At 43.7% G+C, this 72089-nt stretch overlaps 1 long non-coding RNA gene across 2 annotated transcripts; it reads right to left on the reverse strand.

Moving 5' to 3' along the window:
• Window positions 1-39711: 39711 nt before the first annotated feature.
• Window positions 39712-59743, reverse strand: LOC129824910 (uncharacterized). 2 transcript variants are annotated; one of them, XR_008754807.1, is made up of 3 exons: window positions 57043-59743; window positions 55783-55859; window positions 39712-44776 (listed from the first exon to the last, which is right to left on the reverse strand). It is a non-coding gene; the product is annotated as an uncharacterized LOC129824910 (long non-coding RNA). The 2 variants fall into 2 exon arrangements; XR_008754806.1 differs by lacking the exon at window positions 57043-59743 and having other exon boundaries at window positions 55783-56734.
• Between the last annotated feature and the right edge of the window lie 12346 nt (window positions 59744-72089).

Here is a 72089-nt window from a genome sequence, read left to right on the forward strand (position 1 = left end):
CAAAGCGTCAATATAAGACTAAGATTAAATCGTACTACACTGGCTCCGACGCTCGATGGATGTGGCAGAGCTTACAAACTATTACAGACCACGAAGGGAAGCACAACCGAGAGCAGCCCCGTGACACAAGCCTACCAGATGGGCTAAATGACTTCTATGCTCGTTTCGAGGCAAGTAACACCGAAACATGCATGAGAGCATCAGCTGTTCCGGTCGACTATGTGATCATGCTCTCTGCAGTCGATGTGAGTAAGACCTTTAAATAGGTCAACATTCACAAGGCCGCAGTTCCAGACGGATTACCAGGACGTGTACTCCGAGCATGTGCTGACCAACTGGCAAGTGTCTTCACTGACATGTTAAACCCCTCCCTGTCTGAGTCTGTAATACCAACATGTTTCAAGCAGACCACCATAGTCCCTGTGCCCAAGAACACTAAGGTAACTTGCCTAAATGACTACCAACCCGTAGCACTCACAACTGTAACCATGAAGTGCTTTGAAAGGCTGGTCACGGCTCACATCAACACCATTATCCCAGAAACCCTAGACCCACTCCAATTTGCATACCTCCCCAACAGATCCACAGATGATGCAATCTCTATTGCAATCCCTTTCACACCTGGACAAAAGGAACACCTATGTGAGAATGCTATTCATTGACTATAGCTCAGCGTTCAACACCATAGTGCCCTCAAAGCTCATCACTAAGCTAAGGCCACTATGCTAAACACCTCCCTCTGCAACTGGATCCTGGACTTCCTTACAGGCTGCCTCCAGGTGGTAAGGGTAGGTAGCAAAACATCTGCCACGCTGATCCTAACACGGGGGACCCTCAGGGGTGCGTGCTCAGTCCCCTCCTGTACTCCTTGTTCACTCATGACTGCACGGCCAGGCACGACTCCAACACCATCATGAAGTTTGCCGATGACACAACAGTGGTAGGCCTGATCACCGACAATGACGAGACAGCCTATTGGGAGGAGGTCAAAGACCTGGCCGTGTGGTGCCAGGACAACAACCTCTCCCTCAACATGATCAAGACAAAGAAGATGATTGTGGACTACAGGAAAAGGAAGACCGAGCACACCCCCATTAACATCGACGGGGCTGTGGTGGGCCAAGCTTCCTGCCATCCAGGACCTCTATACCAGGCAGTGTCAGAGGAAGGCCCTAAAAATTGTCAAAGACTCCAGCCACCCTAGTCATAGACAGTTCTCTCTGCTACCGCACGGTAAGCGGTACAGGAGCGCCAAGTCTAGGTCCAAGAGGCTTCTAAACAGCTTCTACCCCCAAGCCATGACTCCTGAACATCTAATCAAATGGCTACCATTTGCATGGCCGCCCCTCTTTTACGGTGCTGCTACTCTGTTATTATCTATGCATAGTCACTTTAATAACTTTACCTACCCCCAAGCCATGACTCCTGAACATCTAATCAAATGGCTACCATTTGCATGGCCGCCCCTCTTTTACGGTGCTGCTACTCTGTTATTATCTATGCATAGTCACTTTAATAACTTTACCTACATGTACATATTACCTCAATTACCTCGACTAACCGGTGCCCCCGCACATTGATTCTGTACAGGTACCCCTGTATATAACCTCGCTATTGTTATTTTACTGCTGCTTTTGAATTATTTGTTACTTTTATTTCTTATTTGTTTATGTATTTGTCTTAAAACTGCATTGTGGGTTAAGGGCTTGTAAGTAAGCATTTCACTATAAGGTCTACACCTGTTGTATTCGACGCATGTTACAAATAAAATTTGATTTGAAAAATTAGCTACGGAAAATGGCAATCCTGCAACATGTATAGCTCAATTATAAGTTTGATGTAAATTCGTAGGATCGGTCATGTGATCGGTCATGTGAAGTATAAATTAAGCTTAACACATGTACAGTTATAGGCTGTATCACTATTGTCAATCATGTGTAACAAAACAAAGTACGCCTTGACCTGAACAGACAGGTAGTCAAACACACTGTAAATCGCTCTCTGGCAAGCAGGTCTCTCATTCATCAATTTTCAAAAATAATATTGTTAATAGGTCAAAGTGTATAGTGTCACATAGTCAATCCCACTCCTACAGCACCTTCACACTGTGTTGCATCCCCTAGTCCAGCTGCTGGTGGCCCTAAGGCCCTAAGGCAGGTGCTGGTCCTCCTGTCAGAGCCCCGATCTCAGCCTCCTCTGGGCCCCAGTAACGCAGCTCAGTCTCCCTCTTCCCCCCCCTGCCTTCCAAATGCCTCCCCCAGCTGCCCCCTGCCACCCCCTGCCTCACCCATACTGTGTCCCCCATTCTCCCCCAGCCTCCACCTAGCCTCCCCCAGACTCCTTCAGTCGGCCCCCTGGCAGATGGTACCAAGCTGAGGGCGCTTCTCTTACCCATAATTACCAGCCCCGGCTCCAGATGGAGCCATGCAGCCTCACTGGTCCCTTCATTCTCCATCCTCCCCACCTCATAACCTCATCCCCTCTGCCCACGGCGAGCCCCTCTGTGATTCACTGTGCCTATGAGCTGCCAAACCCCACACCGTGTGATTCTGTGCACACTGGCTACAGTATGTGGCTCTCAACTAATACTCATTCTGAGGTTGTCGGTGAGATATTTCACATCCACTGCATAATTCTCTTGGATTTTCCTTCAAAAAAACATCTGATGTCTCTTTTCGTTTTTTGCAAAGCAATTGTTCACTGTTGGAAATGTGAAATGTTTTAGATCTGTATGACTTTACCTCTACATGAACAGAAGCTAACATGAAAGAGTTTAGTTCCTGAGTCCAGCTGTCTCTCTTTCTCCTCTGTCTGAATGCTATGCAGGCTGGTGCCGCTGTGGCACTAACAGATGGGGACTCAAGGGAGACTCGGCAGAGAGAGAGAGAGATGCGCATCTCGTCTCATCTCTGATGCTGTCTGCTTTAGAGTAGCAGCACTGCACAGAACACAGGCACGTAGTTAAGAGCTGAGTATCAAAGACAAAACATCCTCTCACACCCCATCAGTCTGTCAAGAGAGAGAAACCGACAGAATGTGATCTGCGTACAATAAAAGTACTGTATTAAAAGTAAAGTTTTTTTTAAAGAATACAATTATTGGATTTGCACGTATTTTTTAAATTATTTTAGTTCTGTGTTAACTGAGATTACCTAAACTAAAGAAATGTTCTCTCACTGTCAACTGCGTTTATTTTCAGGAAACTTAACTTGTAAATATTTGTATGAACATAACAAGATTCAACAACTGAGACATAAACTGAACAAGTTCCACAGACATGTGAATGACATAAATTGAATAATGTGTCCCTGAACAAAGGGGGTGTCAAAATCAAAAGTAACAGTCAGTATCTGGTGTGGCCACCAGCTGCATTAAGTACTGCAGTGCATCTCCTCCTCATGGACTGCACCAGATTTGCCAGTTCTTACTATGAGATGTTACCCCACTCTTCCACCAAGGCACCTGCAAGTTCCCAGACATTTCTGGGAGGAATGGCCCTAGCCCTCACCCTCCGATCCAACAGGTCCCAGACGTGCATCTTTCTTTTGGTGAAGTTATTTGGATTTTTACGAATTATCTTTGAAAGAAGGGGTTCTGAAAAGGGGATGTTGCTGAGTTTATTTACTGCATAACTCTTGCTGCTCTACAAAGCAACAGATTTCAGATTCAAATAATAGCAATAGACTGAACAGGGTGAGGAGGTAGGCGGGGGGATGGTAAAGGTGACCTTGTTACCATTTCAGGCTGAATTCGCTCGGCTGGTATGGCTGGTACAGTAGCAGGAGGTTTGTGTCCGTGGGGAAAGGCAGACAGATGCTGTCTCTCTCTCTCCCTGTGGGTGAGACGCATGGTGGAGTATCTGGCCTGAGCAGCTGCCACTCTAATGATGAGCCCTGATTCTCCTCTACGACCTACACAACACTACTCAATGCTATGCTACACTACACTACATTCGGTTACACTATATTAGGCTACACTTTGCTACGCTACTGATAAATCTTGAATTCCCTCTATGACACTACTCTACACTAAACTACACCGCAAACTCCTCTCTAACTTCCCTGAGGCACACGCCACACGCGTCGAACAGCCCCCTATGCCATGTCAAAGCAGTGCTTTTGGTGCTACAGTGACAAGTCATACTTCATCAGGTGTTAGACATGTCCTGGTCCTATGTCCTACGGCCCAAATCTTGGTCATATGCAGGAGTAGGCTTTAGTTTCACTCCGTGTTGTATGGCGATCCAATGCACTCACTGGGGGACTCCCGTGATAGCAACGCAAGCCATGATCAGCCATCGGGATACATGGGTAAAGTCGTTTTTTTTTACTCACGTGAATGAAAAACAAACCATTTGTGTATGCTGGTCCATGTGCTCATTATGCATGTCAGTCAGTGTCTATGTGTATCTTTGTAAGCGAGTCTGTTGGACTGTGTTTTAGGAGAGGACACATAGAGGGGGTAAAGGGGGGAGGGAAGAGGAGGTGCAATGCAGTCGGTTCTTCACACCAGATGCCGAACATGACATTTCCTGGCTGGGCCAGTGAACCCCAGCAGGGGTGACATCTGGTGAAGCTGCCTTTCATCCCACCCTCCATCCCCCCTTCCATCCATCCCCAGGCGAGATGGCTGGGTACCTGGGCTGGGCGAGGCGAGGGCAGGGGCCTTGGAGACAACCCAGCCAGAGGAGAACTAACTACTCCAGCCAGCCAGCTAGGTCCTGGGCTCTGCTGGGCTCTGCTCAGCTCTGCTCGACTCTGCTCTCCCCAGCTGGTGCTGCTTCTTGCCCGGGGCCTGCCTAGCCCACCACACAGCCATCCAGTGCAACATCTGCCCTCTCTCCCAGGCCCATTTGATCTGCAGCCCATGGCCCTGCCTGGTCTGCCTACTGCCTGTCTGCCTGTCTGTCTGTCTACCTGTCCTGCCCATCAGCCTGCCTGCCTGTTGGCATGGATCCATTTTCAGTTTAGGTCTGTAGTATTGTGAGGATTAGGCCTAACTTGATTTACGTTGCTCTAAATGTTGTTTTATTTTATTTTCCCTGTCCATGATGTACAATTGCATTGCACAGACTAGATACCTGGAGACTGTAGCCAATTATTAATTTAAAACGTAATTAGATCAATTCCAGTTAGAAAAAAGAACAGAAGATTCATCAGATGTTTCATGAAGTCACATAAATGACAGCATTAGTCACATGCTGTTTAACTTTTACGGGGTCCATTGTTGGATGACAAGAACATCTAATATGATATTGATGACACTTTTATCAGTTGATAGTTGGTGGAGGATTTGTGCAGTGCTGGTATCTCTATGGTATTCACTGTAAAAAGTGAAATCTAAGCAAGCCTAAATATCTTATATTGAGTGACAATTCACTCAAAGTTATAATGTTTCTAGTTTTTGTGTGTCAAGCTAAATAGTCTCATGTCATTGGTAGATAATTGGTCTTATTTTAACCTAAAAAAAAAGGCTTAATATAAGTATATCTTTTAAAACATCTGCCAATGACAGATAATTTCGCTTCGTACAAAAATACAACATTTGTGTTTTTTAAGTGCATTATCACTCAATATAAGATATTTAGGCTTGCATAGATTCTTACCAAACGGTTACAAACTCTGGAGTCCAAAAGCCACAGGCCACTCATTGTAGCAATAGACTGGCTCCCACTGGCTGTAAGGACAATCTTTTTTGCGGTTACGGCTGGGAATAATTTAGTCCTGGCTCCAGGAAATTGTGATATATCAGCACCGCTATGCTCCCTCTCTCTATATAAGTTCTGTATAAACACATGGAACTGCGGTGAACGTGCATAAGAATACACATTTCAGTGATATAGTTTGTATTCCAGTTGTATAACCAATGTGTGTCTGAAATGGCATCCAATATGTACTGTAGTGCACTACTTTTGACCAGTAGAAATAGGGTGTCATTGGGGACACATGATTATAAGAATCCACATTGTAGTGACAACATTTTATATTCAAGTGTATTGCCAAGATTGTACCAGCTAACAGAGCCATCAGTCGTACTGGGATATGGTCTCTCTCGGTTAGATATTTTAACAGTTTGTTATCTAAGCCCCTTAAAACTGTTGTTGCAACTCTACTGACCCAAAACCAGTGGTGGAAAAAGTACCATATTGTCATACTTGAGTAAAAGTATAGATAACTTAATGGAAAGTTACTCAAGTAAAAGTCTAAAAGTATTTGGTTCTAAATATACTTAAGTATCAAAAGTAAATGTAATTGCATCGCAGTGTTAGCTGTGCCACTAGAGATTCTGGGTTCGAGTCCAGGCTCTGTCGCAGCCGGCCGTGACCGGGAGGCCCATGGGGCGGCGTGCAATTGCCCTGGTGTCGTCTGGGTTAGGGAAGGGTTTGCTGACACGGTAGCCAGGTGTATGGTGTTTCCTCCGACACATTGGTGCGGCTGGCTTCCGGGTTAAGTGGGCATTGTGTCAAGAAGCAGGTGCGGATTGGTTGGATTGTGTGCATTGTGTCAAGAAGCAGGTGCGGATTGGTTGGATTGTGTTTCGGAGGACGCACGGCTCTCGACCTTCGCCTCTCCTGAGTCTGTAGGGAGTTGCAGCGATGAGACAAGACTGTAACTACCAATTGGATACCAAAAGTTGTAAAAAATGATGGCGTAAAAGTACATTATTTTCTTTAGGAATGTAGGCAAGTAAAAGTAAAAGTTGTCAAAAGTATAAATAGCAAAGTGAAGTGGAGATACCCAAGAAAACTACTTAAGTAGTCCTTTAAAGTATTTTTACTTAAGTACTTTACACCACTGCCCAAAACTGAGTCATTCCAGCAAGAGAGAGGAATGTCATAACTTTATTCCAAATTAATTCCAGATTTAGGATGAATTTTTATTTGACTAATAACCACGATTGTTTCCTTTGTTAAACGTGTTGGTATCAATGGACTTGATAGCATAAACCAAAAGTGTTCCTCCAATAGAGCATTGGACATTTACTGCACTGCTTGTACAAAAAAACATCTCACAAAACAGCCACTGTCACCTCAAGGAAAAAGTCCTCTGGTTGTGCCATGGAACAACGCAGTCATATGCAGATCCTGCCGACTCTGAAAACGGGGGCTCATTGTGCCAGCCAACTGTTTTCTTTATGAGAAAAAGAAGAGACATATTTATGTTCTCATTACGCTAATGGAAACAGACAACGCAAAGCAGCAGGAAATGGCACTTTAGCAAATTATGCTCCCGTTCCTTCTCGCGCAGCACCCTTCTCTCTCTCCTCTCATCTAGCAACACTCTGCACTGACCCAAAGCCAACCCTGGAGTCGAAACATGACAAGTGTGAAATGCTTTACGACCGTGCTGCCAGAGATTACATGAATAACAACTGGGGATCAATGTGAGGCTTCACACCTGGAGCTCCCCGGGCCAGCGGAGCCAGAGGAGAGACAGCGGCTCCACTCAGTCTAGCCAGAATCTGGAGAGGAGATGAGGCCACACTGGTGCCTTCATACTCCCCTCTCTCTCCTCCCCTCCACCTCTCTCTCTCTCCTCCCGTCCACCCCTCCTCCATCCTAAGCACTGATCGTTCATCATGCTCCTTTACTGACCCCTAAGATCATGATTCAATTCAACACTGTGCTCTTTATTCTACTTGAACCCTCCCAATTCATAAAGTCACTGTGATGCAAAACTCAAGTGACCCCATTCTTCAGCCTAATCGGTTGCTATCTGATAAAATATATATATAATTGTGTCTGTAGAGAGATATACCCTTCACGGGTCCCTGCCTATTATCATATGGCATAATTAGACGGATAAAACAGTAGACAGCCTTAAAACAGACAATTAATGGCAGGGGATAGATATTAAACACAAGCCTGAACGGGGTTGTATTTCTTAGGGATCAGCGTCCCGTTAACAGGACAGTTATAAATCATGCAGCGCCTTATGTCAAGATCGCAGATTTTAGAGAAACAACAAATGTCGGTACATATAAGTGTCTTATTGCGGCTGAAAGCTTAAATTATTGTTAATATAACTGCACTGTCCAATTTACAGTAGCTATTACTGTAAAAAATGCCATGCTATTGTTTAAGGAGAGCTAGTAACAACAAAACACTTTTTTCACCTCGATAGGTTTGATAAATTTACCTCTGCAGATGAAATGTGTACTTACATTCTGAAATCTTGCTCTGATTTATCATCCAAAGGGTCCCAGAGATAAAATGAAGTGTGAAGTGTCTTTTTGTTAGATAAAATATTTTTTCATATCCTAAAAAGGTCTATATAGCATGCACGGTCGATTTTGTATTTCTAATTGTTCAATTTGCAAAGAAAGGCATCTGTGAAAATCTCACCCTAAATGTTGTTTCAACGAGTCAAATCATATTTGTATGTATTCCTCAGAGATCCTAGAACGTAACAAGACTTCACTATATCAATAGGGGTGTAGTATATTCTATAGGACACCATATTTGGTCAGAGAGCGACGCCTTCATGGCACTCCGATGACCCGGGCGGTCTTCACTTGAATGACTCGCTAGCTAGATAGCCAATGAGCGGGGCTTTACGGGAGTATCCGGAAACCCTGTGTCTGTGTGTAGGTGCTAACCTTTTGCGACAGCATGCCATTTCCTTTTGGACAAAAATTAGAAGAATATTCAGAGTTATGAAGTTATGAAACCTGGTTGTTTTGCAAATGTTGAACTTATAATAGTGCGCACTAATGAATATGACCCAGCTCTGAGAGAGGACCTGCTATTAGCCAGGCAGGTGGGGTGGAGATCTACATAGAGGGCATAGAGAGACTGCTGCCACAGCCTGTATGTGGGATTGACTGGGTTCAAACTCGAGACTCCTACACGCCATAGAACTGTGTTAGCTCTCTGAGCTAAAGCTAAGGCATTCGCTTGGGGAGCTAACACAAGTCTTCAGGTCTTAGGCAAGGTCATGTGAGCATGGTTCATTGAACCACTTCTGTTACATCATAAGACACCTTCACTTTTCTAGCTCAGCCTCTTTCAGTGGAACAGCCCTTTCTATAGCTCTCAGACACCAAGACACTCCTGCTGCTTAGAAGTTTTTTTCCCTGCTTAAAAGTTTTTTTCCCTGCTTAAAAGAACGCTAAGTATGCATGGATATCTGTCTTAACAAAAAGTCATTTTAGAAAGAAAGATCTTCTATACCCGTAAAGGACAAAAAATAGACTATCACAACAGATGGGGTTTAATTGATATCAATATAAGTTAAAAAACAATCAAGACAACCTTTCAGACCCTCAAAGTCAGACTCTTTCATTTTTTCTTTCATTCAATTAGCTATTATATATGTTCACTAACGATACTGCCTCTAAATGTCTTGTCCCCCGGGTCCAGGGAGTGCATCGCCTCAGGTTTGCTCTAACTCACAGGTGTCTCTGCACCCATGGCAAAGGAGTATGACATTTACCTACATCGATCTACTGCACCTGCACAACAATAGCCGCAGCGGGATCAACTCAGGCACTTTGCATCTTAACCGTCTCTCGTTCTGTCTGTCCTCTCAGCTAGCCAGCACTGCTGTTGTGTTTTTGCTCTATTTCCTGCACGTTCTTTGGTGCCACTTATCGTAACCAAAACAGATAAACACAGACTCAGTCCCCTCCTGTATTCCCTGTTCACCCACGACTGCGTGGCCAAACACGACTCCAACACCATCATTAAGTTTGCTGACAACACAACAGCGGTAGGCCTGATCACCGACAACAATGAGACAGCCTATAAGGAGGAGGTCATCATTAACATCGACAGGGCTGTAGTGGAGCGGGTCGAGAGTTTCAAGTTCCTTGGTGTCCACATCACTAATAAACTATCATGGTCCAAACACACCAAGACAGTTGTGAAGAGGGCACGACAACACCTTTTCCCCATCAGGAGACTGAAAAGATTTGGCATGGGTCTCCAGATCCTCAAAAAGTTCTACATCTGCACCCTCGAGAGCATCCTGACGGGTTGCATCACCACCTGTTATGGCAACTGCTCGGCATCTGACCGTATGGCACTCCAGAGGGTAGTGCGAACGGCCCACTACATCACTGGACCAAAGCTTCCTACCATCCAGGACCTATATTCTAGGCAGTGTCAGAGGAAGGCCCCAAAAAATGTCAAAGACTCTAGTCACTCAAGTCATAGACTGTTCTCTCTGCTACCGCACGGCAAGCGGTACCGGAGCGCCAAGTCTAGGACAAAAAGGCTCCTTAACAGCTTCTACCCCCAAGCCATAAGACTGATGAAAAATGTATCAAATGGCCACCTGGACTATTTACATCGACATGCCCCACTTGTTTTTACACTGCTGATACTCACTGTTTATTATCTATGCATAGTCACTTTACCCCTACCTACATGTACAAAATAACTAGACTAACCTGTACCCCTGCACATTGACTCGGTACGGGCACCCCCTGTATATAGCCTCGTTATTGTTATTTTTATTGGGTTACTTTTATTTTTAGTGTTACTATTTTTACTTTAGTTTTTTTAGTAAATATTTTCTTAACTCTTTCTTGAACTGCATTGCTGGTTAAGGGCTTGTAAGTAAGCATTTCACAGGAAGGTCTACACCTGTTGTATTCAGAGCGTGTGACAAATGCGATTTGATTTAATTTGATTTGACGCTCTATCTCTGTTTCTCTCTCTCACCCATCCTCCTCTCTCTCTCTCTCTGTGTTTTTAGACAGACAGACACCCACCCCAATGGTGGGCCCCACTTGTCTTGTCATATTTTGAAGCGGATGGCAAGAAGAATACAGCTCCTCTGGGCCTCTCAGCAGTCACGCCTCAACTGTAAGACTGATGGCACTTTCCCAGGGGCAATTTAGACATTTTCAGACAGACACTTTCTTAGCTATCCATCATGTCGTTGAGACTCCATGTTTTTGTTGTCGTTTTCCTTGTTAATTGTTTTGGTCATTGGTTTGGTTATGGAGTGCGTGTTTATAATGAAACATAATTGCGTATCTGAACATAATGCATTATCTCCCAGAGGCCTTGGCAACAAGCAGTGACAAAACAATGGATAAAAGCCTGAACTTATGTGTCATCGAGTGTTCTAAAAACCATCAGTTATCCTAATGACATTGTACTTTGCTCTGTCAGAGATGCTTTTTACATGCATAACATTTTCCCCAACAGTGAGCAAATGGATCCCATGCTACTCAGGAGATGAATAGGAAACAACCATTTAATAAGTCACTCAAAAAACACCATATTAGTGTAATGGAACTAAACAATTCCATGTTGCATGAATAGGGAAAAGCTTTCCGCAATTTAATAATGTTGAATTTTTAAAACCAGTGTATGAACATAATATAATTCATTCATTCCTTTACTGTCTACATTATGGTGAAACAAACTACTGTATATTATTTTATTTATTTATTTAACCTTTATTTAACTAGGCAAGTCAGTTAAGAACAAATTCTTATTTACAATGACGGCCTACCAAAAGGCAATGGCCCATCCTACGGGGACGGGGCTGAGATTAAAAATTAAAAATATAAAAAATATATATAAATATAGGACAAAACACACATCATGACAAGAGAGACAACACAATACTACATAAATATAAATATTAAAGGTTAAAACATTGTTATTTTCAAATCAATGTTTAGATGTTTGGCATTGGTTCTTCTTATACAACCCATTGTCCTCAGAACAGTATATTACCACTGGTGTTTACCTCTGTTGATCAATGTAACTATAGAGCAGAACAGCAACCGACGTCAGATATCAACCAATGCACTGATTGACCTCATTCAACAGTCAGGCTCTTGCCGTAATTGCATCCCTGCAATGGGATTTGAATGGAATTGGATTTTTTCTTATTCATTATTCATTTGTCCTTCATTTGCCTTTAGCTATTCCGCTATTTCCCTCAGCTTTTTAAAATCAATATCAATTATGTTTTCTGGTGAATGCTCGTCACTATCAAAATTCCAACCTTGCAGTTACGGAATTATTCATCTGTTTCAAGATTGTATGTTTTGTGAAGTGATTGTAGACAAGAACACTCCATTGTGATTGGATTTTATATTGTCGTTACATGGCCAAATAAAAATGACAATATTTGAACAGATGGGTCCAAGAAACCTCAACGAGGGTAGAAATAAGATTTCAGATTGTGATGTTTGCACACAGAGGACCATATGAGTGTTTTTAATGCTTTTATGTGCCATCTTCTAACTATTTAGCGATCCTATGGCTCGGGGGTAGAAGCTGTTCAGGATCCTGTTGGTTCCAGACGTTGTACATTTTGTACACACCGTTTTGTGTTCTATGACTTGGGTGCCTGGCGTCTTTGACAATTTTTAGGGCCTTCCTCTGACACTGCCTGGTATTGAGGTCCTGAATGGCAGGGAGCTCGGCCCCTGTGATGTACTGGGCTGCACGCACTACTTCTGTAGCGCCTTGCAAGATGGCACCAACAGACATGGCTCTGCATCTAGCTCCTAAGCAACTTTGCAGTATTTCGTTTTTTTGTGTGTTATTTTGGAAAAATTTTAGACCAGAACATTTTTTGAGCTATTACATACAGACAGAAATACCTTTTGGATATCAGAGCGACGGTAACTCACCAGCATTACGACCAGGAATACGAGTTTCCCGAATTGGATCCTTTGTTCGTGCCCCCCAAGGCAATTGAATTTATCCCAGAGGCTGCTGCAAGACGCCACCGGCGGAGAAGAGGTATTCGGACTTGACTTCTAGTCAGTTTTCCACGTTGATTCAACGTCATCACATTTATTTGGGGAGTTGAAATGACGTGGAAATAACATTGATTTAACCTGTTTTTGTCCAGTGGGATATTTTGGGCGTGAAGGCTCTCCATACCTCTGTTTTTGTATTATTCATAAATACTTTCCTAACCCTAAATAATATACAAGATAAGAGTGTTTTTAAATCTTTCTGAAAAGGAGACAAATAAATATGCATGTATTTACATGGCTTTTTTCAGTGAGACCTAATATTCTGAACCGTTCTCTCAATATACTCCAGTGAGTCGAGAAACTTTGAATTAAAGTTTCACCAAATTTAAAGGGATGGCCTTCAATAAATGTGCTGAAACCCCTATTGAATGAAAACTCCAGGAAATCTGTTGTCAAGCAAGTGTGAGGGTTTTCAGCAGTTGAACTAAATGTAATCAGCATGCGAGAGGGAACCACGCCTGCAAAGCCCGTTACGAACCTGTATAAGGTAAGTCTGAACAGCAGCTACTGAGAAGTGCTTTGGAAAGGCGTGCAAGTCTGAATCAGGCCCAATATGCATAGTATTTTTTTCTAGGAGACGAAGACCAAGCAAACACGAAACAAAAACACAGGGTTGAAACCCAAACAAAAGAGTACCTTGAAGAAATAACACACGGGCACAATGATTACCACACGGGACAAGACCTGTAATCATCTACGCAATCCACAACGGCACAAAAGCCCAAAAAACACAGCACAGGTACTCACACGCACCAATGGACATAGTAACAATAGTCGACAGCACCATGGGGAACAAAGGGCGCATATATACAAATACAATCAGGTGTGCGCAATGACAGTTCTGTCATGCATATGAACTCAAGATTTGTATTGTTACAGAGCAGCTCCTTGTATACACACGTAAAACAAGCAGTGGTCTGGAACCCCTTGAAGTTCTTGAGAGAGCGGCCAAGGAAGTGAGCAAAGGGAAGAAGTCCATTCGAGCAGCAGCAAGGGATGAAAAAGCAGACTGAATAACACTGAAGAGGTACATTGACAAAAAATATAATGAACATGTACTGTACCTGTGTAAAAAAGAGGCTGTGATAGAGTAGCAGAAGCACACAAGGTCTTATCTGATGGCATGAAGTCTGAGCTTGCTATACATCTCAAGAATCTCACGGACCTGATTCATCGATCGAAGATGGCGTAGTAGCAAGACATGTTTGTTTTTGTTCCGTCATTGTTCCGTGTAAATATTCAGCTTTTTCTTTTTTTCTGTATACATTTCAATCTCTTTTTCCATTTTTGAATTAAATATACCTTCCTGCGACCCGCCTCACCCAATGTGGTACGGATCTGCTATTTCTTTTAGACCTTGTAACCGGAACCTCCATCAGAAGCTAGCCTTCAGAAGCCAGCCAGCTACTTAGCTACTAGCTATTTAGTCATTGTTAGCCACTGCTAGCAGTCTTTACCTTTAGCACAGACACCAGCCGCTTTAGCCCGGATAGCATCCACCAGTCTGCACAGCTCGATATCAGCCCGGAACATATCGGACTGCTTTTTTCCCCCACTACATCACCGGATTCCTACCGCAAGCTCTGGACCATTACACCGGATCATTGCAGCTAGCTAGCTGCTACTGAGTGGCTATCGTAGCTAACGCCCTTGTCCAGAAGCAAGCCCCAGTTAGCCTCGAGCTAGGCCCATTCCCCCGGCTAGCAAACAAAATACACCAACTACAGCACCTCTCTTGCCAATTGGCCTGGACCCTTTGTCGACACGGAGCCCCGCCGATCCATCACTACTGGTCTGCTGACGTATTTTGGCATCTTGTCACGTGTCATGTGTCATTTCCGGTCACAACTTGCAGACTTGTTTACGTGCTGCTGTACGTTTTGTTGCTAACCTTACTTTGCTACCTGACAACTTTACAGTTTTTACTTTTTAATTACCGTTTATATTTTTTATTTTTCCTCATTCAACTTTTTCACTCCGGACACTTTATCTGGACATGGTTCGTCAGGACCTCCACCAGCCACAGCTAAGTAGTAACATTAACATGATGCCTTCTAATTGCAGGCGCTGTACTCATAATATACAGGAGAACGATCGCCTTACGGCAAAGATAGCTGTGCTGCAAGCCCAGCTTCAGACGCAATCGATAGGCAAGGGTAATTTCAGTGTAGGAAAGGAGGAAACGGCGTCTGTGCCACCAGTAAGTACAGATAGTAGTATAAATCCCCTCGCACGGTCCCCACAGCCGGAAAACTTTCTCATGGCTTCTGGAGGGAAATGCTGTAGGAATGCTCAACCGGTGTCGCTCATTCAGCCGACAGAACCTTTCAACCGGTCCTCCCCATTAAGCAGCGAGTCGGAGTTAGAGGCCGAGCCTTCTCTGGTCTCTACTCTTCCCGCTACAGGGTCTGAGACGCCGAAGCCTCCGACCATTAGCTCTGACAAATTGAAAACCCTAGTCATTGGCGAATCCATTACCCGCAGTATTAGACTTAAAACGAATCACCCAGCGATCATACACTGTTTACCAGGAGGCAGGGCTAATCTGAAGATGGTGCTGGCTAAAGCTAAAACTGGCGAGTGTAGAGAGTATAGGGATATTGTTATCCACGTCGGCACCAACGATGTTAGGATGAAACAGTCAGAGGTCACCAAGCGCAATATAGCTTCAGCGTGTAAATCAGCTAGAAAGATGTGTCGGCATCGAGTAATTGTCTCTGGCCCCCTCCCAGTTAGGGGGAGTGATGAGCTCTACAGCAGAGTCTCACAACTCAGTCGCTGGTTGAAAACTGTTTTCTGCCTCTCCCAAAAGATAGAATTTGTAGATAATTGTCCCTCTTTCTGGGACTCACCCACAAACAGGACCAAGACTGGCCTTTTGAGGAGTGACGGACTCCATTCTAGCTGGAGGGGTGCTCTCATCTTATCTACGAGCATAGACAGGGCTCTAACTCCCCTAGCTCCACAATGAGATAGGGTGCAGGCCAGGCAGCAGGCTGTTGGCCAGCCTGCCAGCTTAGTGGAGTCTGCCACTAGCACAGTCAGTGTAGTCAGCTCAGCTATCCCCATTGAGACCATGTCTGTGCCTTGACCTAGGTTGGACAAAACTAAACATGGCGTTGTTCGCCTTAGCAATCTCACTAGAATAAAGACCTCCTCAATTCCTGCCATTATTGAAAGAGATTGTGATACCTCACATCTCAAAATAGGGCTACTTAAAACCTGTTATGGCTGCACGCTGAATATTGAAAAAACTGGAAAATGTGTGCACATTTTCAAACGGCCTCCTAAGAAACTTTTTATTTTCCAATATGCATATATTTACTACTGTTGGATAGATAACAGTCTGTAGTTTCTAAAAAGGTTTGAATTGTTTCTCTAAGTCGAACAGAAATATTTTTACAGCCATTTTCCCAGCCGAATTGAGTTTCCCAAAATGCGATGTGTCTCTTTAAGACCTTCTCTATAAAAGGCCATTTGACTTAGGACCATAGGGACACGTCAGAGGCGTACCTCAGACTGTAATGCGGAAGTGAGAATTGAAAGGGGTCGAATATCTCGTCCCTGGACTGAATAACAGAACTTCTTGTGAGACATGCGCAGTTAAAATAAAAATCCGGGCGCGAAGGATAATTTGATCTCGGCTTCTGGAACAAGGTAGGTAACTTTGAATATGATGCCTGACTACGATATTATTTGCTACATGTCACAAAATCATCCTAAAGGTTGTTTTTTCAATATACTTTAATTATATTATTGCAATTTATTCTGGACTTTAGATGTGAAACGACGGAAGAATTTTTTGAAGAAACGCTTTCTGGCGCAGCAATGCTACCGTGCTAGCTAACCAAAGAGGGGAATCCTTCGTTCTGGAACCCAACTAAAGACTCTACTGGACATTGGACCCCGTTACAACATTCTGATGGAGTACCAAGAAAGATAAGACCCAATTTGGGATGCTTTTTCATATATATGTCGAACTGTTGAATGCTAACGCTGCTAACTATGCTAGGCTAGCGCTTGACTAGAATCAATGCTGCCTTATGCTAGCTTATGATGTTAGCTAATATAACGATATATTGTGTTTTCGCTGTAAAACACTTCAAAAATCGGAAATGTTGTCTGTATTCACAAGATATCTGTCTTTCATTAGTTATCCACCATATGTTTTTCTGAAATGTTTTATGAGGTGTAATTAGTAGCCGACGTTGGTGTATGTATTTTCTCTGGCTACTCCCGGCTGGATTCAGACTCTAGCTATGTGTTAGCATTTTTGGGTAGCATCAATGTAAAACAGATTTATAGCTAAAATATGCACTTTTTATGAACAAAACATAGATTTATTGTGTAACATGTTATATGACTGTCATCTGAGGTCGTTTTTTCTGGGCTCTTTAGGTTGGTTTTAGTTTATTTCGGTTGGTTGTGCATGCTACTTCAATCATAATTCATACTTCATAATCATAATTCATACGTGTCTGTCCACTTTTGTATTTGGTGGTGAGCTAACATAAATATATGTGGTGTTTTCTCTGTAAAACATTTAAAAAATCGGACATGTTGGCTGGATTGACAAGATGTTTATCTTTCAAATGCTGTATTGGACTTGTTAATGTGTAAAAGTTAAATATTTTTAAAAAATAGATTTTGAATTTCGCGCTCTGCAGCTGTTGTCATTTTCGGTCCGAGGTCGGGCTTGCACCCCAAACAGGTTAACCTGTTGGGGATGGGGGCGCTGTTTAGACTATTTATGCTAATGTGGCTAATTTTTTAAACGGCTTCCCACAAAATCCTTGATCGTACAATATGCATATTATTATTATTATTGGATAGAAAACAGTCTATAGTTTCTATAGGAGTTGAAATTTTGTCTCTAAGTGGAACAGAGCCCATTCTACAGCAATTTCCCTGACATGGAGTCAGATTTGAGAAACGTTGGCCACTTTTCTGAAGTCATTTAAAAGGGCTCTGTCGTTGCTATGACTATACGGACACTTCTTACGTCTTCCCCTGGATGCCTTTACGTGATGACGATTCCAAAGGGCTCGATTGCTCGTTCACAGGCCCTACAAATGAAAAAAACCTTTAGCTAGCAAGTCTTTTCTTGCTGCGTAACGCGCGTGGAAGACACCGACCCTCTCCTGTTCCAAGCGTTAGTTTAGCCTGTTATATTTCTCCGGTCATCTTTTCACTCGTTATAGGAGTTACAAACATCACAAAGTAGTTAATTTAAAGCGTTTTATAGCAATTTATATCCGTTTAGTGCGATTTTGGGACATTTATTTTTGCAACGATGTGAAAAGTTGGGCACGCTTTTCAGTTCATCCCGAACGTAGTTGACATTTCCACATGGCAAGAGGACAGCTTTCCACCAAAAGACGATTTCTCCCAAGAAAGGATCCTTTGCCCAAGATACTGATGGAAGAACAGCTCAAGGTAGGACATTTTTATTATGATAAATCGTGTTTCTGTCGAAACATTTTAGTGGCTTAGGACGCCATGTTTTTTGACGTAGCTTCGCTTGGCGCAAACTGTATTGAAAAGTAAGGATAAATTAAAAAATGTAATAACGCAATTGTATTAAGAATTAAATTGTCTATCAATCCCTGTCCACCCTATATTTTTTAGTCACGTTTATGAGTATTTATGTATAAGAGTAGATCACTGTCTAAGTGGCGCAAGGACGTTTTCTTTACCAGCTTGTCTACATTTCACATTGTCTAACCATGATTTTGGTGGCTAAATATAAACATTTTCGATCAAACTGTATATGCATGTTGTAATGTGATGTTACAGGAGTGTCATCGGAAGAATTCTGAGAAGGTTAGTGAAAAAATTAATATCTTTTGGCGATGTTGACTTTTATCGCTCACTTTGGCTAGAATCAATGCTGGGCTGCTAATTGCTATGTGCTAAGCTAATATAACGATTTATTGTGTTTTCGCTGTAAGACACTTAGAAAATCTGAAATATTGTCTGTATTCACAGGATCTGTGTCTTTCGATTCGTGTATGCTGTGTATTTTTACGAAATGTTTGATGATTAGTAGTTAGGTAAACACGTTGCTCATTGTAATTATTCTAGTCCATTTGTGATGGTGGGTGCAATTGTAAACTATGCCATATACCTGAAATATGCACTTTTTTCTAACAAAACCTATCCCATACCATAAATATGTTATCAGACTGTCATCTAATGAGTTTTTTTGTTGGTTAGGGGCTATAAATATCTTAGTTTAGCCGAATTGGTGATGGCTACTGGTGTTGGTGGACAAATAAAAGATGGTGGATTATGCTAATGTGTTTTTAGGTAATAGATGTACATCTTTACATATTGTGTCTTCCCTGTAAAACATTTTAAAAATCGGAAATGTTGACTGGATTCATAAGATCTGTGTCTTTCATTAGCTGTATTGGACTTTAATGTGTGAAAGTTAAATATTTTAAAAAAATATTTTTTTTGAATTTCGCGGCACTGGTTTTTCAGTGGGGGGGGGGGGGGGGTGCCGCTAGCGCCACGCTGATCCTAGACAGGTTAATATTCACATGGAAGTCCACAGACCCACACCAAAAGGTTTTCGGAGCCATCATCGACACAGTGGGTTTTGTCCAACATGTCTCCGGACATCTCTTGAAAAAGCTAAACCTTGACCCAGAAAATATAAAAAACTATCGGCCTGAATCGAATCTACCATTCCTCTCAATTTTGGGGGAAAAAGCTGTTGCGCAGCAACTCACTACCTTCCTGAAGACAAACAATGTATATGAAATGCTTCAGTCTGGTTATAGACCTCATCATAGCACTGAGACTGCACATGTGAAGGTGGTAAATTACCTTTTAATGGCGTCAGACTGAGGCTCTGCATCTGTTCTCGTGCTCCTAGACCTTAGTGCTGCTTTTGATACCATCGATCACCACATTCTTTTGGAGAGATTGGAAACCAAAATTGGTCTACACGGACAAGTTCTGGCCTGGTTTAGATCTTATCTGTCGGAAAGATATCAGTTTGTCTCTGTGGATGATTTGTCCTCAGCCAAATCAACTGTAAATTTCGGTGTTCCTCAAAGTTCCATTTTAGGACCACTATTGTTTTCACTATATATTTTACCTCGAAAACATAATGTTAACTTTCACTGCTATGCAGATGACACATGGTTAAGCCCCAAAATTGCCCTCGCTGGAAGCCTGTGTTTCAGACATAAGGAAGTGGATGGCTGCAAACGTTCTACTTTTAAACTTGGACAAAACAGAGATGCTTATTCTAGGTCCCAAGAAACAAAGAGATCTTCTGTTGAATTGTCCCTAGAATTTCTAAGCAAACAGCTGGAGGTAGGGCTTTCTCCTATAGAGATCAATTTTTATGGACTGGTCTGCCTACCCATGTGAGAGATGCAGACTCGGTCTCAACCTTTAAGTCTTTATTGAAGACTCATCTCTTCAGTAGGTCCTATGATTGAGTGTAGCCTGGCCCAGGAGTGTGAAGGTGAACGGGAATTCACTGGAGCAACGAACCGCCCTTGCTGTCTCTGCCTGGCCGGTTCCCCTCTCTCCACTGGGATTTTCTGCCTCTAACCCTATTGCAGGGGCTGAGTCACTGGCTTAAAGGTGCTCTTCCATGCCGTCCCTAGGAGGGGTGCGTCACTTGAGTGGGTTGAGTCACTGATGTGGTCTTCCTGTGTGGGTTGGCGCCCCCCTTGGGTTGTGCCGTGGCGGAGATCTTTGTGGGCTATACTCGGCCTTGTCTCAGGATGGTAAGTTGGTTGTTGAAGATTTCCCTCTAGTGGTGTGAGGGCTGTGCTTTGGCAAAGTGGGTGGGGTTATATCCTGCCTGTTTGGCCCTGTCCGGGGGTGTCATCGGATGGTGCCACAGTGTCTCCTGTCCCCTCCTGTCTCAGCCTCCAGTATTTATGCTGCAGTAATTTATGTGTCGGGGGCTAGGCTTAGTCAGTTATATCTGGAGTATTTCTCCTGTCTTATCCAGTGTCCTGTGTGAATTTAAGTATGCACTCTCTAATTCTCTCTCTCTTTCTCTCTTTCTTTCTTTCTCTCTCTCGGAGGACCTGAGCCCTAGGACCATGCCTCAGGACTACCTGGCATGATGACTCCTTGCTGTCCCCAGTCCACCTTGCCATGCTGCTGCTCCAGTTTCAACTGTTCTGCCTGTGGCTATGGAACCCTGACCTGTTCACCGGACGTGCTACCAGTTCCAGACCTGCTGTTAACAACTCTCTAGAGACAGCAGGAGCGGTAGAGCTACTCTCAAGGATCGGCTTTGAAAAGCCAACTGACATTTACTCCTGAGGTGCTGACCTTTTGCACCCTCGACAACTACTGTGATTATTATTCAGTCATTTATGAACATTTGAACATCTTGGCCATGTTCTGTTATAATCTCCACCCGGCACAGCCAGAAGAGGACTGGCCACCCCTCATAGCCTGGTTCCTCTCTAGGTTTCTTCCTAGATTCTGGCCTTTCTAGGGAGTTTTTCCTGGCCACCGTGCTTCTACACCTGCATTGCTTGCTGTTTGGGGTTTTAGGCCGGGTTTCTGTACAGCACTTTGAGATACACTATCAGCTGATGTAAGAAGGGCTATATAAATACATTTGATTTGATTTGATGTGCTCTCAACTGGGCTCTGCGTTGTTGATATCAGTGAAGACCCAGCTACTAGCCCCGGCCTGCTAGCTCTCTGAGCGCCTTGTCTCCCGCTCGCTTGGCGTAGTGACAACTGCGGCTCTCTGTTTTGTCTTTTGCTGCTTATTGGACCCTATGATCACTCGGCTACACAGCTGATGCCTACTGGACTGTTCATTAACCTTTCTCGTCCCGGGGTTCCGCTAGCGGAACACCCACAACATTCCGCTATTTTTTTGAAATATTTAACTTCCACACATTAACAAGTCCAATACAGCAAATGAAAGATCAACATCTTGTGAATCCAGCCAACATGTCCGATTTTTTTAATGTTTTACAGCGAAAACACAATATATATTTATGTTAGCTCACCACAATAGCCAAACACACAACGCCATGTTTTCACCGCCAACATAGCTTTCACAAAACCCACAAATAGAGATAAAATGAATCACTAACCTTTGAACAACTTCATCAGATGACAGTCTTATAACATCATGTTATACAATACATTAAGTGTTTTACTGCGAAAACACAACATATATTTATGTTAGCTCACCACAATATCCAAAAACACAATGCCATTTTTCCACCGCAAAGGTAGCTTTCACAAAACCCACAAATAGAGATAAAATGAATCACTAACCTTTGAACAACTTCATCAGATGACAGTCTTATAACATCATGTTATACAATACATTTATGTTTTGTTCAAAAATGTGCATATTTATAGCTACAAATCCTGGTTTTACATTGTGAATACGGCGCCAGAATGCACCAAATTGTCCTGAGAAATTTTGGACAGTCACGTAAGCTAACCAAAAAACTCATCATAAACTTTACTAAAAAATACATGTTTTACAGCAAAAGAACACTGGTTCTTAATGCAACCGCTGTGTTAGATTTAAAAAAAATAACTTTAGTACAAAGTACAGCATGCAATATTGTGAGACAGCGCCCAGCAATTCTCCGCCATGTTGGAGCCAACATATACCACAAAAATACGAAATAACATCATAAATATTATCTTACCTTTGATGATCTTCCATCAGAATGTAGTGCAAGGAGTCCTATTTCCACAATAAATCGTTGTTTTGTTTTAGAATGTCCATTTCTTCTGTCGAATTAGCAACTTTGGCTAGCATTGTGAAGGGCACATGTCCATCATCTTGGCGCATGGAACGAAAAATTCCAAAAGTCACAATAAACGTCAAATAAACTGGTCAAACTTGGTTGAAAATCCATCTTTATGATGTTTTTCTCATATGTATCCAATAAATTCCAAGAAGGAGCATTTCGTCGTGTATACCTAACGCATTTCAGAAGACAATGTGGGGTTCCCTGGTGTGCGGCTAAATACTGCCAGCAGGGCGGACCTGTCACTCCAAAAGCTCTCATTCGGTCTCACATCAAGCTAGACACCCCATTCAACATTCTACTGCCTGTTGACATCTAGTGGAAGGCGTATGAAGTGCATACAGATCCATAAATAAAAGGCAAGTGAATAGGCAAGGCCTTACACAGAGCCCCATTTTCAGAATTTTCACTTCCTATTTGGAAGTTTGCTGCCAAATGAGTTCTGTTTTACTCACAGATATAATTCAAACAGTTTTAGAAACTTCAGAGTGTTTTCTATTCAATAGTAATAATAATATTCATATCGTATGATCTAGAACAGAGTACGAGGCGTTTAATTTGGGCACGATTTTTTCCAAAAGTGAAAACAGCGCCCCCTATTCACTAAGAGGTTTTAACACGGTACTTCATTTTGTTTATCTGTTGGCCCCAGCCTTAAACTCAGGCCCTGTGTGTAGCTAACTGACCCTCTCTGCCCATTCATTACCATTTACCCGTTGTTGTTGCCTTAGCTGTTTACCCGTTGTTGTCTTTGCCCTCCCAATCAACACCTGTGATTGCTTTATGCCTCCCTCTAATGTCAAAATGCCTTGTATACTGTTGTTTAGGGTAGCTCTCATTGTTTTGTTTTACTGCGGAGCCCCTAGTCCCACTCTACATGCCTTGGTTAGCTCCCTTGCCCCACCCCCCACGGAGACCACACCTAGCTTAACTGGCGCTTCCAGAGATGCCGCCTCTCTTATCGTCACCCAATGCCTAGGTTTACCTCCACTGTACTCACACCCTACCATACTCTTGTCTGTGCATTATGCCCTGAAGCTATCCTACCACGCCCAGAAGTTTGCTCCTCTTACTCTCTGTTCTGAACGCACTAGACAACCAGTTCTTATAGCCTTTAGCTGTACCCTATCCTACTCCTCCTCTGTTCCTCTGGTGATGTAGAGGTTAACCCAGGCCCTGTGTGTCCCCAGTTGACTTCTGTAATCGGAAAAGCCTTGGGTTCATGCATGTTCACATCAGAAGCCCACTCCACCAACCCTGATGTCCTAGCTGTGTCTGAATCATGGCTTAGGAAGGCCACCAAAAAAAAAAAAATATCCATCCCCAATTACAACATTTTCCGACAAGATAGAACTGCTAAAGGGGGCGAGTTGCAATCTACTGTAGAGATTGCCTGCAGAGTTCTGTCCTACTATCCAGGTCTATGCCCGAACAGTTTGAGTTACTACTTTTAAAAATCCATCTCTCCAGAAATAAGTCTCTCACTGTTGCCGCTTGTTATAGACCCCCCTCAGCTCCCAGCTGTTCCCTGGACACCATATGTTAATTGATTACCCCTATCTATCATCAGAGTTCATACTGTTAGGGGACCTAAACTGGGATATGCTTAACACCCCGGCCGCCCTACAATCTAAGATAGATGCCCTCAATCTCACACAAATTATCAAGGAACCTACCAGATACAAACTCAAATCCGTAAACATTGGCACCCTCATAGATATCATCCTGACCGACTTGTCCTCTAAATACACCTGCTGTTTTCAACCAGTATCTCAGAGATCACTGCCTTATTGCCTGCGTCCGTTATGGGTTCGCGGTCAAACGACCACCCCTCATCACTGTCAAACGCGCCCTAAAACACTTCTGCAAGCAGGCCTTTCTAATCGACCTGGCCCGGGTATCCTGGAAGGACATTGACCTCATCCCGTCAGTAGAGGATTCCTAGTTGTTCTTCAAAAGTGCATTCCTCACCATCTTAAATAAGCACGCCCCTTTCAAAAAATTCTGAACTAAGAGCAAATATAGCCCTTGGTTCACTCCAGACTTGACTGCCCTTGACCTGCAGAAAAACATCCTGTGGCGCACTGTACTAGCTTCGAATAGTCCCCGCGATAACTTTTCAGGGAAGTCAGGAACCAATATACAGTCAGTCAGGAAAGCAAAGGCTAGCTTTTTTTTTACGGAAATTTGAATCCATCAGCACTAATTCCAAAAAGTTTTGGGACACTGTAAAGTCCATGGAGAATAAGAGCACCTCCTCTCAGCTTCCCACTGCACTGAAGCTAGGAAACACTGTCACCACCGATAAATCCACGATAATCAAGAATTTCAAGAAGCATTTCTCTACGGCTGACCACGCTTTCCACCTGGCTACCCCAACCCCGGCCAACAGCTCTGCACCCCCCAGCAGTAACCTGACCAAGCCCCCCCCCCCCCACTTCACTAACTTCAAGCATCGGGTGTCAGAGCAGCTTACCGATCGCTGCAGCTGTACACAGCCCATCCAACCTACTACCCACCTCATCCCCATATTAGTTTTTTTGTTTTTTCTGCTCTTTTGCACACCAGTATTTCTACTTGCACATCCTCATCTGCACATCTATCTCTCTAGTGTTTAATTGCTAAATTTGAATAACTTCGCCACTGTGGCCTATTTATTGCCTTACCTCCTTACTTATTGTGTTATTGACTGTACGTTTGTTTATCCCATGTGTGACTCTGTGTTGTTGTTTTTGTCACACTGCTTTGCCTTATCTTGGCCAGGTCGCAGTTGTAAATGAGAACTTGTTCTCAACTAGCCTACCTGGTTAAATAAAGGTGAAATAAAAAATAAGTAAAAAAATTGGGCTTCGATGTGCATCTAATGCAGAAAACGTCCTACGAATTGGCACGTCAAAACAACATCCCTGTCCAGGAAACTGGTCAATAAAAGGAAGGGTAAGTGATATTGAGCAGAGAGCTCTATATCTGAAAGTAGGCACACATTTAAGACATACAATATACCACACCACCATTCCAGGAATTAAACTTTGACCTACCAGCACCATTACCTACTGTCAGAGGACACCATCAGCCACTTACCGCAAGGCAGCTAAACTTACCCTGTACCTATGTTTAACTTACTCCATACCCACTTTTTTTGACAAGCTACACTATATTTTCAAAACTGTTTTGTTTACATTCATTCTGACTATTTCCAGGGATACACAACATCCTGAAATATACAGTGCCTTCGGAATGTATTCAGACCCGTTGACTTTTTCCACATTTTGTTACGTTACAGCCTCATACTAAAATTGACTATGTGTATGTTCCAGCAGGTGTTCCGTCTGTATGGGATTCCGGAGGACATCGTCTCTGACCGCGGGCCCCAGTTTGTCTTCCGGGTGTGGCGAGTCTTCTGTGACCGACTGGGGGTCGCCCTCAGGATCTCCTCCGGGTATCCCCAGACCAACGGGCAGACGGAATGCCTGAACCAAGAAATAGGTAAGTACCTCCGCCAAAAATGTCCTGCCTCTCCACACAACTGGAGTTGGTATATGGCCTGTGCCAAATACCCTCAGAACTCACTCATGCATTCATCCCTCAAACTTTTTTAAATTAGCATTTTTTCATTTATTTTACTAGGTAAGTCAGTTAAGAACCAATTCTTATTTTCAATGACAGCCTAGGAACAGTGGGTTAACTGCCTTGTTCAGGGGCAGAACAATAGATTTTAACCTTATCAGCTCAGGGATTCGAGCTTCGAGCTCAGGGATTCGAGCTTGCAACCTTTCGGTTACTAGTCCAACACTCCAACCACTATGCTACCTGCCCCCCATACCTGCCTTACTCCATTTCAGTGTGTACTTGGTTACCAAAATACAAAATCACACACAATACCCAATAATGACAAAGCGAAAACAGGTTTAAGAAATGTTAGCAAATTTATATTAAATAAATAAACTTATTTGCATGAGACTCGAAATTGACCTCAGGTTTTATTTATATTTTTTAACCTTTATTTAACTAGGCAAGTCAGTAAAGAAAACATTATTCTTTATAATGACGGCCTACCCCAGGCTAACCCTAACGATGCTGGGCCAATTGTGAGCAGCCCTATGGGAATCCCAATCATGGCCGGTTGTGATACAGCCTGGAATCAAACCAGGGACTGTAGTGATGCCTCTAGCACTGATAGGCAGTGCCTTAGACCGCTGCGTCACTCGGGAGCCCTTATTGAACTCAGGTGCATCCTGTTTCCATTGATCGTCCTTGAGATGTTTCTACAACGATTGGAGTCCACCTGTGGTAAATTAAATTGATTGGACATGATTTGGAACCACCAAGACTCTTCCTAGAGCTGGCTGCCCGGCCAAACTGAGCAATCTGGGGAGAATGGCCTTGGTCAGGGAGGTGACCAAGAACCCGATGGTCACTCTAACAGAGCTCTAAAGTTCCTCTGTGGAGATGGGAGACGCTTCCAGAAGGACAACCATCTCTGCAGCACTCCACCAATCAGGCCTTTATGGTAGTGTCGAGACGGAAGCCACTCCCCAGTAAAAGGCACACGACAGCCCGCTTGGAGTTTGCCAAAAGACACCTGAAGACTCTCGGAGCATGAGAAACAAATTCTCTGGTCTGATGAAACCAAGATTGAACTATTTGACCTGAATGCCCAGCATCACGTCTGGAGGAAACCTGGCACCATCCCTACGGTGAAGCATGGTGGTGGCAGCTTCATGCTGTGGAGATGTTTTACAGTGGCAGGGACTGGGAGACAAGTCAGGATCGAGGCAAAGATGAACAGAGCAAAGTACAGAGAGATCCTTGATGAAAACCTGCTCAGGACCTCAGACTGGGGCGAAGGTTTACCTTCCAACAGGACAACAACTCTAAGCACACAACCAAGACAATGCAGGTGTGGCTTCAGGAGAGACCTGAAAATAATTCTGCAGCAACGCTCCCCATCCAACCTGACAGCGCTTGACAAGATCTGCAAAGGGGAATGGGAGAAACTCCCCAAATACAGTTGTGCCAAGCTTGTAACGTCATACCCAAGAAGAAGGCTTTAATCGTTGCCAAAGGTGCTTCAATAAAGTACTGAGTAAAAGGTCTGAATACTTATGTAAATATGATATTTCCCCCCCAAAATTATATACATTTTCAAAAATATTTAAAAAACTGTTTTTGCTTTGTCATTATGGGGTATTGTGTGTAGATTGATGAGGGGAAAAAAAACATTTAACACATTTTAGAAGAAGGCTGTAACCTAACAAAATGGGGAAAAAGTCAAGGGGTCTGAATACTTTCCGAATGCACTGTATGTAGACATCTTTGTTAGAAGGAATACTATATTTCCCTTGACGTAGTGATGCTAAATGTAAAAAATTGCTTAACATACCCCCTTCTCCCCTACTGGTACTTGGAAAAGCCAACCAGGCTTCAAACTTTATTCAGACCACACCCAAAGGAAAGGTGAGAAGACAGAAAACCACAGCCCAACACAACTTTTACATTTGTACACATCGTACATATGCATACAGTGTGACATACCTGTTTTCGAGTGTGTTCCCTCCAGTCATCTCCGTCCTTCCTCCACCTTTCTTTCCAACTATCAGATTACAATTCCTCTCTCGCTCTCTCACTCTCTCTATTTCACTGGCGGCTGTATGACCCACATTGACTGAGAGAGAGACTCACCCATTTCCCCTCATCGCATCCCCCAGCTGAGCATCACCCCATCAGACCCATCCCCTCTCCTCCATCACCCCATCAAACCCATCAGCCATCAACTACATACCACTCATCTCTCTCGCCCTCTATCTCTCTGTCTCTCAGCCATAGCTGCTCAAGCTATTGTGCCAGTAAGTACAGGAAATGTTATTACTGAGGTGGCTTCTCAACCTCTCCCTAGGGAGACTGACAGAATATATAGTTCCACAGTGAAATTGCAGAATAGAATTGCACCCTCTGCAAATCCTCACCGATTCTGTCCTTTGTAATGGAAAAGGGTGACATGATTGACAGTGGGAAGTGGCCATTACTCGAGGGGATCAAAATGTAAATCTTTTACAGCTTTTCCAAGCCTGAGGATATTCAAGTCAGCACAGCACATACAGTACTGGGTAGATGTCAGAGAGAAATGACATCTCTCAGTCAGATATTGAACATAAAGTAGGGATTCTCCATTGGACAGTAATTTGGTTTGTAATTGTCCCGAGTGTAATGTCTATGCCTTTGAGGCACAAGAAGGTACGTTTTGGCAAGCTAGAACAAATGTTGGCACCAACACAATATTGTTGATGTACTGTAGATAGTATACTCTAAAACATTAAAGGATTTATTAAGAGTGGGGAAATCTCAGTGTCCTCTCAGCCAAAGTGGTACAAAATAAGCCAGCAAAGTAACTGATAAACCGAGCATTCTAACTTGCTGTGTCTGACAGTCGAAAGGCTAACTAATAGAGCTGAGATAAGATAACCTCACAATACATTGACTGTGTCCTCCCGAGAGCCTTAACACAGCGATTTTAGATCAGTCCTTAATGTGTCTAGACACCATTCAGGGAGTTAATACAGGTGGTGCCCAGGGTGCATTGGTGCCCACGGTGCATCCCAAACGGCACCCAATTCCCCATATAATGCACTATTTTTGGCCAGAGCCCCATGGGCCCTGGTCAAAATGGTCAAAAGCAGTGCACTACATAGGGCATAGGGTGCCATTTGGGATGTCCCCATGATTATGCAGCAGCAAGGCTAATCTTTGAGCTACCACTTACCAGAGAGCGAGAGAGACAGAGTGACACGGAGACACACACAGACACAAAGAGAGGGGAGAAAGGCCACCAGAGTTTTAAAGAGACAGGCTCCTACTGTAAAATCTCAGCACAACAGCAGCACAACAGGACACGTCTTATCCTATCCATTTCCTTTTTCCTCACTGTAACGCCCTATGACACACAGCTGATTGGAGGCACGCTCAGTGATGACAACCCTAACCCTAGCTTCATTTCGACACATCGGTTCAACCTTGACCCAACTCTATGTCCACACCCCGGCTCAACCCTAACCCTAAAAGTTACTCTGACCCTAACATGTCCACAGATCTAGCTCAATTTAACCACTGAGCATCATATAAAATCTGTCCCACGCTGACAACGCCTCTGTCATACAGTTCTTTAGTGCCACAGGAGCGTGCAAGAAACTACCTCAACTATCAGCCTAAGATACTGGAGACAAACAGAGGGTTTGGGTCGATAAGGCTTTGCAGCGGAAAGGGAACTGTCTGAACATTGTCATAGATAATCTGGTGGTGTAACAGCCTATAGAGGATGGGCCGGGGGAAAGTGTCCCAAATGGCTCCCTATACTGTATACTGTATAGTCCACTCCAGCCACCCAGGTCATAGACTGCTCTCCCTGCTACCGCAAGGCAAGCGGTACCGATACACCAAGTCTGGAACCAACAGGACCCTGAACAGCTTCTACCCCCAAGCCATAAGACTGCTTAATAGCTGGTCCGGGTAGCTATTTGGTTAACTATTTAACTATCTGCATTGACCCTTTTGGCACAAACTTTTTTTGCTGCTGTTTATTATCTATCTTGTTGCTTAGTCACTTTATTTGTAGTGATACAGTTGAAGTTGGATGTTTACATACACCTTAGCCAAATACATTTAAACTCAGTTTTTCACAATTCCTGACATTTAATCCTAGTAAAAATTCCCTGTCTTGGGTCAGTTAGGATCACCACTATATTTTAAGAATGTGAGATGTCAGAATAATTCTAGAGAGAATGATTTATTTCAGCTTTAATTTCTTTCATCACATTCCAAGTGGGTCAGAAGTTTACATACACTCAATTAGTATTTCGTAGCATTGCCTTTAAATTGTTTAACTTGGGTCAAATGTTTCGGGTAGCCTTCCACAAGCTTCCCACAATAAGTTGGGTGAATTTTGGCCCATTCCTCCTGACAGAGCTGGTGTAACTTAGTCAGGCTTGTAGGCCTCCTTGCTCGCACAAGCTTTTTCAGTTCTGCCCACAAATGTTCTATAGGATTGAGGTCAGGGCTTTGTGATGGCCACCCCAAAATCTTGACTTCGTTGTCCTTAAGCAATTTTGCTGCAACTTTGGAAGTATGCTTGGGGTCATTGTCCATTTGGAAGACCCATTTGCGACCAAGCTTTAACTTCCTGACTGATGTCTTGAGATATTGCTTCAATATATCCACATAATTTTCCTCCCTCATGATGCCATCTATTTTGTGAAGTGCACCAGTCCCTCCTGCAGCAAAGCACCCCCACAACATGATGCTGCCACCGCCGTGCTTCAGGTTTGGGATGGTGTTCTTCGGCTTGCAAGCCTCCCCCTTTTTCCTCCAAACATAACGATGGTCATTATGGCCAAACAGTTATATTTTTGTTTCATCAGACCAGAGGACATTTCTCCAAAAAGTACGATCTTTGTCCTCATGTGCAGTTCCAAACTGTAGTCTGGCTTTTTAATGGCGGTTTTGGAGCAGTGGCTTCTTCCTTGCTAAGCGGCCTTTTAGGCTATGTTGATATAGGACTCGTTTTACTGTGGATATAGATAGTTTTTTACCTGTTTCCTCCACAAATGTATTCTTAACAAACTATAGTTTTGGTAAGTCGGTTCGGACATCTACTTTCTGTCGACGTGCCCTTGGGCGGGGCACTTGACCCTGGTTGCTCCTGTGGGTCGCTCTGGATGGGAGACAGTTAGATAACTGAATGTAATGTAAATGTTGAGCATTTTCACTGCAGGTAGATTGTATGACTTTATATTAAATACATAAGAAAAAAAAGCACACACTTTTTCAGTTCTGCCCACAAATTTTCTATGGGATTGAGGTCAGGGCTTTGTGATGGCAACTCCAAAACCTTGACTTTGTTGTCCTTAAGCCATTTTGCCACAACTTTGGAAGTATGCTTGGGGTCATTGTCCATTTGGACGACCCATTTGCGACCAAGCTTTAACTACGACACGTCGACAGCCCCAGCTCCCAACCACCAGGCCACTAACCATCCCAGATCCCCCCCCCCCCCACACAGCTCCCCGAGAGCTGCCCCTCAACAACCCGAGACCCCCCAACAGCCCCCCCCTCCCCCCCAAAACATAAAACAAAACCTCTATCAACTCATACACCCTGTGCCATGGAATCAGTACAGCAATGATCTCTTCCCAGCTATTTTGCAATATGTATGGCACAGCTGTCAAACACCTGGTCCTCAAATGAAACTGGTATACTTTCCTATTTATGCTATTTTTGTTCCTCCGCCAGTTTTGATGCTTTATATTGTGCAGACAGACCAGTTCCCTAAGCCCTCCCGCTGCCACCTGCCTCCTCCATTTTTGGGGTAATGCTGTAATCAATTGGTTGTATTCTTGGATTGAGCAGACCTTCCCATACAATTCCGATAACTCCATGAAATAAATAACTCTACCATTCCAGTTTACAATATCATTTTAAAACAAAATAACCTTTTTAAACATGTTTCCCATAAATACAGGTGTTTTATTAACCAGCACATTTGCGTTACGTTACAGCCTTATTCCTAAATGGATTAAAAAATAAATACAATTCATATCAATCTACACACAATACATCATAATGACAAAGCAAACACAGGTTTTTTTTAAATGTATTAAAAATAAAACAGAAATAGTATTCAGACTCTTTGCTATGAGACTCGAAATTGAGTCTCAGTTGCATCCTGCTTCCATTGATCATCCTTGAGATGTTTATTTTTTCTGGTAAATTCAATTGATTGGACATGATTTGGAAAGGCGCACACCTGTTTATATAAGGTCCCACAGTTGACAGTGCATGTCAGAACAAAAAGCAAACCATGAGGTAGAAGGAATTGTTTGTTGAGATCCGAGACAGGATTGTGTCGAGGCACAGATCTGTGGAAGGGTACCAAAACATGTCTGCAGTGTTGAAGGTCCCCAAGAACACAGTGGCCTCCATCATTCTTTTTTTTTAAATCACCTTTATTTAACCAGGTAGGCTAGTTGAGAACAAGTTCTCATTTGCAACTGCGAACTGGCCAAGATAAAGCATAGCAATTCAACACATACAACAACACAGAGTTACACATGGAATAAACAAAACATACAGTCAATAATACAGTAGAAAAATAAGTCTATATACAATGTGGGCAAATGAGGTGAGATAAGGGAGGTAAAGGCAAAAAAAGGCCATGGTGGCGAGGTAAATACAATATAGCAAGTAAAACACTGGAATGATAGATTTGCAGTGGAAGAATGTGCAAAGTAGAAATAGAAATAATGGGGTGCAAAGGAGCAAAATAAATACAGTAGCGGAAGAGGTAGTTGTTTGAGCTAAATTATAGATGGGCTATGTACAGGTGCAGTAATCTGTGGGCTGCTCTGACAGCTGGTGCTTAAAGCTAGTGAGGGAGATAAGTGTTTCCAGCTTCAGAGATTTTTGCAGTTCGTTCCAGTCATTGGCAGCAGAGACCTGGAAGGAAAGACGTCGTCTGCGTAGAGGCGTATCAGAGAATCACCAGCAGCAAGAGCAACCTCATTGATGTATACAGAGAAGAGAGTCGGCCTGAGGATTGAACCCTGTGGCACCCCCATAGAGACTGCCAGAGGTCCGGACAGCAGGCCCTCCGATTTGACACACTGAACTCCATCAGAGAAGTAGTTAGTAAACCAGGCGAGGCAATCATTTGAAAAACCAAGGCTGTCGAGTCTGCCAATAAGAATGTGGTGATTGACAGAGTCGAAAGCCTTGGCCAGGTCGATGAATACAGCTGCGCAGTAATGTCTCTTATCAATGGCGGTTATGATGTCGTTTAGGACCTTGAGCGTAGCTGAGGTGCACCCATGACCAGCTCTGAAACCAGATTGCATAGCGGAGAAGGTACGGTGGGATTCGAAATGGTCGGTAATCTGTTTATTAATTTGGCTTTCGAAGACCTTAGAAAGACAGGGTAGGATAGATATAGGTCTGTAGCAGTTTGGGTCTAGAGTGTCACCCCCTTTGAAGAGGGGGATGACCGCGGCAGCTTTCCAATCTTTGGGAATCTCAGATGATACGAAAGAGAGGTTGAACAGGCTAGTAATAGGGGTTACAACAATTTCGGCAGATAATTTTAGAAAGAGAGGGTCCAGATTTTCTAGCCCGGCTGATTTGTAGGGGTCCAGATTTTGCAGCTCTTTCAGAACATCAGCTATCTGGATTTGGGTGAAGGAGAAATGGTGGGGGCTTTGGCGGGTTGCTGTGGAGGGTGCCGGGCAGTTGACCAGGGTAGCGGTAGCCAGGTTTAAAGCATGGCCAGACGTAGAGAAATGCTTATTGAAATTCTCAATTATTGTGGATTTATCGGTGGTGACAGTGTTTCCTAGACTCAGAGCAGTGGGCAGCTGGGAGGAGGTGCTCTTATTCTCCATGGACTTTACAGTGCCCCAGAACTTTTTTTGAGTTAGTACTACAGGATGCAAATTTCTGTTTGAAAAAGCTAGCCTTAGCTTTCCTAACTGCCTGTGTATATTTGTTCCTAACTTCCCTGAAAAGTTGCATATCACGGGGGCTATTCAATGCTAGTGCAGAACGCCACAGGATGTTTTTGTGCTGGTCAAGGGAAGACAGGTCTGGAGTGAACCAAGGACTATATCTATTCCTAGTTCTACATTTTTGAATGGGGCATGCTTATTTGAGATGGTGAGGAAGGCACTTTTAAAGAATAGCCAGGCATCATCTACTGACGGGATGAGGTCAATGTCATTCCAGGGTACCCCGGCCAGGTCGATTAGAAAGGCCTGCTCGCAGAAGTGTTTTAGGGAGCGTTTGATATTGATGAGGGGTGGTGGTTGGGTCGCAGACCCATTACGGATGCAGGCAATGAGGCAGTGATCGCTGAGATCTTGATTGAAAACAGCAGAGGTGTATTTGGAGGGCGAGTTAGTTAGGATGACATCTATGAGGGTGCCCGTGTTTACGGATTTGGAGTTGTACGTGGTAGGTTCATTGATAATTTGTGTGAGATTGAGGGCATCAAGCTTAGATTGTAGGATGGCCGGGGTGTTAAGCATGTCCCAGTTTAGGTCACCTAGTAGCACGAGCTCAGAAGATAGATGGGTTGCAATCAATTCACATATGGTATCGAGGGCACAGCTGGGGGCAGAGGGAGGTCTATAGCAAGCGGCAACAGTGAGAGACTTGTTTCTGGAAAGATGGATTTTTAGAAGTAGAAGCTCGAATTGTTTGGGTACAGACTTGGATAGTAATACAGAACTCTGCAGGCTATCTTTGCAGTAGATTGCAACACCGCCCCCTTTGGCAGTTCTATCTTGTCGGAAAATGTTATAGTTAGCGATGGAGATTTCAGTGTTTTTGGTGGTTTTCCTAAGCCAGGATTCAGACACGGCTAAGACATCCGGGTTGGCAGAGTGTGCTAAAGCAGTGAGTAAAACACACTTAGGGAGTAGGCTTCTAATGTTAACATGCATGAAACCAAGGCTTTTACGGTTACAGAAGTCAACAAATTAGAGCACCTGGGGAGTGGGAGTGGGGCTAGGCACTGCAGGACCTGTATTAACCTCTACATCACCAGAGGAACAGAGGAGAAGTAAGATAAGGTTACGGCTAAATGCTATACGAACTGCCCGTCTAGCACGTTCGGAACAGAGAGTAAAAGGAGCAGGTTTCTGGGCTCGATAGCATAGATTCAAGGCATAGTGTACAGACAAAGGTAAGGTAGGATGTGAGTACATTGGAGGTAAACCTAGGCATTGAGTAATGATGAGAGAGATATAGTCTCCAGAGACGTTTATACCAGGTGATGTTATCGCATATGTAGGAGGTGGAACAACATGGTTGGTTAAGGCATATTGAGCAGGGCTAGAGGCTCTACAGTGAAATAATACAGTAATCACTAACCAGGACAGTAGTGGACGAGGCATATTGATATTAGAGATAGGCATGTGTAGCCAAGTGAACATATGGGTCCAGTGAGTGGTTGGGCTGATTCAGACAGTTAGCAGGCCGACGCTAACAAACTAACAGTTAGTAGGCCGGGGCTAAACAAGCTAGCAGTTAGCAGACTGGGGCTGTCAAGCTAGCAGTTAGAGGACCGGGTTAGCAAGCAAGCAGTTAGCAGGGGCTAGCAGTTAGCAGACTGGGGCAGGCAAGCTAGCAGTTAGCAAACCGGGGTAGGCAGGCTAGTAGTTAGCAGACCGGGGCTAGCAAGTTAGCCTTTGGGGGACGTCGCAATGGGAGTAAGTCTGTTTTTGCCTCCCTTAGTAAAGTTCCAGGTAGCTCTAGGTAGCTAGTAGCCCTAGCAGGTTAGCAGAATGGGCCTTCAGCGGGTGTCGCGCCTGAGGGGCCTGTTGGAGTCCTCGGGCAGATTATGTCGGTATTCCAGTTGTAGAGGATTGGCGGGGTTCCGTGACCCGTACCGGCAGTAGAAGGGGTCCGGATATTGTAGCCCAGGAGTGGGCTTCGGTGGTAGCACAGGAGCCCTGGCCGGGCTAGCTTCAGACTAATTGGTGCTTGCTCCGGGACGGAAACGCTAGCCAGGAGTGGTCACCCGGGATTGCGGTCAGCTAGTTGCGAAGATCCAGATGAAAATGTTCAGAGTTTGCGGTAGGAATCCGGGGATATGGAGAGAAATAGGTCCGTTATGCTCTGGTTTGAGTCACGTTGTTCGAACTGGCAAGAGCTTTCCGAGCTAAAGGTTAGCTGATGACCGCTAGTAATGGTTTGCTAACTGATAGCTGGTAGGTTGTTAGCTGGCTAGCTTCAGTTGAGGGATTCCAGATGTTCCGAAGTAAATAGAAATACTTGAGAAAAAAAGCAGATCCATGCCACATTGGGTGAGGTGGGTTGCAGGAGAATATTTAGAAGATGAGGTTTAGGAAAATATTTTTAAAAGATATGCGAAGAAAAATATGTAAAAATATATATAGAAGGGCCACGACAGGACAAAGACAAAGACGTCTGACTGCTACGCCATCTTGGATTGCTCATTCTTAAATGGAAGAAGTTTGGAACCACCAAGACTCTTCTTAGAGCTGACCGCCCGGCCATACTGAGCAATCAGTGGAGAAGGGCCTTGGTCAGGGAGGTCCCTCTGACAGACTTCCTCTGTGGAGATGGGAGACAGAAGCCACTCCTCAATAAAAGGCACATGACAACCCACTTGGAGTTTGCCAAAAGGCACATAAAAGACTCAGACCATGATTCTCTGGTCTGATGAAATGTCTGGAGGAAACTTGGCACCATCCCTACGGTTAAGCATGGTGGTGGCAGCATCATGCTGTGGGGATGTTTTTCAGTGGCAGGAACTGGGAAACTAGTCATGATCGAGGGAAAGATGAACGGAGCAAAGTACAGAGATGAAATGATGAAAACCTGCTCCAGAGCGCTCAGGACCTCAGATTGGGGCGAAGGTTCATCTCCCAACAGGACAACAACCCTAAGCACACAGCCAAGACAACGCAGGAGTTGCTTCGGGACAAGTCTCTGAATTTCCTTGAGTGGCCCAGCCAGAGCCCGGACTTGAATCCCATCGAATATCTCTGGAGAGATCTAAAATAGCTGTACAGCAATAATCTCCATCCAACCTGACAGAGCTTGAGAGGATCTGCGAGGATATGCCGAGCTTGTAGCGTCATACCCAAGAAGACTTGAGGCTGTAATCGCTGTCAAAGGCGCTTCAACAACGTACTGAGTAAAGGGTCTGAATACTTATATAAATGTGGTATTTCAGTTTTTTATTTTACAAAAATGTTTAAAAACCCGTTTTTATGTTGTCATTATGAGGTATTGTGTGTAGATTGATGAGGGGAAAAAACAATGTAATCCATTTTAGAATACGGCTGTAATGTAACAAAATGTGGAAAAAGTCAAGATGTCTGAATACTTTCCAAATGCACTATAGATTTGTTTAAGACTACCAAGAAACACCCTGTGTGACCCATATTTAGCCCACTGCAGTAAAAGGTTAACATTAGATGAATGCACTAACATGCTGACCAGACCGGACACGTCACGTGCACATCGCAAAATAAATGTAGAAATCCATGTTATTCAATTATTGCACCCACACTGCTTGCGCCAACGAGCGTCTGCGATGCCAAGGGCTAAAATAGAACTCCTTTCTATTTCTGATGCAGATCGCGCTGCAAGTCCTGCTTCTCCCATCTCCTCATTGGTTATACCCACGTGTGTGATTGAAAGACTAAATGTTTTGCCGGTTGTCGTGGTAATACTATGAAAGTGTAGATGCAAATCACCATATAAGTTCAAAGATGAAAACGCCTGGAAGGAGGAGAGATGACTAGAAACGATTCGGTTGGCCGTTTTGTGTGTGGATTAATTGTCGGAGTAGAGGACCTTGTGCATTTCAGGTAAAATAACAACTCAATGTTTATATCCCAGGACAAATTAGCTAGCAACAGAAAGCTAGCTAAACAGAACAGATTAGCTAGCAAGTGCAAGCTAACTAGCTAAATTGCCATACATGTTTAATGCTTTTCGACCTGTCCCCAAATGAATATCATTGGTTCAGAGTTTGTTTTGATATTTTAACCTGCGTGTCATGATCGCATTTGGTGTTGGGGGACAAAATAAATGTATGCGCAATAGCGCACGATGGCGAACACGGTTTGGGTTCCGTGTAACTGTAAGTCGCTCTGGATAAGAGCATCTGCTAAAGGACTAAAATGTAAAATGTTAATATTTTACAGACAGACCTCCTATAACTGTATAGATTTTTTATTTTTACTTACAACAAATTATATGTCACATATGTATCATTTGTACAGTTTTTTCATTTGTACAGTTATTTATTTGAAAAGAAATATAGTTGTTTATCACATTTGACCGTGTAAAACATAGCAGTACAACTTACACCAATTTTTTTTTTAAAGTGTTACATTTCAAACAAATATCTGTTATTGAACAACCCCATGCCATGATTAGATGGTGGAAAACACACAAATCAGAAGTTCTTTAAACAATAAAAGTAAATTTACCAACATTTCTGAAAATAGATATATTTTTTCCATAAGTGACCTTATGGAAACAAGATGACTGTCACGTTCCTGACCTATTTATGTTAGTTTTTGTGTGTTAGTTGGTCAGGACGTGAGGTTGGGTGGGCATTCTATGTTATCTGTTTCTATGTTGGTTTCGGTTTGCCTGGTATGGCTCTTGATTAGAGGCAGGTGGTTTGCGTTTGCCTCTAATTAAGAGTCATATTTAGGTAGGGCATTCTCACTGTTTGTTTGTGGGTGATTGTCTCCTGTGTCCGTATGTTATGTTCGTACCACATAGGACTGTAGCGTTTGTTTGTTTCGTTTTCGTTTCGATGTCGTCTGTTACCTGTACGTAAGTTTATGTTTAGTTATGTAAGTTTATGTTCAGGTCTCGTCAACGTCGTTTTGTTATTTTGTAGTTTTGCAAGTGTTTGTTTCGTTTCGTGTTGCCATCTTTATCGTTGTGTTAATAAAGATGGCTTATTTCCCAAAGCCTGCGTTTTGGTCTGAGGATCCTTCTCTCCTCACCTCATCTGAGGATGAGGAGAGCGTCACCCGTTACAATGACATACAGTGCCTTTAGAAATTATTCACACCCCTTGAGCTTTTCCAATTTTTTGTGTTACAGCCTGAATTAAAATTGATTTATTGAGTTTATTTGTCAATGGCCTACCCACAATACCACATAATGTGGAAATATGTGTTAAATTAATGTTTAGATTTTTTTTCTAATTAATAAAAAATGAAAAGCTATAATGTATTGAGTCAATAACTATTCAACCCCCTTGTTATGGCAAGCCTAAACAAGTTCAGGAGTTAAAATGTGCTTAAGAAGTCACATAATAAATTGCATGGACTCACTCTGTTCAATAGCGTTTAATGACTACCTCATCTCTGTACCCCACGTACACAATTATCTATAAGGTTCCTCAGGAGAGCAGTGAATTTCAAACACAGATTCAACCACATAGACCAGGGAGGTTTTCCAATGCCTCACAAAGAAGGGCACCTATTGGTAGATCGGTATAAAAAAAGCAGACGTTTAATAACCCTTTGAGCATGGTGAAGTTATTAATTACACTGTGGATCGTGTATCAATACACCCAGTCACTAAAGATACAGGCCTCCTTTCTAACTCAGTTGCCGGAGAGGAAGGAAACGACACAGGGATTTCACCATGAGGCCAATGGTAACTTTAAAACAGTTACAGAGTTTAATGACTGTGATAGGATATAACTGAGGACGGATCAACAACATTGTAATTACTCCACAATACTAACCTAATTGACAGAGTGAAAAGAAGGAAGCCTGTACAGAATAAAACTATTCCAAAACATGCATCCTGTTTGCATTAAGGCTCTAAAGTAAAACTGCAAAAACTGTGGCAAAGAAATTATCTTCATGTCCTGAATACAAAGTGTTGTGTTTGGGGCAAATCCAACATGTCACATCACTGAGTACCACTCTTCATATTTTCAAGCATCTTGGTGGCTGTATCATGTCATCGGTAGGCTTGTCATCTGCAAGGACTATGGAGTTGTTTTTGTTGTTGATAAAAAGAAACAGAACAAAGCCAAACACATACACAAATCCTAGAGTAAAACCTGGTTCAGTCTGCATTCCAACAGACACTGGTAGACAAATTCACCTTTCAGCAGGACAATAACCCGAAACACAAGGCCAAATATACACTGGAGTTGCTTACCAAGACAACATTGAATGTTCCTGAGTGGCCTAGTTACAGTTAGGATTTATATCGGCTTGAAAATCTATGGCAAGACTTACAAATGGCTGTCCAACAACGATTTAAAAAAGAATAATGTCCAAATATTCTACAACCCAGGTGTGCAAAGCTCTTCTCTAAGACTCACACATTCTAACATGTACTGACTCAGGGAGTTAAATACTTATTGAGTCAAGACATACAGTATTAGTGTTTTTTTGTGTTTTTTTTACAAATGTGTTTTTTTTACGAATTGTTCTTCCACTTTGAGAATTTGTGTATCTCTTTCACCAATTTTTTAAAAATTAAATACATTTTAATTCCACTTTGTAATACAACAAAATGTTGAAAAGTTAAATGGTATGAATACTTTCTGAATGCACTTACATACTGTACATAGCTACATACAGACAGACAGACACTAGTAGTATTTGGACACCCCTTCAAATTAGTGGATTTGGCTACTTCAGCCACATCCGTTGCTGACAGTTGTATAAAATCGACCACACAGCCATGCAATCTCCAAAGACAAAACATTGGCAGAAGAATGGCCCGTACTGACAAAGAGCTCAGTGACTTTCAACGTGGTATCATGCTACGATGGCACCTTTCCAACAAGTCAGTTCGTGCAATTTCGACACAGCTAGAGCTGCCCCGGTCAACTGTAAGTGCTGTTATTGTGAAGTGGAAACTTCTAGGATCAACAATGGTTCAGCCGCAAAGTGGTAGGCCACATAAGCTCACAGAGCGGGACCGGCGCGGGCTGAAGTGCATAATGCTTAAAAATCGTCTGACCTCGGCTGCAACACTCACTACCGAGTTCCAAACTGCCTCGAGAAGCAACGTCAGTACAAGAACTGGAGCTTTATGAAATGGGTTTCCATGGCCGAGCAGCTGCACACAAGCCTAAAATCACCATGCGCAATACCAAGCGTTGGCTGGAGTGGTGTAAAGCTCGCCGCCATTGGACTCTGGAGCAGTGGAACCGTGTTCTCTGGAGTGATGAATCACGCTTCATCATCTGGCGGACACATCTGGGTTTGGGATGCCAGGAGAACGCTATCTGCCCTAATGGTGGAGGAGGAATAATGGTATGGGGCTGTTTTTCATGGTTCGGGTTACGCCCCTTAGTTCCAGTGAACTGAAATCTTAACGCTACAGCACACAATTACATTCTAGACAATTCTGTGCTTCCGACTCTTTGGCAACAGTTTGGGGAAGGACCTTTCCTGTTTCAGCATGACATTGCCCCCGTGCACAAAGTGAGGTCCATACAGAAATGGTTTGTTGAGATCGGTGTGGAAGGACTTAACTGGCCTGCACAGAGCCCTGACCTCAACGACATTGAACATCTTTGGGATAAATTGGAACGCCGACAGCGAGCCAGGCCTAATCGCCCAACATCAGTGCCCGACCTCACTAATGCTCTTGTGGCTGAATGGAAGCAATCCCCGCAGCAATGTTCCAACATCTAGTGGAAAGGCTTCCCAGAAGAGTGGAGGCTGTTGTAGCAGCAAAGGGGTGACCAACTCCATATTAATGCCCATGATTTTGGAATGAGATGTTCGACAAGCAGGTGTACATACATACATACATACATACATACATGCATACATGCATACATACATACATACATACATGCATACATACATACATACAGTACATACATGGTGGTAGTGGTAGATAGCTGACATTAAATATACATTATATCATGGTTTCTTCTCTTGGCGGAAGAGGAGGAGGAGGAGAATAATCACCTGTCTGCCTTCCTGCCTGCTTGTCTGCCTACCTGGCTGCCTGCCTCCGTGCCTATCTGTCTGTAAGCTGGTAAAGGGAGGATGATGATTTCACACACCATTGTCATGTATACCTTTGAAGAACATTCAGTATTGTAGATCGGAGCTGAATACAAAGTGCACCCAATGGAAGTAATTGAGATGTAGGCCTAGTTGAGCAGTATTGATGTGGAGATATCAAGACACTCAGTGGCTCAGACAATGACAGACAGAACATTGTTTAATATTGTGATATGTTGCGGGGGGGAATGGAATCCAATAAAGGTGGTAAGAGATTAGACTGCTTCCCAAATGGCACTCTATTCCCCAGGCCTCTGGTCAAAAGTAGTGCAGGGAATAGGATGAAATTTGGGACACAGCCATAGACTCTCTATGGGAGCAGTTGGGTGTTTCTCTGGAATGATTATGGGTGGAAGATGCAATTAGTGTCAAACTCCATAGGATATGTAGCATCTCTCCTCTGACACTCACTCATCATCCCAGCAGCTGGAAACAATAAAAGCTAATATTGAGATGCTCAGTAGCAACTGCTTTGGCTCACAGTAGGCAATAATCCATAACCCCCTAGCTTGTTTAAACCCAGCTAGCACATAACGTTTTGAGAACCTTATGTTGCTTAACGCTTGGTGAGTGCGTGGTGGTCCTATGGTTCTTTTGCACACAACTTTGAAAACGTGGTTGCAACATAATTTGTTAACGTTATTGTGACAAAGAATCTACATGGATGATACATTGGATTTGAAAAAAGTAATCAACTTTTTTTGAGGGTGACATTTCAACCTCAGGATTATATCATAATGGTAACCAAATTACAACATAGACAAGCCTTGTATAAAATATGTTGAACTTATAACTTTAAAACAACGTCAGATCTTCAATGTTATGTACACTAAAAGAAAAATATAAGATGGACAGCACTTCCTACAGGAGCATTGATCTTTCTATAGCTACCATTTGGACTCCCATTCAGGCTTTAAACCAAACCCAGCCCAGCGTGGCTATGATATTTGTCAATGACTATTACCAATGTACTATCGTGAGAATGATTTCTGAGAGATCTCCATTTAAAAAACAAAATAGATTCACTGTTGCTGTCAAAGTCCCTCCAAAGGCTAGGTTTAACAAAGCAAATTAAATGTGACCATACTTTATAAATAGATGCACACACTACATGTTCATGTTTTTAAATTGTAAAGTCTTTTGTCAGTAATTACTTTTTTGTTATGAGTCAGACCTCAGTAAGACTAGCTATTGCCATTGGGGATCCTAATTTGTATTTATTTTTAATTTAACTAGGCACGTCAGTTAAGAACATATTCTTATTTTACAATGATGGCCTACCCTTGCCAAACCCTCCCCTAACCCGAATGACGCTGGGCCAATTGTGCGCTGCCCTGTGGGACTCCCGATCACAGCCTGTTGTGATACAGCCCGGGATCAAACCAGGGTCTGTAGTGATGCTTCTAGCCCTGAGATGCAGTGCCTTAGACTGCTGCACCACTCAGGAGCCCCCTAAAAAAATCAACAACTTTATCACTCATATATCTTCAATTATGCTATTTAGGCTTGTATAGGATTTGCGAAGTCATCAACAACTATTGTTTCAATTCAACCCAGAATTCCAATAAAATTATAATAGGCAATACAATAGGCCTAGCGTTTCAAGCTCTAGTTGATTTCAAAGATAATGATATTTGGGGATATTAATATGTGTTTGGTTGTCAAAAGATCAACATTTGAAGGAAGTAGTTACTCTGCTTGGATAGTTCCATCTGTACCACTGACTTAGTCTGGCTAATTGATATGGAGGATTCATGTTTCCATCTCAACCAAAAATCTAAGATAAAGAGTAGGACCAAATCAAATCTAACTTTATTTAAAGTGCATTTAAAGTTTGATTTGATTTGATTTAGTCCTATTCTTTAACTTAGATTTTTGGTTGAGATTGAGATGTGAATCCAACATATCAATTATTAATTTGTATACAAACTGGAATAAAAGCTAGACTAAGTCAGTGGCACAGATGGAACTATCCAAGCAGAAGATACTTTTGAAATAGTATAAATAGCCAATTAACCTGTCGACAAGTTAACAGATTATATGTTGGATTCATGTCTCCATCTGGATTAAGCCAATGGCTCAGATGGACCTATCCAAGCAGTAGATACATCTCCTTTAAATGTTGATATTTGGTTTAGTTGTCAACCAAACTCAATTCAATCAATCAATCAATCAAATGTATTTCTAAAGCCCTTCTTACATCAGCTGATGTCACAAAGTGCTGTACAGAAACCCAGCCTAAAACCCCAAACAGCAAGCAATGCAGGTGTAGAAGCACGGTGGCAAGGAAAAACTCCCTAGAAAGGCCAGAACCTAGGAAGAAACCTAGAGAGGAACCAGGCTATGAGGGGTGGCCAGTCCTCTTCTGGCTGTGCCGGGTGAAGATTATAACAGAACATGGCCAAGATGTTCAAATGTTCATAGATGACCAGCAGGGTCAAATAATAATAATAATCACAGTGGTTGTCGAGGGTGCAAAAGGTCAGCACCTCAGGAGTAAATGTCAGTTGGCTTTTCATAGCCAATCATTCAGGTAGCACGTCCGGTGAACAAGTCAGTGTTCCATAGCCGCAGGCAGAACAGTTGAAACTGGAGCAGCAGCACGGCCAGGTGGACTGGGGACAGCAAGGAGTCATCAGGCCAGGTAGTCTGAGGCATGGTCCTAGGGCTCAGGTCCTCCGAGAGAGAGAAATAAAGAAAGAGTGAAAGAGAAAAAGAAAGAGAAAAAAAGAGAGAAAGAGAGAGAGCATACTTAAATTCACACAGGAGACCGGATAAGACAGGAGAAATACTCCAGATATAACAGACTGACCCTAGCCTCCCGACACATAAACTACTGCAGCATAAATACTGGAGGCTGAGACAGGAGGGGTCGGGAGATACTGTGGCCCTGTCCAACGATACCCCCAGACAGGGCCAAACAGGCAGGATATAACCCCACCCACTTCTCTCACATGGATAGACAGACCATTCCATAAAAATTGAGCTCCATAGGAGAAAGCCCTGCCTCCAGCTGTTTGCTTAGTAATTCTAGGGACAGTAAGGAGGCCTGGGTCGGGTCTTGTGACCGTAGCATACGTGTAGGTATGTACGGTAGGACCAAATCAGAAAGATAGGTAGGAGCATGCCCATATAATGCTTTGTAGGTTAGCAGTAAAACCTTGAAATCAGCCCTTGCTTTAGCAGGAACCCAGTGTAGAGAGGCTGGCACTGGAGAAATATGATCAAAGTTTTTGGTTCTAGTCAAGATTCTAGCAGCCATATTTAGCACTAACTGAAGTTTATAGACAGAAAGTAGAGCATTGCAGTAGTCTAACCTAGAAGTGACAAAAGCATGGATTCATTTTTCTGCATCACTTTTGGACATTTGTAGATGGAAAAAAGCTGTCCTTGAAACAGTCTTGATATGTTCATCAAAAGAGAGATCAGGGTCCAGAGTAACGCTGAGGTCCTTCACAGTTTTATTTGAGACGACTGTACAACCATCAAGATTAATTGTCAGATTCAACAGAAGATCTCTTAGTTTCTTGGGACCTAGAACAAACATCTCTGTTTTGTCCGATTTTTTAAGTAGAACATCCACTTCCTTATGTCTGAAACACAGGCTTCCAGCGAGGGCAATTTTGGGGCTTCACCATGTTTCATCAAAATGTACAGCTGTGTGTCATCTGCATAGCAGTGAAAGTTAACATTATGTTTCTGAATGACATTACCAAGAGGTAAAATATATAGTGAAAACAATAGTGGTTCTAAAACGAAGCCTTGAGGAACACCGAAATTGACAGTTGATTTGGCAGAGGACAAACCATCCACAGAGACAAACTGATATCTTTCCGACAGATAAGATCTAAACCAGGCCAGAACTTGTCCGTGTAGACCAATTTTGGTTTCCAATCTCTCCAAAAGAATGTGGTGATCGATGGTATCAAAAGCAGCACTCAGGTCTAGGAGCACGAGGACAGATGCAGAGCCTCGGTCTGACGCCATTAAAAGGTAATTTACCACCTTAACAAGTGCAGTCTCAGTGCTATGATGGGGTCTAAAACCAGGCTGAAGCGTTTCGTATACATTGTTTGTCTTCAGGAAGGCAGTGAGTTGCTGCGCAACAGCTTTTTCAAAATGTTTTGACAGGAATGGGAGATTCGATATAGGCCGATAGTTTTTTATATTTTCTGGGTCAAGGTTTAGCATTTTCAAGAGAGGCTTTATTACTGCCACTTTTCGTGAGTTTGGTACACACCTGGTGGATAGAGAGACGTTTATTATGTTCAAAATAGGAGGGCCAAGCACAGGAAGCAGCTCTTTCAGTAGTTTAGTTGGTATAGGGTCCAGTATGCAGCTTGAAGGTTTAGAGGCCATGATTATTTTCATCAACGTGTCAAGAGATATAGTACTATAAAACTTGAGTGTCTCCCTTGATCCTAGGTCCAGGCAGAGTTGTGCAGACGCAGGACAACTGAGCTTTGGAGGAATACTCAGATTTAAAGAGGAGTCCGTAATTTGCTTTCTAATGAACATGATCTTTTCCTCAAAGAAGTTCATGAATGTATTACTGCTGAAGTGAAAGCCATCCTCTCTTGCGAAATGCTGCTTCTTAGTTAGCTTTGCGACAGTATCAATTGTCGCAAAGCTAATGGTTTGGATTGTTCTTATTTTCCTCAATTAAGTTGGAAAAATAGGATGATCGAGCAGCAGTGAGGGCTCTTCGATACTGCACGGTACTGTCTTTCCAAGCTAGTCGGAAGACTTCCAGTTTGGTGTAGCGCCATTTCCGTTCCAATTTTCTGCTTGCTTGCTTGCTTCAGAGCTCGGGTATTTTCTGTATACTTGGGAGCTAGTTTCTTATGACAAATGTTTTTTGTTTTTAGGGGTGCGACTGCATCTAGGGTATTGTGCAAGGTTAAATTGAGTTCCTCAGTTAGGTGGTTAACTGATTTTTGTAGTCTGACATCCTTGGGTAGGCGGAGGGAGTCTGGAAGGGCATCAAGGAATCATTGGTTTGTCCAAGAAATTTAAGTTTGCTATCGTAAATGTCAGCAACACCTCCGCCTTTGTGGGATGTGCGGGGGATATGGTCACTAGTGTAACCAGGAGGTGAGGCCTCATTTAACACAGTAAATTCATCAGGCTTAAGCCATGTTTCAGTCAGGCCAATCACATCAAGATTATGATCAGTGATTAGTTAATTGACGAAACTGCTTGGAAGTGAGGGATCTAACATTAAGTAGCCCTATTTTGAGATGTGAGGTATCACAATCTCTCTCAAAAATGGCAGGATTTGAGGAGGTCTTTATTCCAGTGAGATTGCTAAGGCGAACACTGCCATGTTTAGTTTTTCCCAGCCTAGGTCGAGGCACAGACACGGTCTCAATGGGGATAGCTGAGCTGACTACACTGACTGTGATAGTGGCCACTAAGTTGGCAGAATGGCTAACAGCCTGCTGCCTGGCCTGCACCCTATCTCATTGTGGAGCTAGGGGAGTTAGAGCCCTGTCTATGTTCGTAGATAAGATGAGAGCACTCCAGCTAGAATGGAGTCCGTCACTCCTCAACAGGCCAGGCTTGGTCCTGTTTGTGGGTGAGTCCCAGAAAGAGGGCCAATTATCTACAAATTCAATATTTTGGGAGGGGCAGAAAACCAGCGATTGAGTTGTGAGACTCTGCTGTAGAGCTCATCACTCCCCCTAACTGGGAGGGGGCCAGAGACAATTACTCGATGCCGACGCATCTTTCTAGCTGATTTACATGCTGAAGCTATATTGCACTTGGTTACCTCTGACTGTTTCATCCGAACATCTGTAACGAATCTCCTCTTCGTCTGAGGAGGAGTAGGAAAAGTCGGACCAAGGTGCAGCGTGGTAAGTGTTCATACTATTTAATTAAAATATGAAACACTAGACAAAACAACAAACACGACAAACGAACAGTCCTGAAAGGTGAAACAAACACAAAACAGGAAACAACCACCCACAAACACAGGTGGGAACAGGCTACCTAAGTATGATTCTCAATCACAGACAACGAATGACAGCTGCCTCTGATTGAGAACCATACCAGGCCAAATACATAGAAATATAAAACAAGGACAACATAGAACACCAGACATAGAATGCCCACCCAAACTCACGCCCTGACCAACCAAAATAGAGACATAAAAAGGATCTCTACGGTCAGGGCGTGACAACATCGTTGGTGCCGACGTGGATAACAATATCCCTATACTCTCTACACTCGCCAGTTGTAGCTTTAGCCAGCACCATCTTCAGGTTAGCCTTAACGTCGGTAGCACTGCCACATGGTAAACAGTGTATGATCGCTGGATGATTCGTTTTAAGTCTAATACTGCGGGTAATGGAGTCACCAATGACTAGGGTTTTCAATTTGTCAGAGCTAATGGTGGGAGGCTTCGGCGTCTCATACTGTAACGGGAGGAGTAGAGACCAGAGAAGGCTCGGCTTCTGACTCCGACTCGCTGCTTAATGGGGAGAACCGGTTGAACGTTTCTGTCGGCTGAATGAGCGACACCGGTTGAGCATTCCTACAGCATTTCCTTCCAGAAGCCATGAGAAAATTGTTCGGCTGCGGGGACTGTGCGAGGGTATTTATACAAATTACTATCTGTACTTACTGGTGGCACAGACACTGTTTCATCCTTTCCTACACTTAAATTACCCTTGCCAAACGATTGGGTCTGAAGCTGGGCTTGCAGCACAGCTATCCTCGCCGTAAGGCAATCGTTCTCCTGTATATTATGAGTACAGCGACTGCAATTAGAAGGCATCATGTTACTACTTAGCTTCGACTGGTGGAGGTCCTAACGAACCACGTCCAGATAAAGCGTCCAGGGTGAAAAAGTTGAATGAAAAAAGTTGAGCGAGGGAAAAACAAAAAATATAAACGGTAATTAAAAAGTAAAAACTGTAAAGTTGGCAGGTAGCAAAGTAAGGTTAGCAACAAAATGCACAGCAGCACGTAATTCAATTCAATATAACATTTATGTATCACAATTTATTTGGATAGTTGGATGGTAGATGCTCTACAGATGGTCATACTATCACCAATCTATCTGTTGATGAGCAACTGCTTGCTAAGGCTAAGGTTAGGGTTAGGTTTAGAATAAGTTCAAGTTTCAAGTTTTATTTGTCGTATGGGATACGCATGGTATACATTGTCCAACGAAATGCTTACTTGCAGGTTCCTTCTCGACAATGCAACAAATATAAGAAATTATTAAAGATAAGAAAGAGAACATCACGTAAGTGGCTCAGTAGAATGGAATAAAAGAAATTGCATAAGCAAAATAAAGGATGGCACAATTTATAGTCCAATATTTACACGTGTATTGGGGAAGGGAATAGGGGATTCCTTATTGGAAATAAGGGTAAAGGTTAGGGCTAGGGTAAGGGTTAGGATAAGGGTTAAGGTTAGGATTAGGGTTAGGGTTAGAAGATAGTTAGTTGTAATGTTACTGATAGTCTATAGAGCATCTACAGATGGACTATCCAAATAAAGTGTTACCTAACTTTTGTTATACAGTAAATAGCCTGAAGTTAAGTTTATCTTACAAACTAATGTAACATTCTACCTTAAAATGAGTAACACATCCATGGCCTGTCACGTTCCTGACCTGTTTTCCTTTGTTTTGTATTCATTTTAGTTGGTCAGGGCGTGAGTTGGGTGGGTTTGTCTATGTTTTGTATTTCTATGTGGGGTTTTGTGTTCGGCCTGGTATGATTCTCAATTAGAGACAGGTGTGTATTGTTTGTCTCTAATTGAGAGTCATACAAAGGCAGCCAGGGTTTCACTGGTGTTTTGTGGGTGTTTGTTCCTGTGTCTTCACAGGACAGTTGAAGGTTAGTCACGTTTGTTGTTTTGTAGTTTGTAGTGTCTTGTTTGCTGTTTGTTCATTAAAAGATGGCTTATTTCCCTCAATCCGCATCTTGGTCCTATCCATGCTCCTCCTCGTTAAAGGGGGAGAACAACATTGACTGCCTTTACAGAAACACCCACCACAACAGGACCAAGCGGATTGAGGAGAGAGAGAAAGAACTAAAGCAATGGAGAGAAGAGGAATGGAGTTGGGAGCAAATTTTCAATGGAGAAGGACCCTGGGCTAAGGTGGGAGAGAATCGCCGCTCTCGGGAGGAGAAGAAGGCAGCCACAGCCCAGGAGCGCAGGTATGAGGGTACGCGGCTAGCACGGAAGCCCGAGAGGCTCACCCAAAAATTTCTTGGGGGGGGGCTAAAGGGGAGTGTGGCGAAGCCGGGTTGGATACCTGAGCCAACTCCCCGGGCTTGCCGTGGAGTAAGAGGGCGTCGTACTGGTCAGACACCGTGTTATGCGGTAAAGCGCACGGTGTCCCCAGTACGCGTGCTTAGCCCAGTGCGGGCTATTCCACCTTTCCGCACTGGGAGGGCTAGGTTGGGCATCGAGCCGAGTGCCATGAAGCCGGCCCAACGTATCTGGTCTCCAGTACGTCTCCTCGGGCCGGTGTACATGGCACCAGCCTTACAGGTGGTGTCCCCGGTTCGCCTGCATAGCCCAGTGCGGGCTATTCCACCTCGCCGCACTGGCAGGGCTACGGGGTCCATTCAACCTGGTAAGGTTGGGGAGGCTCGGTGCTCAAGAGCACGTGTCCTCCTTCACGGTCCGGTATATCCGGCGCCACCTTCCCACCCCAGCTCAGTACCACCAGTGCCTACACCACGCACCAGGCTTCCAGTGCATCTCCAGAGCCCTGTTCCTCTTCCACGTACTCTCCCTATGGTGCGTGTCTCCAGCCCGGTGCCTCCAGTTCCGGCACCACGCACCAAGCCTCCTGTGCGTCTCCAGAGCCCTGGACGCACTGTTCCTTCTCCCCGCACTCGCCCTGAGGTGCGTGCCCTCAGCCCGGTACCTCCAGTTCCGGTACCACGCACCAGGCCTAGAGTGCGCCACGAGAGTCCAGTGTGCCCTGTTCCTGTTCCCCGCACTCGCCCTGAGGTGCGTGCCCTCAGCCCGGTACCTCCAGTTCCGGTACCACGCACCAGGCCTATAGTGCGTCTCAGCCGGCCAGAGTCTGCCGTCTGCCCAGCGGTGCCTGAACGGCCCGTCTGCCCAGCTCCGTCTGAGCCATCTGTCTGCCCAGCTCCGTCTGAGCCATCTGTCTGCCCAGCGCCGTCTGAGCCATCTGTCTGCCCAGCGCCGTCTGAGCCATCTGTCTGCCCAGCGCCGTCTGAGCCATCTGTCTGCCCAGCGCCGTCTGAGCCATCTGTCTGCCCAGCGCCGTCTGAGCCATCTGTCTGCCCAGCGCCGTCTGAGCCATCTGTCTGCCCAGCGCCGTCTGAGCCATCTGTCTGCCACGAGCCATTAGAGCCGCCCGTCTGTCCCGAGCCAGTAGAGCCGTCCGTCAGTCAGGAGCCGCTAGAGCCGTCCGTCAGTCAGGAGCCGGAAGAGACGCCCGCCAGTCAGGAGCCGCCAGAGACGCCCGCCAGTCAGGAGCTGCCAGAGACGCCCGCCAGTCAGGAGCTGCCAGAGACGCCCGCCAGTCAGGAGCTGCCAGAGACGCCCGCCAGTCAGGAGCTGCCAGAGACGCCCGCCAGTCAGGAGCTGCCAGAGACGCCCGCCAGTCAGGAGCTGCCAGAGACGCCCGCCAGTCAGGAGCTGCCAGAGACGCCCGCCAGTCAGGAGCTGCCAGAGACGCCCGCCAGTCAGGAGCTGCCCGCCAGTCAGGAGCTGCCCTACAGTCAGGAGCTGCCCTACAGTCAGGAGCTGCCCTACAGTCCGGAGCTGCCCTACAGTCCGGAGCTGCCCTACAGTCCGGAGCTGCCCTACAGTCCGGAGCTGCCACTCAGCCCGGACCTGCCGGAGTCCCTCAGCCAGGACCTGCCGGAGTCCCTCAGCCAGGACCTGCCGCCCCTTGTCCCGGTGCTGCCCCTTGTCCCGGTGCTGCCCCTTGTCCCGGTGCTGCCCCTTGTCCCGGTGCTGCCCCTTGTCCCGGTGCTGCCCCTTGTCCCGGTGCTGCCCCTTGTCCCGGTGCTGCCCCTTATCCCGGTGCTGCCCCTTATCCCGGTGCTGCCCCTTCATTTAGGTGGGGTTAGTGGGAGGGTGGTCATTGGGAGGGGGATAAAGAAGCGGGGATTGATTATGGTGGGGTGGGGACCTCGTCCACCGCCAGAGCCGCCACCGTGGACAGACGCCCACCCAGACCCTCCCCTAGACTTTGTGCTGGTGCGCCCGGAGTTCGCACCTTAAGGGGGGGGTTCTGTCACGTTCCTGACCTGTTTTCCTTTGTTTTGTATTCATTTTAGTTGGTCAGGGCGTGAGTTGGGTGGGTTTGTCTATGTTTTGTATTTCTATGTGGGGTTTTGTGTTCGGCCTGGTATGATTCTCAATTAGAGACAGGTGTGTATTGTTTGTCTCTAATTGAGAGTCATACAAAGGCAGCCAGGGTTTCACTGGTGTTTTGTGGGTGTTTGTTCCTGTGTCTTCACAGGACAGTTGAAGGTTAGTCACGTTTGTTGTTTTGTAGTTTGTAGTGTCTTGTTTGCTGTTTGTTCATTAAAAGATGGCTTATTTCCCTCAATCCGCATCTTGGTCCTATCCATGCTCCTCCTCGTTAAAGGGGGAGAACAACATTGACTGCCTTTACATGGCCACATTTTGTCTTTGCATGTAATCTTTTAAACTGTTCATGTTTAAGATAGCATGCATAGGTCACTGCAGGTCTGTGGAGATCATTACAATATTGCTGCAATAATTTGTTCTTCAGATTCTTGAACAGCATTGATCACTTGCACCATGTCCTTTCATAGTAATCTCAACTGCAATTTGGTTCCGCTATTAGATGAAGCGCAGTGATCACACATTAATCACATTAACACACTTTTAAATGGTTGAAAGCGCAGTGATAGACATTTGGGTGAAATGTTGGTGGTTGAAAGCGTAGTGATAACACATTGGAAATTCAACAAACCATTTGGCTGTCTTTTTGAGTGAGTGAATATACACTGAGTTGACAAAACATTAGGAACATGCTCTTTCCATGACAGTCTGACCAGGTGAATTCAGGTGAAAGCTATGATCCCTTATTGATGTCACCTGTTAAACCTACTTCAATTAGTGTAGATGAAGGGGAGGAGACAGGTTAAATAAGGATTTTTAAGCCTTGAGACAACTGAGACATGGATTGTGTATTGTACTGTATGCCATTCAGAGGGTGAATGGGCAAGACAAAATATTTGAGTGTCTTTAAACGGGGTATGGTAGTAGGTATCAGGTGCACCGGTTTGAGTGTCAAGAACTGCAATGCTGCTGTCTTTTTAATGCTTAACAGTTTCCCGTGTGTATCAAGAATGTTCCACCACCCAAAGGACATCCAGCCCTACGCCAGGCCAGTGGTCAAAAACAGGTCATTGATGAAAGAGGACAAAGGAGGCTGACACGAATCGTGCAGAGCAACAGACGGGCTACAGTTAGTCAACTGACAGTCTAGTTCAACATTGGCGCCCAAAGACCCGTAAAAGAATGTACAACTCGTCGCACCTTGACAAGAATGGGGTTAGGCAGTCGACTACCTTACAGAGTTCCACTTCTTTCAGCAAAAAACAAGAAGCCGTTGCAGTGAGCTAAGCAACGAAAACACTGGACACTGGAGAATTGGAAAAACATTGCCTGGTCTAATGAATCTCTCTTCCTGCTGTTTCACACTGATGGGAGGACTAGGGTATGGAGAAAACCACATGAGTACATGCATCCATCATGCCGCGTGTCAACATTGCAGGCGGGTGGTGGTGGTGTGATGGTGTGGGGTGTGTTTTCATGACACACATTGGGCCCCATGATAAAAGTGGAGCAATGCCACAGGATACCTGAACATCATTGCCAATCAGGTATATCCCTTCATGGCAGTAGTCCATCCATCTGCAAATAGATTTTTTTCAGCAGGATAAGGCTAGGATTGCCAGGAAGGGTTCCACGAACATGACAGTGAATTCAGTTTACTACAGTGGCCGGCCCAGTCACCAGATCTCAATCCAATTGGGTATGTGTGGGATGAGATGGAACGAGCTATTCGGAGTAGAGTTCCACTACCAGCCAACTTGACACAACTGTGGGAAGCATTGGAGTCAACATGCGCTTTAGACACCTTGTAGAGTCCATGCCCTGACGAATTGAGGCGGTTCTGAGGGCAAAAGGGGGTGCAACTCTAAATTAGGAAGCTGTTCCTAATGTTTTGTACGCTCAATGTAGGTTGTAATCTCATTGATCAACGTCTCAACCAAATATTACCCAATTATCCACGTTGAAATGATGTTGTGTTGCCAGTGGGTTCCCACAATGTTCTGGGAATGGTGCCGATAACCAGCTAGCACATAACGTTCTGAGAACCATATGTTTCTTAGGTGGGAATTTCAGTAATTCAGCAATAATGTTTTCTGCAGGTTTCCTCGTGGTTCTATTTAAACAAATGTTCTCAAATTGTTCAGAGAACGTGAAGAAACAACATTCTGATGTGAGAATTTTATGACTTCGGCATAACGTTTTCTCAGGTTTGCTCATGCTTCTATTTGAAGTCATGTTCTTAGAACGTTCAGAGAGAACATTAAGGAACAACGTTCTTCTGTGGGAATTTCGGCACTTCGGCGTAACATTTTCTGCAGGTTTCCTCAGGGTTCTATTTAAAGTCATGTTCTCAGAATATTAAGAAATGTTCCATTAAAAAAAAACACAAAAAAACATTAGTAACATTGTAGCGGTATTTATTAGAGAGGGGTAAAGAAAGATTTTGTTCGGGCGCCAGGCAGGTATCAACCATGCCGAAAGGCATTATCTAAGAATGTTATTTAAAAACATATACATTCCCTTCTCAGCGTCAACAACACTCTTTCTATCCTCTATCTTGTTAAGTGTGTTCAGGTGTGTTGGCTTCACCCACTAATTGGCCACACCTGATCTTAATGAGTGCTTGTTTCCTTTGAAATGGTGGCACAGTGGACTAAATCCATGGCTAGAGAACAGAAGGCCATATGTGCGAATCTCACTGACAACGTGCCACAATAAAAAAGAAATGTGCTTGCATGATTAATGCCTAAGCAAATGAATTTCCATGTGTACTCTCTGTGGTACTACTATCAAAACAGTTAACTCAAACTAAGGTAGCAGTGTCTTATTGAAAGAAGTTATTAAAAAAAAATCAAATAACCTTTACATTTCATTCAAAACATTCACAACATTTCGAGAATGTTCTGAGAACGTTATTTAATTACCTTCAAATAACCTATGATTTATGTCCTCAAAACCTCCCTGCAACCTAAAAATCTGCATTCCCAGAACAGACAAAAATGTCCACTTCCGTTCTCAGAACCAATGGGAAACCAAAAATGGACATTCCCACAATTTCCAAGGAACTAAATGTGCTAGCTGGGAAGCCACTGTCGGAGTAATGAAAAACAAAATAAAATAAAACAGCAGAGGATAGAGGAGGCATGACAAAAGTGTTGTTTGTTAGTCGGAGTGAGCTAGTAAAGCACAGCGAGAGACAGTTTGATGGTGCCTTGTGGCTTTCCTCCTAGCTTTGCCTGGTCCCATCCCATTCCATCCTCCATATCATCTTGGCTTGATTACTGTTTTTTCCCTCCCGATCTGCTGCGGCAATTACCATATTATACAGCCCCCCATGAAACATGCAATTTACTCATTACCTTCGCATTTTTATTACCAGTGCATCCTTCTACCAGCCACGAGCTCCTGTCTCCGCTCCTCTCCCAGTCTCTAGCTGCTGATATAAAACATGTCATAAAACATAGACAGTAAGAACCGTATGCATGCAACATTCCTCCACTTGTATCTCATCATTATAATCAGACGTTTCCACAAATATGAAGGTTAACGAATGATGGCAGCTAGAGACTTGTAATTCTGCCGAAAAGCAGAATTCCTTTTCTCTTGTGTGTTACTTTATCTTATCAGACACAGTCTTCCACATGCACTGTCGATTTTATTTCCCATTCATCAACACTGACTTTAAAGTGTCTCCACTCTCCAGATAAGTCGAGCACTGAGCTGTCTGACAGAATAGCATAAAGGTTATTATTGTACTATAAACCGCACAACAACATGCCAAAAACACTCAGCATCACTACAATATTTAACACAGCACAAGACTTATTTAATTGCACAAACTCTCCCGTTTCATTTTCATATGAATACATATGTGGATAATCCAAATAGTGGCTATCATTCATAATAACAATAATGATATGACACTTTACTGAGAAAAACAACCATGGCAGAGGAGATACAATGGTTCAATGTCTGCCAGGCCTACATGTGAGAATACAGACAATGGCTGCCATGGCCTTGGTGTGAAGGAGAGACTGGTAGGCACTCTGAAGAGCCCTCCAGTTTAATGAAAGCCTCTCTCAGGCTCATTGGTGATTAGTAGTCACGCTCACACGGACACAGCTTTTATATTGTCACATCTCATGTCATGATGTGTAGCTTAGTCCAGCTGTACGTGGATGCATACTGTTTGTACATACTACATTTGGGCTATGTTGTTTTCAAGTATACTGAACATAAACATAAACGCAACACGCAACAATTTCAAAGATTTAGCTGAGTTACAGTTCATATAAGGAAATCAGTCAATTAAAATAAATAAGGTTCTAATCTATGGATTTCACATGACTGGCCAGGGGCGCAGCGATGGGTGGGCCTGGCTCCCAAGTGGGTGGGCCTATGCCCTCCCAGGCCCACCCATGGCTGCGCCCCTGGCCAGTCATGTGAAATCCATAGATTAGAACCTTATTTATTTTAATTGACTGATTTCCTTATATGAACCAATCAGAATGAGTTTTTCCACACAAAAGGGATTTATTACAGACAGAAATATTCCTCAGCATATTTATATTTTTGTTCAGTGTAGTTTAAATAAAACAAATATAGATGGATGTGAGTACCAAAGGCCAAGTAGATGTACTTTTGTCATTTATGACTACACCCAGTCTTCCTGGGTGGAGGAGCCCAGTCTCTGGCCTGCTGCTGACCCAGGACACGTCCCAAATGGCACCATATTCCCTTTAGTGCACTTGGATTTCCCTTGGCTGTCACATTCATTGAAAGTCGTTGTTTATCATCAGTACTGAATCAAAAAAAAATGATAGCATAACATAAAACATAACATAAAACGGAAGAGAATATCTCAAGGAGTTCACAGTGTCTAAGTTAGACCTAACCTAAGCGACACATACTGCACTGCACAGTGGCATGAGCTGTGAGAGGAGGGTGAGAAAAGCTTGACATAGTTACAGCAGTTCAACAGTTCTTGAGCAGCAGGCAGCGCTCAGAGGGAAGGATTGAAGTATGAGGGGAAGAGAGGAGGAGGGAGAGAGAGAGAGACATAAATGGCAAAGCTGGGCTAAGCGTAAACGGACTACATTAGTGACAGCTCCATTACCCAGAGGTGGGCAGATGTCCTCCTGGCGCCTGACGGTGTTAGCAGCTGAGGCTGGTGGAGCAGGAGGGGAGGACGGAAGGGGATGAGAGGGGGAAGTGAGGAGGGGAGAAGAAAGGAGGGGAGTAGGGGAGAGGGGTGGAAGGGGGAGTGGGGGTAGAGAGAGAGAGGGGAGTGGGACCGCCAGCCAGGTGTTTCTCTCTGGGTCTCTCCCCCAGCACGGTGTTCACTGACCTGGGCAAAGACACTCCTCAACTGGCCTGGCCCCTGTAGTCTGGTCCCATAGCCTGGCCCCCACCATGCAGCCATGCGCTCCACTGACCTGTATAAACACACAACTGATAGGGACCAGCGCACATCACTGTCATTGTTGAGGAAGGGAACACAACAACATGGAGGTACAGAAAGAAGACGTCACAATCTATTGCAGAGGACAGGAAAGAGTGAAAGAGGGGAATGAATGATGAGGAGAAAAGGAAAGAATGAGAGAAAGGAAGAGTTGTCTGACAGGATTCTCTATGATATCCGTTTTCTGGTAGAGGATTTTCTCTCTCTCTCTCTCTCTGCTGACTGTAATTTTGCATCCTAAATGGCACCCTATTCCCTGTAGAGTGCAGCACCTTTTACCAGAGGCCTTGGTCAGAAGTAGTGTACTAAATAAGGAATAGGGGGCCATTTAGGATGCATTCTATGGCTCTGTTCACTGCATTCGAGATAGGGAGAGAATCCACTCTACTTAGCCTCAGGTAAAACGGGCAGCGACCAATGTCTAGCACGCACCTGCCGTGTCCTCCGTACTTGTACTTCCTTACATGCAAATGTGTGTGAATGTGTGTGTGTCTGCATATGTGCACGCGTGTATGAGTTTACACTATCAAAAACAGGTCTGATTAGGGGTTGAGTTAGAGGGGAACAAAGTGGAGTTCTACCACCTTAAGAAACATTCAATGGTAATTTGATAGACTTCAGTAATCATTGAAAATATTTAGGGGACAGTTCAATGAACCAACAAAATCCTTAGCCACTATAATCAGGATACCTTCCTTCCCAGATACTCCACCCCAACCGCCTTCCTTCCTAATAATAATCTTCACTGTACACAGCGAGGTGTGTGACCAATCTCTTGCACAAGGGTGTGTATTTCCACCAGGACCATGTGAGCAAACGGGCCTCTAGCTCATCACACAGGCATCATATGCATCCCAAATGGCACCCTATTCCCTATATAGTGCACTACTTTTGACCAGGGCCCATAGGCCTCTGGTCAGAAGTAGTCATTTGCTAACCAGAGCTCAGCAGCCAGGCGAGAGGAGGTCCAGGCCAAACAGAAAGAGACGCCAAGTCTAACCTTTTATGTCGGTAATCTTTCCCATCTCCCCCTTTGAAGATTCAACTGCACAGCCTTGAGAGAGCAGAGCAAATAACACCTGTCCTATGAAGTCATGCCCGAGGCATCTCCTATCCTGAACTTAGAGACAGAGAGAGAGCTATTGAGAGAGGTCGCCATAGGCAGTCCTGGCTCTCAAGAGAAGACAGGATATGTGCCCACTGTCCACAAAATGAGGTGAAACTGAGCAGCACTTCCTAACCTCCTGCCAAATGTATAACCACATTAGATACACATATTTCACACAGATCACACAGACCCACAAACGTTGATAAACTCCTATATCTGGTAGGCGAAATACCACAATGTGCAATCACACTAGCAAGATTTGTGGCCTGTTGCCATGAGAAAAGGGCAACCAGTGGAGCACAGACAACATTGAAAATACCACCAATACTTATTTATCTTCCCGCACTATTCGCACTACAACTATTTGCGCATTGCTAAAACAGCTGATAATATAACACTGGAAATGTCTTTATCTTTTTGAAACTTTTTTGAGCACAATGTTTACCGTTCATTTCTAATCGTTTTTTGTTGATGTTGTTACATTTGTTTCTTCTCACTTTTTGTTTGTTGTTTATTTCACTTGCTTTGGCAATGTAAACATATCAAATCAAATGTTATTTGTCACATGCGCCGAATACAACAAGTGTAGACTTTACCGTGAAATGCTTACTTACAAGCCCTTAACCAACAGTGCAGTTCATGAAGAGTACCAAGGGCACCGGTACCGAGTCAGTGTGCGGGGGTACAGGTTAGTTGAGGTAATTTGTACATGTAGGTGGGGGTGAAGTGACTATGCAGAGATAATAAACAGCGAGTAGCAACAGTGTACAAAAGGGACAAGAGAGTGGGGGTGTCAATCTAAATTGTCCGGTGGCCATTTTATTAATTGTTCAGCAGTCTTATGGCTTGGGGGTAGAAGCTGTTAAGGAGCCTTTTTGTCCTAGACTTGGTGCTCCGGTACCGCTTGTCGTGCGGTAGCAGAGAGAACAGTCTATGACTTGGGTGACTGGAGTCTTTGACAATTTTTTGGGCCTTCCTCTGGCACTGCCTATTATATAAGTCCTGGATAGCAGGAAGCTTGGCCCCAGTGATGTACTGGGCCGTTCGCACTACCCTCTGTAGCGTCTTACGGTCAGATATCGAGCAGTTGCCATAGCAGGTGGTGATGCAACCGGTCAGGATGCTCTAGACGGTGCAGCTGTATAACCTTTTGAGGATCTGGGGACCCGGGCCGAATCTTTTCAGTCTCCTAAGGGGGAAAAGGTGTTGTCGTGCCCTCTTCACAACTGTCTTGGTGTGTTTGGACCATGATAGTTCGTTGGTGATATGGACACCAAGGAACTTGAAACTCCCGACCCGCACCACTACAGCACCACTACGATGTTAATGGGTGCCTGTTCGGCCCGCCTTTTCCTGTAGTCCACGATCAGATCCTTTGTCTTGTATGTTTTCCATACCAGTAAAGCCCCTTTGAATTGAATTGAGGGAGAGAGAGAGTGTGAGAGAGAGTGAGCGTGTACAAATCTGAAACAGTAATGGTACAGGGCAACCCCAAACAGTTTCAGCTGGACTTTCACATTATCAAAGGGATATCTCAGCAGGATAAGCTCGCTCTTGAGAAAGATACCCACACCCCGAGCGTGTCAGATCACACCTCTTCATTATACAAACCCACAGACGAGCAACCCCAAGCGGAAAGTCAACCTCCCAGCACAGAGTACTACCCCCTCATTGAAATGAAGGATACATTCTCCCAGATGGAGGTAAGGCAGGTGGAGCTGGAACAGCAGCTGAACACACTCCAGTCAGCACAAAAAATAGTCCAGCTCAACAACACCCCCTCAACCAGACCCGGAGAGATGGAGGTGGAGAGAGACATATCTGCACTCTGGACTGTGGTGAGACAACATCAACAGGAGAAAGAGCAGGGGCAGGAGAACAACAGAGCACTAGAGGAGAGGATCAGACTGCTGGAGGAGAGGGTGAGGGTGAGGGGGATGGTGTGTGACAGAAAACAAGCCATTAGAGAGGTGGCCACCCCCGCAGAGAAGGCAGCAGAATAACCCACCTCATCTCCCGACAAAAGTCTTGACACCACAGCAGAACAGATCATAGCGTCGACATCACAGCAGGACAGACAAATGAAGAACTCCAAGCCCAGGGGATCCCACCCCCTCTGAGCAACCCCCTGTCAGCCATCCTGATAGCCCTCCTGACAACGCCACCACACCCACTGAGGACATACACAAGCCACAGATTGTACTCCTTGTACTCCTGAAATGGGAAATATATACAAGAAAAAAAACTTTTTCCCAAACACTAAACTTTGGTGTTCAAACACCCAGCGCGGCCTAAACCTTCCATCTGAGGACCAACTAGGGTCACCCAGCCACATAATAATACACACAGGCACAAACAACCTGAGAACACAGCAGGAAAGGGTGGCCACAGCACTCAAGGGAGTGATTGAAAAAATGTATTCTACTTTCCCCAACGCACAAGTGGTTGTCTCCACTTTGATACCATGATAATACTTCCACCCTGCTACCATACAGCTGGTAAACTCAAGTATTTCCCGTGACTGTGCCTCAAAACCAAATGTTTACCTGGCCCACCCCTCCACCCTGGACTTGAACAGCCTTTACGACCAGGTCCACCAATTACAAGGCAGCAGTGCCCACCTTCATCCGGCTCCTAAAGGACATCAACCTCAACCGCAGCCCCAACACTTCAAACATGAGCAACAGATCAATAGACACCCCGACCAGACCAGCAAGACACCTCTCCTGGACCTACACATAGAGGACCCACGCCGAGAGGACCTACATCCAAACCACAGCACCACCAGCCACATCCCCAACCCAAGCAATCAACACCCCCCAAGTCAACCATGCTCACACCTCATTTAGGCCCCCGCAGATCAGACCTAAGCCCCTCCAGGCCACCGCATGCCCCCCACTCCCGCAAAAAGGACCTCAACCTGGAAGTCACACGTACGCCCAGGCCGTGAGCAGGTAAACAGTCCCAACCCTCACTCTTACACTAGCCCAAGCCAATGGCATGTACCAGATGCTCAGCAGGCTCTGCTCACACTTACCGGTCTGAGGCCAAACCACACGACCAACAACATTGGACCCTTTATGGAACACAACGCCTTCACTATCTCATCCTGGAATATCCCAGGCCTGAGGTCATCTGGGTTTGGCCTAAAGAGCAGGAACCTGGACTTCACCAAAGAAAATACAGACATTGTCATCCTGCAAAAACATGGTACACTGTAAAAATATTTTTTGCGATTAAGTCACATAACTTATTTAATCTATTCAAGTCAATTAAATGTGCAAATGTGTTGATTTGACAAATCATGTTAAAGTTGACTTCAACTCAACAAAAGCTGTAAAACAAATCGAGTTCAGTTAGCAAAGAACAATTTGCTCAGTCAACTTTCAAATCAGAACTAATAAGCAAAATAAACTAAAACAAGATCCCAGGTGTGTTGATGAAAAATGGCAAGTTATAATAACTACAAGTCATTACATTGTCTTAACTTACAAAATCAAGTTGAATCAGCTATTAACTATGTGTTCACTCAACTTTCAAATTAGAGTTGACTTTAAATGTACTTTAAATATCAAGTTAGGATAACTACAGATCATGACATAAACTTTACTTAAGAAAATTAAGTTAAATCAGCTAAGACCTGTGTGTTAATTTAACTTTCAAGTCAGAACCAAGAAGTCAAATCAGTGGTCTGTGCTACTGCCTCCGGTGCACATGCACTGTTGTGTGGGTATGAGTCTCCGTTTGAACTTCTTAATTATTGCCCTAATAGTGTACCTATTGTTTAATAGCGGAAACCATTTTTTTTATTTTGGAATTTGTGAGTGTTTGCCTTTCCACATTGTGATTGATGAAAAATACCCCCTCATGGAAGACCACAATACAGATCCTTTTGTCATAAGTAAGAATCCCAATGGGGTGCCAACAATTGTCACAATTGTCATTTTGTTTATCGTTTTTTTTAAATGGAATTTGATTGGTGCAACTTTGTTGGAGTGACGTCCCCCATAGTCCTTGCAGCCAATAAATTCATTTTTTTCTCTGTGAGGGCAAAAGTCACATGCAATATCTCATTTTGTAATTTCTGACACCAATGCAGCAAATGTTAAAAAATATGGAGCCCCATAGCATGAACTGTGTCAATTGTATGGGCTATGGGTTACTATTGTGTTAGCTGAGGGTTACAGGTTTTTACTGCATGAAGGTCTACACATGTGTAACTAAGGCCAAGCTGTTTGCTTAGCAAGTAGGCCTATTGCTTATTCCTGTAAGTCGCTCTGGATAAGAGCGTCTGCTAACTGAGTAAACTGTAGGAGAATGATTTACATATACTATTTCTCGATGCATGTACATGTATTAGCGATCCTAATATTGGGCCTAAGCTTTCATGGTTAGCCATCTAACAATTCGTGTTTGGTGAGGCCAATGTAGTGAAAGTAATATGTGTAATGTTACAATTGGTTATAAAAGAGATTAACAACAACAACAAAAAACACTTGAATGCATCAGATCACCTATCTCGTTGTGTGATGTTTGTGTAGAGTTTGCTTCTTGTTTGCACATTGATAGGGGACATAGATCAAACTTAATTTGGTTTAGCACTTGCCCCTTGTAATTCTAGTAATCAATGAATTCTTAAACAAAAGTGTATAATGTTTAGAATCGAACATATTTTTTTATTTACTTAAGCCTTGTCGTACTAGCACAATTTATTTTAGAACTCAGCGGTAATTTATAGGCGGCGTCATTTCAGGAAGTGGCTTGATCAAGACCGTGCTTCGGCAACTCTATTGCATTCAACAGCTTTCCAAGCTGAATAGCTTAGCAAAAGGTGAGTATCTCCTTTAAAACAATACAACCACTAGCATGTTATTTACCTACATGATAACCTACACGGTATAAATATTGATTGGGTAAGTTAACAAGGGCCCTTTATAAAAAATAATGATAACTTTTCAGCACAAGAATAGCAAGAACATTAGCTATTATGTTACATGTTAGCAAGCTGGTGTCACGCCCTGACCATAGTAAGCGGTTTTTTCTCTGTGTTAATTGGGCCGTGATAGTGACTTGGGTGGGTCATCTAGGTGTTTTTGTATTTCTATGGTGGCCTAATATGCTGTTTATCGTTGTCTCAGATTGAGGATCATATTTAGGTAGCCATTTCCTCATTTGTGTTTGTGGGATCTTGACTATGAGTAGTTGCCGGTCAGCACTATTTTGTATAGCTATAGTTTTGTTTGTTCATTTTGTTGGTTTGTTCGGTGTTCATTCATTAAAAGAGAATGTACGCATACCACGCTGCGCCTTGGTCTCATTCTAACGACGGACGTGACAGCTGGTCAGCACAGCACACACACCATGTTAAAATGGTAATTTGGTTCAATTAAGAAAAATCTCATATTTGGCTACGTTTAGCAAATATTATTTTACTATATCAGTTTAAATCAGATTACTTGCGCAATTCTGCTATGTGTACAATTGTGGCTAAGTTTGCTGTTATCATGCTGTTAAATAGTAATGTTACCGCTCTAGCTAGCAGCACACATGGCGCCAACTTGCTGACTAACTTGTCATTTGTTTGATAAACTGTATAACAGTAGTTAGCTACAAAAGCCAACTGTTGCTACTGTAGCTATGCTTGTAGTTATAATTACTATTAGATTGGGTGATAATGAGCTGTTATCAGTTTATTTTTCTATTGTGGTTGTATTCAGTGACTTGCTAGCCAAACATCAGATATAGTCATGTGTAGCTAAGGAAATTCTCCAGTGTATGTTGTGGCATTTAGCTAGTATGCTGTTAGCTAGCATAGTGTTAGTTAGGACCATTAGGACACGTGGCCGAATTTGCACATGTGCTGGTTAAAGCGTGTTTAGTTAACATGGTGCTAGACAGCACGTGGTCAGAATTGCACATGTGCTGTTTAAAGTGTGTTTAGTTAACATGGTGCTAGATAGCACGTGGTCGGAATTGCACATGTACTGATAAAATCTGCTTGTTGGCTAGCTTGGAAAAAGTTTGATAACTGCATAATAGTACAAAGGAAAGATGTTTGCAAGCCATGCTTCTAATTAGTATTCGGTTTTAAACCCTTTTTCCCCAAAAATATATGTTTTAAAAACCTAAGAATATTCAAATGATTAATTAGCCTAATCTTGCAAGTAGTAATGGTAGTATATATTTTGTTATTTTAAAATTGTTAGTTTGGGTGTAATGAGATGTTATGTTAAACAAGCCATGTTATAAAAAATAATTTCGCTGTTAGTAAACAGGTTTACCTAGATAGCACTTATATCTTGATGTTTTTTTATACATTTCATAATAATTTGTTAATAATTAACATATTATCTAAAGTGAATTAAAAAAAAAAATGTAAACATTCTTTTTTAGATTCTTGGACATCTTAAAGCATTATTCCTTCAGTGGATGAAGTGGAACTGTAAGATCTGCAGATCTGACACCGAAGAAATGTTCATGAATCAGTTACTGCTTGTATAAAATGTGACCTTTTGTCATTTTTCTGAGCCCTGTAATGTTAAGCAGTACTTTTCTCATTTGATAAGTCATTTCAACAATAAGGATTATATGCAAGAAAACATTTTGAAAACAAGTCCTGACTGGGTAACTGTTGATGCAGCAGTGAGGACTACTTTCTCATTAAGAAGAAAGGAGATTGTGAAAGATAAGCCCCTTGTGATTGACATCAAACCTAGATGGACAGCACTTTTCAGAGACAGACAAGTGCTTATTTAATAAGATTTTCTGTGATTGTTTAAATGAATAATATACACAGTTTCTCATACCTCAAGAGCTTGTCTCCCTTCAGACCTTTGTGCATTTTGAGATGAAGGTGAGAGAACACAAGGAACTACATAAGTTATTAATGTAATATGTGTTCCAAAAATGTATTATTTTTTATCTGTAATGCTCTTAGGCTGGGTGTAAAAATCATAACTCTGACTGTTTATAGGTCACACAAATGCAGGGCTCTATACAGTGTAAGTGTTTCACTCACATTTTCTGAAGTCAATTACGGCTATAAACCTTTGTTCTTTTCAAAGTATTTCTGTCATGTAGTTTCGTAGCTTGATTCGGAATCCCTGAACTTTATTTAACAATGAGCGCAGTGGCAGTCACAGGCTGTCATAGATTCATTTTAAATTATCCTAACTGAGACTGAGCTAGATTTCATGTTTCCTAGCTACAGTTGAAGTTTGAAGTTTACATACACTTAGGTTGAAATCATTAAAACTCGTTTTTCAACCACTCCACAAATTTCTTGTTAACAAACTATAGTTTTGGCAAGTCGGTTAGGACGTCTACTTTGTGCATGACACAAGTCATTTTTCCAACAATTGTTTACAGACAGATTATTTCACTTATAATTCACTGTATCACAATTCCAGTGGGTCAGAAGTTTACATACACTAAGTTGACTGTGAACTTAAAACGATTGGAAATTTTCAGAAAATGATGTCATGGCTTTAGAAGCTTCTGGTAGACTAATTGACATCATTTGAGTCAATTGGAGGTGTACCTGTGGGTGTATTTCAAGGCCTACCTTCAAACTCAGTTCCTCTTTGCTTGACATCATGGGAAAATCAAAAGAAATCAGCCAAGACCTCAGGAAAAAAATTGCAGACCTCCACAAGTCTGGTTCATCCTTGGGGGCAATTTCCAACCCCCTGAAGGTACCACGATCATATTTACAAACAATAGTATGCAAGCATAAACACCATGGGACCACGCAACCGCCATATGGAAGAAGACACGTTCTGTACCCTAGAGATGAACGTACTTTGGTGCGAAAAGTGCAAATCAATCCCAGAACAACAGCAAAGGACCTTGTGAAGATGCTGGAGGAAACAGGTACAAAGTATCTATATCCACAGTAAAACAAGTCCTATATCGACATAACCTGAAAGGCCGCTCAGCAAGGAAGAAGCCACTGCTCCATGAAAACGCCAGACTATGGTTTGTAACTACACATGGGGACAAAGACCGTACTTTTTGGAGAAATGTCCTCTGATCTGATGAAACAAAAATAGAACTGTTTGGCCATAATGCCCATCGTTATGTTTGGAGGAAAAAGGGGGAGGCTTGCAAGCCGAAGAACACCATCCCAACCGTGAAGCACGGGGGTGGCAGCATCATGTTGTGGGGGTGCTTTGCTGCAGGAGGGACTGGTGCACTTCACAAAATAGATGGCATCATGAGGGAGGAAAATTATGTGGATATATTGAAGCAACATCTCAAGACATCAGTCAGGAAGTTAAAGCTTGGTCGCAAATGGGTCTTCCAAATGAACCATAACCCCAAGCATACTTCCAAAGTTGTGGCAAAATGGCTTAAGGACAACGAAGTCAAGGTATTGGAGTGGCCATCACAAAGCCCTGACCTCAATCCTACAGAAAATTTGTGGGCAGAACTGAAAAAGCGTGTGCGAGCAAGGAGGCCTACAAGCCTCACTAAGTTACACCAGCTCTGTCAGAAGGAATGGGCCAAAATTCACCCAACTTATTGTGGGAAGCTTGTGGAAGGCTACCCGAAACGTTTGTCCCAAGTTAAACAATTTAAAGGTAATGCTACCAAATACTAATTGAGTGTATGTAAACTTCTGACCCACTGGGAATGTGATGAAAGAAATAAAAGCTGAAATAAATAATTATCTCTACTATTATTCTGACATTTCAATTTCTTAAAATAAAGTGGTGACCCTAACTGACCTGGAAAGGGAATTTTTACTTGGATTAAATGTGAGAAATTGTGAAAAACTGAGTATAAATGTATTTGGCTAAGGAGTATGTAAACTTCTGACTTCAACTATATGTATATTTTAATCACATGCTTCCAGGTTTTTCTGTGTTAGTTTCAGTTTAAACTGCAAAATCAAGATATACTTCCCCCAAGTATAAGTACTGTAGCTCCATTACCATGGTAACCCTTTGGTCTGAAAGTGGCAACGGATCATTTGAATCACTTTCCTACATTAAATACTTATAGGGTTTTTTAACAAGTGTTTTTCGAGTTTTGTAGCAATGTAATTGGCTATTTTGCTTAATGGCCTTAGTGCCCTGGCTGATTGTTTTGGTGCACTGGCAGATGAGGCACCCCCTTAAGGCATAGTGTTCTTGTCCCTAAAATTCCTTTCCTGGTATGTTATTCTCCTCAAAGAGGTTGCTCTGGAGTTCATGATACTGGTGTCTGTGGACCTAAAGAAGACATTTTATGAAGGCCTAGACTAGAGGTTGACCGATTATGATTTTTCAACACCGATACCGATTATTGGAGGACCAAAAAAGCCGATACCGATTGATCGGGCGATTTTTATATATATATCTGTAATAATGACAATTACAACAATACTGAATGAACAATCATCATTTTGATGTTCCAAGATGGTGTAGCAGTCGGATGTCCTTTGTCCTCGTCTTGTCGTGTCCTGTGTATATATCTTTTAATATCTTTTCCTTCGCATATATTTTTTTATAATTTAAAAAAACTCAACTTCAAACACTCTCCTGCAACCCGCCTCACCCAATGTGGTGCGGATCTGGGGGGTTTTCTAAAGTATTATTCACCTCGAATCCGGAATCCCTCAACAGAAGCTAGCCAGCTCACTAGCTACTAGCTAGCAGTCAGCTAATCACTGCTAGCGGTCATCAGCTAACCTTTAGCTCAGAAAGCTCTCGCCAGTTTGTACAACGCCTCTCAAACCAGAGCATACCGGACCTATTTTCTCTCTCCATAAGTGATTTTGATAGAACAATTAATCCCTACACCATGCAGTACTGATTTTGCCATTTGAACAGGAATTGCAATCAGTTTTGCGTCAACATTGTTCGTCAGTGGGCTCGCCCTGGTCCGTCTTCAATATAAACGTAACATTTTAGGCTGTGCTGTGTGTAACAAATGAGTTGCTTATTATAGGGATTCATTGTCCTATCTAAACTTGTTATATTTTTTTAATATCTAGAAATATATTGTTTTAGATTTTGTAAGCTGGTCATTTAAAAAGAAAGTAGTAGAGGCGGAATTCTACACAGTGCACAGTGAATGTTGTAGTAAGAGCTGATTGCCAAAATAGCACTGAATGATAGATGAGGCTTTTTATGGTTTTACCCCGTGGTCAGGCACCGTGTCATGCGGTGAAGCACACGGTGTCTCCAGTGCGCGTTCACAGCCCGGTGCGCTCTGAGCCAGCTCTCCGCATGTGTCATGCTAGAGTGGGCATCCAGCCAGGACGGATTGTGCCAGCACAGCGCTCCTGGTCTCCGGTGCACCTCTTCGGCCCAGGGTATCCTGCGCCGGCTCTGTGCACTGTGTCTCCGGTGCGCTATCACAGCCCAGTGCGTCCTGGGCCTGCACTCCGAACATGCCGGGCCAAAATGGGCATTCAGCCAGGACGAGAGGTGCCATCTTTAAGCACCAGATCTCCAGTGCTCCCCCACAGCCCGGTTCGACCTGTGCCTGCTCCACGGACCAGGCCTCCAGTAGGTCTCCCCAGCCTGGTGAGTCCTGTGCCTGCTCCACGGGCCAGTCCGGGGCCTGCAGCGAGGGTCCCCAGTCTTGTGCCTGCTCCACGGACCAGGCCTCCAGTAGGTCTCCCCGGCCTGGTGAGTCCTGTGCCTGCTCCACGGGCCAGTCCGGGGCCTGCAGCGAGGGTCCCCAGTCCGGGGCCTGCAGCGAGGGTCCCCAGTCCGGGGCCTGCAGCGAGGTTCCCCAGTCCGGGGCCTGCGGCGAGGGTCCCCAGTCCGGGGCCTGCGGCGAGGGTCCCCAGTCCGGGGCCTGCGGCGAGGGTCCCCAGTCCGGGGCCTGCGGCGAGGGTCCCCAGTCCGAGGTCGGCGACGAGGGTCCCCACACCAGAGGCGCCACCAAAGTGGGGGAAGCCAGAGGTGGAGCGGGGTCTGCGTCCCGCACCGGAGCCGCCACCAAGATAGATGCCCACCCGGACCCTCCCCTATAGTGTCAGGTTTGCGGCCGGAGTGCGCACCTTTGGGGGGGGGGGGGGGGGGGGGGGGGTACTGTCATGCCCTGACTGCAGAGAGCCTTTTTTTCTCTCGATTTAGTTAGGTCAGGGTGTGATTTGGGTGGGCATTCTATGTTCTATATTTCTTTGTTTTTGGCCGAGTGTGGTTCCTAATCAGAGGCAGCTGTCTATCGTTGTCTCTGATTGGGAATCATACTTAGGCAGCCTGTTTTGCCACCTTAGTTGTGGGATGTTGTCTTCGTTTAATGCATGTATAGCCTTACGGAGCTTCACGTTCATTTTTGTTGTTTATTGTTTTGTTGGCGACATTTTTTTTAAATTAAGAAAAATGTACGCTCACCACGCTGCACCATGGTCCGGTCATTTTTAAGACGACGCTTGTGACAATGTCCTCCTGTGTGCTACCTATATCCCCCCACTAGAATCCCCATACTTTAATAAAGACAGCTTCTCCATCCTGGAGGGGGAAATCAATCATTTCCAGGCCCAGGGACATGTACTAGTCTGCGGCGACCTAAATGCCAGAACCGGACAAGAACCTGACATCCTCAGCACACAGGGGGACAAACACCAGCCTGGAGGTGACAGCATTCCCTCCCCCATATGCCCCCCTAGACACAACTACGACAACATAACCAACAAAAACAGGTCACAACTCCTGCAGCTCTGTCGCATGCTGGGTATGTAGTCAATGGTAGGCTTCGAGGGGACTCCTATGGTAGCTACACCTATAGCTCATCTCTTGGCAGTAGTACTGTAGACTACTTTATCACTGACCTCAACCCAGAGTCTCTGTGTCCACAGTCAGCCCACTGACACCCCTATCAGATCACAGCAAAATCACAGTCTACTTGAACAGAGCAATACTCAATCATGAGGCATCAAAGCCAAAGGAACTGAATAATATTAAGAAATGCTATAGATGGAAGGAATGAAACCTACCAAAAAATAATTAGGCAACAACAAATTCAATGCCTTTTAGACAACTTCCTGGACAAAATGTCCCACTGTAATAGTGAAGGTGTAAACTTGGCAGTAGAAAACCTAAACAATATATTTGACCCCTCAGCTTTGACCCCTCAGCTTTCCTAACAAATCTAAAAATGTCAAACACAAAACCAAAGAAAAATATATAACAATGACAAGTGGTTTGATGAAGAATGCAAAAACCTAAGAACGAAATTGAGAAACCTGTCCAACCAAAAACATAGAGACCCAGAAAGCCTGAGTCTACGCCTTCAGTATGGTGAATCACTAAAACAATACAGAAATACACTACGGAAAAAGGAGGAACAGCACAATGTAATTGAAGATTCCATAGACTAACCACTTCTGGGAAAATTGGTAAACACTAAACAAACAACACGAAGAGTTATCTATCCAAAATGGGGATATATGGGTAAACCACTTATCCAATCATTTTGGCCCTATAACAAAGAACAAACATATACATGTCAAATACAAAACTTAGAATCAACTATTAAAGAACCCACTGAATGAACTACAGGACAAAATACAAACCCTCCAACCCAAAAAGGCCTGTGGTGTTGATGGTATCCTCAATGAAATGATAAAATACTTAAACTCTTTAACATCATCCTTAACTCTGGCATCTTCCCCAATATTTGGAACCAAGACCTCATCACCCGAATCCACAAAAGTGGAGACAAATTAGACCCCAATAACTACCGTGGGATATGCGTCAACAGCAACCTTGGGAAAATCCTCTGCATAATCATTAACAGCAGACTTGTACATTTCCTCATTGAAAACAATGTACTGAGCAAATGTCAAATTGGCTTTTTACCAAATTACCGTACGACAGATCACGTGTTCACCTTGCACACCCTAAATGACAAACAAACAAACCAAAACAAAGGCAAAGTCTTCTCATGCTTTGTTGACTTCAAAAAAGCCTTTGACTCAATTTGGCATGAGGGTCTGCTATACAAATTGATGGAAAGTGGTGTTGAGGGAAAAACATACGACATTATAAAATCCATGTACACAAACAACAAGTGTGGGGTTAAAAGTGAAAAAATATATATATATATTTCCACAGGGCCATGGGGTGAAGCAGGGATGCAGCTTAAGCCTTCAACAT

Source organism: Salvelinus fontinalis, chromosome 27 (genome assembly GCF_029448725.1).
Source record: "Salvelinus fontinalis isolate EN_2023a chromosome 27, ASM2944872v1, whole genome shotgun sequence".
In the NCBI taxonomy this organism is placed as follows: Eukaryota; Metazoa; Chordata; class Actinopteri; order Salmoniformes; family Salmonidae; genus Salvelinus; species Salvelinus fontinalis.